General features: G+C 37.3%; 4 protein-coding genes, 3 long non-coding RNA genes and 3 pseudogenes across 8 annotated transcripts; 4 read left to right on the forward strand and 6 right to left on the reverse strand.

The window, feature by feature from the left end:
• Positions 1–2,799: 2,799 nt before the first annotated feature.
• Positions 2,800–6,777, reverse strand: LOC116122349. Its single transcript, XR_004126877.1, has 3 exons — positions 6,474–6,777; positions 3,240–6,061; positions 2,800–3,142 (listed from the first exon to the last, which is right to left on the reverse strand). It is a non-coding gene; the product is annotated as an uncharacterized LOC116122349 (long non-coding RNA).
• A 519-nt stretch (positions 6,778–7,296) lies between these two features.
• Positions 7,297–16,623, reverse strand: LOC116122373 (transcription factor MYB80-like). The gene is given in 5 exon segments (XM_031408234.1): positions 7,297–8,014; positions 8,101–8,230; positions 16,492–16,564; positions 16,566–16,586; positions 16,588–16,623. Coding segments are annotated over 5 exon segments (978 nt in total).
• Positions 16,624–22,345: 5,722 nt separating this feature from the next.
• LOC116122301 lies at positions 22,346–24,525 on the forward strand (annotated as a pseudogene).
• Positions 24,526–25,964: 1,439 nt separating this feature from the next.
• On the reverse strand, positions 25,965–28,802 carry LOC116122302 (disease resistance protein RPM1-like). The gene has a single exon (XM_031408165.1). It carries the CDS (start codon positions 28,800–28,802, stop codon positions 25,965–25,967), a length of 2,838 nt encoding a protein of 945 aa, XP_031264025.1.
• A 1,233-nt stretch (positions 28,803–30,035) lies between these two features.
• LOC116122375 (transcription factor MYB80-like) lies at positions 30,036–31,190 on the reverse strand. The gene is made up of 3 exons (XM_031408235.1): positions 31,058–31,190; positions 30,840–30,969; positions 30,036–30,753 (listed from the first exon to the last, which is right to left on the reverse strand). The coding sequence occupies exons 1-3, from the start codon at positions 31,188–31,190 to the stop codon at positions 30,036–30,038; spliced, it is 981 nt and encodes a 326-aa protein (XP_031264095.1).
• A 1,134-nt stretch (positions 31,191–32,324) lies between these two features.
• On the reverse strand, positions 32,325–34,595 carry LOC116122336 (coiled-coil domain-containing protein 22 homolog). Its single transcript, XM_031408198.1, is given in 5 exon segments — positions 32,325–32,912; positions 33,026–33,250; positions 33,392–33,538; positions 33,631–33,851; positions 34,068–34,595. Coding segments are annotated over 5 exon segments (1,383 nt in total). The 3' UTR covers positions 32,325–32,650.
• A 1,797-nt stretch (positions 34,596–36,392) lies between these two features.
• On the forward strand, positions 36,393–39,131 carry LOC116122254 (annotated as a pseudogene).
• A 2,357-nt stretch (positions 39,132–41,488) lies between these two features.
• On the forward strand, positions 41,489–44,357 carry LOC116122370 (annotated as a pseudogene).
• Positions 44,358–49,345: 4,988 nt separating this feature from the next.
• LOC116122252 lies at positions 49,346–51,143 on the forward strand. Of its 2 annotated transcripts, none has more exons than XR_004126865.1 (3): positions 49,346–49,402; positions 50,253–50,317; positions 50,720–51,143. It is a non-coding gene; the product is annotated as an uncharacterized LOC116122252 (long non-coding RNA). The 2 variants fall into 2 exon arrangements; XR_004126864.1 differs by having other exon boundaries at positions 49,351–49,402; positions 50,253–50,394.
• A 3,548-nt stretch (positions 51,144–54,691) lies between these two features.
• Positions 54,692–58,280, reverse strand: LOC116122249. Its single transcript, XR_004126862.1, has 3 exons — positions 58,254–58,280; positions 58,017–58,177; positions 54,692–54,727 (listed from the first exon to the last, which is right to left on the reverse strand). It is a non-coding gene; the product is annotated as an uncharacterized LOC116122249 (long non-coding RNA).
• Positions 58,281–72,089: the final 13,809 nt, after the last annotated feature.

Here is a 72,089-nt window from a genome sequence, read left to right on the forward strand (position 1 = left end):
CGTCTTTCTTTCAACATATGACGAAACTCAAGAAACTTAAGGTTGTTTAAATGTTCAATTCCAGTTGGAATCTCTTTCAATAGTGGGCATGGTCCAATAGTCAACTCTCTAACAATCTTGGCTTCGTTTGTTTCAATTCTCATAATACTACTTTTAGTATTCCCAAAAAAGTTAAACAGTAAAATACTCAAAAACTTTGATTTTCGGGAATACTACTCTCAATATTATTTAACTTTTTTTAAACCCCTTAAATTTAATAATTTAATTAAATACCCCTAAATATTTTTTAAAAAATTACAAAAACACCCCAATAATTCATATTTACCAGATTCCGGCCACCACTGTCGGAAAATGGCCGGAATCTGTTAGGATGGTGCACTAGCGGCTGAATCTGGCCGGTAGTGCACCGATCTAGCCTTTTTCGGTCAGATCCACGGTTAAGGCCAAAGATCTGGCCGTTGACGGCCAGATCTTTGGCCGTAACAGTTTATAACGACGGCCAACAAACGGTCGTCGTTGACCATCAACGACGACCGTTTGTTGGTCGTTGTTGACGAGCAAATACGGCCAGATCTGGCCGTAGATCTGGCCTTTGTCGGCCATATCCACCGTGGATCTGGCCGGCAAAGGCCATATCGGCGCACGACCGGCAAGATCCAGCCGGTCTATAGTATGAAGCAGCTTCTGGTTTGCATCTGTTCCTTTGGGAACTGGTATCTTGATTGCTGCACAAATCTTATCTGATATGCCCTCCACAGGCACAGGGTGAGGAACTGAAAGCAAAGCATGACAATCAAAATCTTCCTTCAGCTTTCTATAAACTTCCTTGATGAAAGTGGTTTTACCTGAGCCACAGTCCAACCACTGAAACCAGCATCTTCCCCGGTTCTCCCATTTTTATGAGATCAAGAAGTTAATTCTACGTTTCTCAATGCCTACTAATCATCAACCATGGCTTCGGGATACCAAACTGTGCCAGAACTACTCAAGGCATGTTCAGGGGGAAGTATGCAAAAAGCATCTAAAATTTTTATCTTTTATCTTGGCTTTGATATTCTCCATGCGAGAGAACCGAGCGACGGTTTTTCTTGCCATTTACAGAGTGAGCCACATCACGAAGAATTGAGAGATTTATGTTCATGAGAGTGATCAGGTACCTCAAGTAAAACTCTTCAATTGCATCCTCTATTTCATATGCTAAATCACGCACTTGTTTAAGATGATTCTTCCCGCAACTAGGCTCGTCATAAGAACTTGGAGAACAGCAAGCAGATGTGTAAATGTTTTTATGGCATTTTTTATTTGGCCCTGTGCAATCTATTGTTTAGCTTTAGTTTGCCATCGTTCTCCTAGCTACGGCCCACCTGCCCGTCTGATCCAGAACAACAATGGTTGCAGTCGCCACATCCCCATGAATTGGAATGTAATTTCCGAGCATAAGTTATTCCTTCAAAATCTGATGAGAAGAAAGAACAGTATAATCTCAACCCCGACGGCTTCATCTTTTTCCTTTGATGATCAGTATTTTACATAGTCTGCCCTGCTGCAAAAATACGAAGACACAGGAGATGAGCAATACATCATGCAAAACTTGAAAGACTCATACAACGTACTACTTACGATTACCATCCCAAGCCAGCAAGTTTCTAGCAGGCTATTGATTTCTTTTTTTCCTTCTTTTGTTCTTTTTCTCTTTTTGTTCTTGTAGAAACATTTACATAACAGCAACTGTTTTTAAGAATGACAATCCCATTTGACTTCCTTAGAAGAATGGACTTAAATAATAATAATCTGAGAATATTGTTAGGAGGGAAATTGAGTAATAGGTGCTACACAGCAGCTCTGTTTCCCTGTACAAGTTAGATAGATAAAGTTAATCCTGATCTATTTATCCAACTCAAAATGCTTATAGGAGTCGACAATAAAGCACTAAGCAGCTGTTGTTTACCTTTTAATATCTTGGCAAGTGCAAAGTTTAAGACATGCCTTCCTCACCCTTTTTCTCCAACTATGCCCACTTCATCACTTTTTCTTCCTCTGATATCGATGAAATAGTTGGATTTCCTCTGCCCTCACGTCTGCTTCACAGGCGATTCCTCGAACATCACCTTCACCAAATCTTCTACTCCATTGGAGCACTTGTATTGGTTGCCAGATTATCAACTGCCTCTCATTATCAATTTATTTTCTCCTGGCTTGATCTCAATGATTGTGCCAAGAATAATGATCTGAAATACAAAAAAATAAGAACAAACCATAGTAGTGCTTGTTGAACACTTAGGTTTACATAAATAACAATTAGCTGATACAAAGGCAGATTATTAAAGAAACATGTCTCTAAAAAGTTGCTGGGCAGCAAAAACAAAGAGCATAAATACAAAGTCAAACACGTAAATCAATTGGCGGACTATTAAGAAACATGTCCCTAACAAAGTTACTGGGTAGTGTGTCAAATGCAAACTGTTAAATAAACGCAAAAAAACAAGAAGCATAAATCAAAGTCAAACACTGTAATAAATTATCGGATAAAATTAGCGGAATATTAAAGAAACATGTCCCTAACAAAGTACTGCGTAGTATGTCAGTGCAAACTGTTAACTAAACAGGCAAAAAAAAAAAAAAAGAGCATAAATGCAAAGTCAAACACTGTAATAAAATAATTAATACCTGTGGAGGTCTTTTGGCGATTTGAAGCAAGGTATCTTTGATTTATTTAATTTCCAACTGAACACTTGGAAGGGAAAAAAGAAATTTCTTTCCTCATCTTTTGGTGATTTAAAATAAATTATCTATGCTTTATTTAATTTACAACCAAACACTATCTCAAAATGCATGATTCCTCAAGGAACAACATAGTGGATATAAATTACAAACACAACTATAACATCAGAAGCAAGACACTCTCAGTTCATATTACAGGTGAATTTAAATGTTAACTCTTTGTCTTGATACCTGATCCCATCATACTACAAATTACCTGGACAATGTAACAAGTAACACATTGACAAATTTGCTAGCAATATTACAGTAGATATTACATTCTCATAGCAAGTATCACATTGACAAGAAATAGCCATTGCCTGATTGATGAATTCGGAAGTCGATTCATCAGTTTATTCTCACGACTGTGTAGATACTTTATCTGTTCATGACAATCATTTCAAGAAAAAAAACAATTGTAATGGATGTGATGCAAAGGGAAAGAATGGTAAATATAAGCAAGTGAATTGAGACATTACCAAAGACGAAATGTAAGATTTAGCAATGGCAGCATGCTACTGGCTATGCGTGGAAGAGAATTAATCAGCACTGACTTTGATGTGACGAGCCTCCAAAGATCGTTTATTATGACTAAGGGTCTATTCTCATGCTCGGGCATACCATGCAGAAGAATTTCTTCCAATTAGATGAGCTTGTGAATTCCTTCCGGGGCCTTGTTCAATTTCATACATTTTCCTAAAACTAGCTTCTGAAGTTCAGGAAGAGCTTATTCCTCCACGACAACCTTGCGTAATTCATTGAATTGTTCGATCTCTAATATCACCAGCTTCTGAAACCGATTGGACTTGAATTTTAACTCTTCCCCAATATACACATCAACCAATTGAAGCTCCAGTGACGAAGGCAAAGCTTGAATAGCCTCAAGAGGGCAGTTCAACAATTTTGACCCTTTAAGACATATCTTAGCGAGACTGTGTACGGAGCTAATCCATTGAGGAATGTACTGTAAACGAACTCCCAAATATAAACTACAAGGGAGACGAGGAGATCTACTAACATCATCCAGCGCAAGAAATTCCTCTTCATTTGTTGATGACACATGTAAAGAGGAAAGATCCTCCATGTTTTGAATTGATGCACACAAATCCCTTCCATGACCACTTTCAAGCTTTGTGATCCCCAGTTTCCTCAGCTGAACCGAGTTTCCCAACTCTCTAATAATCTTCTTGCTTGCCTTGAGAAGTGACAGCTTCTGTAGGGATTCTAAACTTCCAATTCCTGGAGGCATCTCTGCCCTTACATGAGCTTGATTCACATTGATCGAGTCAACAAAGAGGTAGACCAACTTGCGAAGTTTACGGATCTTCTTGGGCAACTTCTTGACACATGTTTGTCAAAGGTCCAAAGTCAAGAGGTTTAGGAGCTTCTTACCAGATCTTGGAACTGTTTGGATCTTTGTATTTCTCAAACTTAGGTACCTAAGAGTGTGCGAGCATCTATCTCATGTGGAAAACATTCCAAAGCTGCATCTTCCAGATCTAAACCTAAAGCTGTCAAGTGGCTTTCCAGACAATAATTGATTACAACTCTCTCCCCCAAATGAGATGAGGGTACGAAAACGAGATAAGTCCGTCCCTGCAGGTAACGATTTGTTGTGAAAATTGTCGATAGATAAGCATCTAGGAGGCTGATCAGCTATAATTCTGTTTCTTTCTGTGAAAACCTGGCTTCAGTTATCTTCCTCGGACTTGGAGATGATAACCTCTCGCGCAAGAGTTTGAACCCAGCAACTTCTTACTAGCCCTTGACGATCCCTTTGAATTGCATGAACTAATTTCATTTGAATGACATTGAGGTATTCATTAGCCATATCCTCCGTTGTCTTGTTCTTCTCTCCTCAACAAAATGTTCAGCTATCCACAAGTTAGCCAGTCTTCCTCATGGAACAGAACGATCCTCTGGGAAATTGCAAAAGTACAAGAAGCAGCGTCTGAGATTATAGGAAAGATGGAAGTAACTTTGTTGTAATATCTTTTGCAGGAATGATAAATGGTCACTGCTTCCTAGCTCATGACCTAAGCTATTATGCAATTTTGTCAAATTCTGATGTAGTTTGCCACTTATTTGACAAAATGTTGGCTGCAGCAACTACTGCTAATGGCAATCGTTCACACCATGTGAAGATATGCACAGGACAGCCAACCAAGCGTTCAGGGCAATTATTTCCTCAGAAGGCCTTATAACAGAAAGTTCCCATCCCTCATCCCGTGTTAGAGCTTCGAGAGAGTACATGTGATTCCAAGGCTTTACACAATAAGAAGCTACATCACCTTTCCGTGTGGAAATAATTGTCCTACTACCAGGGCGACCATCAGGTAGAGCACGCTGAATATGATTCCGCTCATCATTGCTCCAAATTCCATCTAAAAAAATAATGTACCTCTTTTGCTATAAGTATGAATGCAGCTTCTGGTTTGCATCTGCTCCTTTGGGAACTGGTATCTTGATTGCTGCACAAATCTTATCTGATACAACCTCCACAGGCACAGGGTCAGGAACTGAAAGCAAAGCAGACACTCAAAATCTTCCTTCAGCTTTCCATAAACTTCCTTGATGAGAGTGGTTTTACCTGAGCCACGAAGTCCAACCAGTGAAACCAGCATCTTCCCTGGTTCTCCCATTTTTATGAGATCAAGAAGTTAAATTCTACGTTTCTCAATGACTACTAATTCATCAACCATGGCTTCGGGATACCAAACTGTGCCAGAACTACTCAAGGCATGTTCAGGGGAAGTATGCGAAAAGCATCTAAAAATTTTATATCCTTTATCTTGGCTTTGATAGTCTCCATGCAAGAGAACCGAGCGACGGGTTTCTTGTCATTTACAGAGTGAGCCACATCATGAAGAAATTGAGAGATTTTATGTTCATGAGAGTGATCAGGTACCTCAAGCATAAACTCTTCAATTGCATCCTCTATTTCATAGGCTAAATCACGCACTTGTTTAAGATGATTCTTCCCAGCAACTAAGCTTGTCATAAGAACTTGGAGAACAGCAAGCAGATGTGTAAATGTTTTTATGCATTTTTTATTTATTTGGCCCTGTGCAATCTAGAGTTTAGCTTCGGTTTGCCATCGTTCTCCTAGCTAGGGCCCACCTGGCCGTCTGATCCAGAACAACAATGGTTGCGGTCACCACATCTCCCATGAAATTGGAATGTAATTTCCGAGCATGAGTTATTCCTTCCAAATCTGATGAGAAGAAAGAGCAGTATAATCTCAACCCCGACGGCTTCATCTTTTTCCTTTGATGATCAGTACTTTACATAGTCTGCCCTGCTGCAAAAAAACAAAGACACAGAAGATGAGCAATACGTCATGCAAAACTTGAAAGACTCATACAACAGTACTACTTATGATTATCATCCCAAGCCAGCAGAGCTTCTAGCAGGCTAATTGATTTTCTTTTTTCCTTCTTTTCTTCTTTTTCTCTTTTTGTTCTTGTAAGAAACATTTACATAACAGCAACTGTTTTTAAGATCGACAATCCCATTTGACTTCCTTCAGAAGAATGGACATAAATAATAATAATCTGAGAATATTGTTAGGAGGGAAATTGAGTAATAGGTGCTACACTGCAGCTCTGATTCCCTGTACAAGTTGAGATAGATAAAGTTAATCCTGATCTAATTTATCCAACTCAAAATGCTTATAGAGTGGACACTAAAAGTACTAAGCAGCTGTTGTTTACCTTTTAATATCTTGGGCAAGTGCAAAGTTTAAGACATGCCTTCCTCACCCTTTTTCTCCAACTATGCCCACTTCATCACTTTTTTCTTCCTCTGATATTGATGACAATAGTTGGATTTCCTCTCCCTCAGGTACTGCATTCACAGGCAATTCCTCGAACATCACCTTCACCAAATCTTCTACTTCCATTGGAGCACTTGTATTGGTTGCCAGATTATCAATTGCTTCTCATTATCAATTTATTTTCTCCTGGCTTGATCTCAATGATTGTGCCTAGAATAATGATCTGAAAAACAAAAAGATAAGAACAAACCTATGGTAGTTGCCTGTTGAACACTTGAAGTTTACATAAATAACAATTAGCTGATACAATTGGCAGATTATTAAAGAAACATGTCTCTAAAAAAGTTGCTGGGCAGCAAAAAACAAAGAAGCATAAATACAAAGTCAAACACAGTAAATCAATTGGCGGACTATTAAAGAAACATGTCCCTAACAAAGTTACTGGGTAGTATGTCAAATGCAAACTGTTAAATAAACAGCAAAAAAACAAGAAGCATAAATACAAAATCAAACACTGCAAATAAATTATCGGATAAAATTAGCGGATTATTAAAGAAACATGTCCCTAACAAAGTGACNTGGCCCTTAAGATTTTGTTTGCAATAAAAGTGTATATGAGCCTCACCTCACGTGCGACCTCCTAAACTGTCTATAACTAAAACCAAGTAGTTGACTTTGATTACACGAGGAGATGGCTTTGTGTGAGCAAAAGGAGAAAGCCAGCCACAGTCTGCCTTCTTGCCTCTGCTTTATAAGCATTCCTAAACTATAGGATTCATTAGATCATCAGATGGTAAATCCCAAAAGACATAATCTGTATTTTGCATGGTGAATCCATTCCTGATTTCTTTTCCACCTTCGGACTCCTCGCAATTGTCATCTTCAACCTTTTCATGGAGCCGCCTTTGTTGTTCTCCGGCTGTACATGTGCTTCCACTTCCAGTACACATACTCTGGCTCCATGGTGATGACGCAGCTCCATCATTACCAAATGATGTTGTGCCGTAGTGAAATCCATTAACAGATATAGGGAAACCGCTGCAGCCTCCGGCAAAATTTGCCGACATTGCTCCTGTAGGGTCCCAGGGCTTGTTCGAGGGTAGCATTTCAGGTTCTTGTATTGCCCTTGATAAATTTAGCTTGATCTTTTCAATAGTGTCATCTTTTTCGTCATTTTTACTGGTAATGTAAGTGGCTGTAGTGTTCATTGGTGCTGATTGTTGGAGCTGGAAGTCTATTCTTTTCTTAGTTAGCAGGTGGAACATTTCATCTTTGAAGCAGCCGAGGGCTGCTTCCGCAAGGTGAGCCACCTGAGGCGGTGCCAGCGTGGTGGCGATTTCTGCCATCAGGTGGGAAAACGACTTGTGGGTAACCGGATCGATACCCATGCCTGAAAGCTTCTTTTTCAGCTTGGTATTCCAATGATTTTTAACATCATTATCAGTCCGGCCAGGTAGCTGACCTGCAATCAGTGCCCATCTGCATTACACATTTTCGAATCAATCATTTAGTTTTCTCTGTCATTTAGATACTCGCATTTAGAACATGCATATGCATTGACATACCGATTGCCAACAACAGAATGTAGCTGCACAATAGCCTGTTCTTCCGCGTCTGAGAACTGCCCGTGCTTAAGATCAGGACGAAGGTAATTCGTCCAGCGCAGCCGGCAGCTCTTCCCACATCTCTGGAGACCTAACATATCAAAATAAANTTTCTGGATGAAGAAACGTATAGATATCAGATATCAGCAACTATTTTTTAAAGACAATCGCATGGCACCACCCAATTCCGTCTAAGCAATTCTAAAATTACTCCAATCAAAATCCCAATCGCAATTATCGCGCAAAAACCCTACGTGATGCCGCGGTGATCGGAAAACAATCTCGGCCGAGGATGCTGGAGGTTTTATAGAGGGGAGGCCGGTGAAGCTTGGGGTGGAGGCAGGTTGGATTCTGAAGGTGGGATCGGCCGGAATCCGGCCTGAGAGGGGCGATCGCGCGAAGCACAAAACACGCGATTGCCAGTGATTTCCAGGGGTGGCGGGGTGGGGGTAGAGGGGTTTTGGTGTGAGAGGTTCAGGGAATCAGATGATGGTAGCGGGGGTCGTAACGATGCCGGAATCGTCCGGTGAGCACAAAACGGCAGTCGCACAGTTAGTTGCGGGGAGGTGAAAATCCGGCCAAAAAACGGTCGGTAAGGCCGGGTAAGTGTGTGATTCGGGTTACGGTGGCTTTTCCTGTCGATTCCGGTGAAGAATCCGGCAAGAACCAGATATCGGGGCTAGGGTGGATTATCTCCTGCTTTTACTGATAATTTTTTTTTTTATTATTATTATTAAATAAAGGCCAATGCTGAATGGACTAATAGTATTATCCCTAAAGGCTACCTTTTTATCAAAGGTTGATTTTGAAGGACGAATTTGACATTTAAAAATCAAGTTGACCTTTTTGGAATCCACTGAAACTATACGGCATAAAAATTTCCTAAATTGTCTTACTAGCTTTAATAAACATAAAATGGAAAAATAATTTAGCAAAAAAAATAATAAACAAAATCGTCTGTCTAGACGTTGATTATTATTATTATAAACAAAAAATTTCATTTTATCTGAGATAAAATGTAAATAAATTTTATTTAATCAATATATAAAACAAACTTTATTTCTTAGTAAATAAATTTTATTTAATCAATATATAAAACAAACTTTATTTCTTATTAGATAGTAAACTATATATTAACTCCTGAGTCAAGCCCACTAGTCTACAACAGTCTATGAATAGAAAACAAAATCTTATCCTATTTCTACTTCTATCAAGATCATGGATCTTATTCATAATGTTAAGTGTGACTTGATAAAGGAAAGTGATCATATCTCCTTCCTAAACTATAACTACTCCTTCTAGTAGGATTTTGAGTCCTACTAGGATTCGTAGCCCTTGGGTTCCCTATATAAATAGGGGCAAAGTATTTAGAAATCACCTATTAGTTCTATCACTCTCACTTTCAAGGTCTCAGAATATTCCGGCGATATCCCGGTGCTACCAAAGTCCCCACAACCACAAAAGTATCCTCTAGACTGTCAATGGCTTGCATTACAAGATTCTATCCTTGTAATTGTAATCGTAGATTTTACAGTCTACACAAAGCAAAAGCATCAGATCGCTATCANGCTGGAATGATTGCTTCTTTGATACTAATGCTGTTTCTTCTCACAGGAGGCTACTATGTCCAGGTACAAGTCTCGAGTTCTTGTAATTAAATAGACGCATTTTAACTAAACGATTCTTGCTTATACGAAACTCAAAAGAATTCCATTGAGGCAAATACGAATTCTTAAGACTAATTCCGGGACCAGTGAGGACATGAAGTATTGCCAATTTGAATGATAAGTCCATTTACAAGACTGAACTTATACATGTTTTGGTTGCAGCACATACCAAAATTTATGCAGTGGTTGAAGTACTCGTCCTTCATGTACTATGGATTTAGACTTCTTCTAAAAGTGCAATATTCCGGAGATCAATTGTACGAATGCGAAAGCAAAGGAGGATGCCGGACTTTGCAGAGCTCGCCTTCATTCAACACGGTGAACCTGAAGGGTGGTTTGCAAGAAGTTTGGGTGTTACTAGCCATGGCCCTGGGATATAGAATTTGCACATACTTCTGCCTTCGCAAGAGGATTAATATATGCCAACTTTAAACGGATGATAACATTGACAAGATAACATCAAAATAATGAAGATAACAGCTTCTTGAACATGCTTTAATGTTGTAGAATTGTACAAAACTTTATAGAAATTCAATCCTACTACTTTTCAAAGAGCTTTCCTTGATTATAGTTTTCAATGATTCCGTTTTATGTGACACTAACATATAAATAATGAGATTATGTGCTGAAAGAACAAGAGATTATACAAAATCAGGGATGTTTATAATGAACCTACAAAATATGACTTCTTTCAAGTCTGATTATAAGTATGGATTACCCAGCATGCCAGCACGCTGATGAAATATCTTCTAATTCTCGATTCTTTCCATTTTTACTGCTATCAACCAGCAAAGTTAGATTCTTTTGCATCAGCTTCAACACATTCAAGGACCCATTATTTCTAGAATGGAAGTAAGCTAGAAAGAAAGCTTAACAATCTCCTCCACAGGCTGATGAAACAAGCCTTGGACGAGCAAAGAAAAGAGGAGAGGGTAAAGAGTGGCAAACGGGTGGGGGAAAGTGATTTGTTTGTAAAAGAAAGAGAGGTTTTTGTCGGGTTTTGGTGTAAGAATTGACTTGGTTTTGAATAAACGAAGAGAAGAAGAGATTGAAGAAGAAGCCATGGCCTCTGCTCTGTTCTGTTTCGAGGAGTCATAGATTTTGAGAAAATTACGAGGAAACTGTTAATGGGCTGTTGTAACCAAATCAATCAAGCAGAAACGACCCAAATCAAACTCTGATTACAAAGTATAGATCACCCTTAACACATTTATTGTTGCTTTATCGCATACTCAAGAGTTTTGCCGGCTGACTTCCTTTTCTTCATTGTCGGGCATTCTTTCACTTGAAGGGTGATTTTGAAGAGGAAAAGGTGCCCGTGATGAGAATACGAGGCGGACATAGCCTCCTCTATGTACTGCTCTAGCTCTGAATATAACTCACATATATTGATATTGATTTGCAAGATATACTCTGGAGCTACACTTTAGTGAAGGATAAAACGAAGGCTGGTGAAAAGATTCTCAATTGGAGTTCATACAATATGACTCCTCGCCATAGAGGTCAACATAATTCGCAGTTCATCAACCTTGTATGAATGGCGATCTAAACCATTAATTTCACCAGTGTTCAAGAGCTTGATCTTTCTCTCACTATTTCACCAGTGTTGCTTGATAACCTTTTTTCTTCCGAATCACTCATCATATTGAAATTGAATTTCAGTTTCAAGGTTCCTACATTCATACAACTCCCAAAACTTAGAACTTTACATTTACGAGTTCTAGGTGATCAATCCGCTCAACTTCTTTAACAACTTTTCTCAGGTTGTCCAGCCCTTCAGGAGTTGGCTTTACATATAGACAATTGGAATAACTGTAAGAAAATCACCATATCTATTCCCACTCTAAGGACATTGATTGTTTGTCGCAAACTTTCCTCTTTAAAGCCATTAGAGGATTATGTTATTAGAAATTTATGCAGAAAATTTGAGCTCTCTCAAATGCATAAATTGTGCAGCAATAAAACTTTTACCATGTAATTTGTCTTCACTAAATTATGCATACCTTTCCCAAATGAACCGCTGAAGACATAAAGGAGGAGAGCCAGATTTTTATCCAGAGGCACTTGTCCATCTTGTACACGCTGATACCCTCAAATCTTCAAGGCTTTCCTATTCTGACCATAGCAAAAACAAATCACTTCACATCTCTATTGCACTCCTAATGCCACTCTCTCATCTGCTTAGTTTCCGATCTCTTCAAGTAACTTCAGTGTTTGCATGCACCTAACCTACTCTTCAAATTGTTAACAGCCCCAAAACCTTCTTGTATTGTGCGTTACTTCCGTAAGGGACCTTTTCGTCCCAGCGTCTTACAAGAACACCCACAATGTTTTCAAATTCTGATCTCAACTGGGACTCACGTCACAAAAGTCCGTCCAATCAGAGTCTCTAAGTTGAAAGCACGCCTATGGACTTGGTAAAGTTTCTTTAACTTTTGTATTTCTCAACTTAAGTATTGCAAAGAAAGCTTTCCGCTCCATCAGGGAACCATCAAAGGGCATTTTCAAAAATCAAGATCTGTTAAAAGCTGAAATCCAACAAAGTAGTCATGAAAGACTTAGGCAATTTGTCTACGTTCAAAAGCAAAATGGAACGCGGATTTTTGAATGTCGTTTGTCTCCTAAACACACCATTATTGCTTTGTGTATTGACATACGCCAGTTTACTAAAATAACTCAATTTTTAGTTTTCTCATCAATAAGACACGACCAAAAACCTCACTTCCCTTCATGCTGTATTCCTCCTGCAAATTGATCCATACATCACTCATGAACTCTACAAACTTCCAGCTCTTCCAGAAGCGATTCTTTTTCGAAACCTAACCAACTTCTATCAATCATTCTTTTCAATTATGCTTCGCAACATGCTCCGAATGAAGGTTGGTTTGCGATTATGGCAAAGCCTACACTATCCACGAGGCGACTTTAATCTTCCAACATCTTATTTCTGCAGCCTTCGAGAACAGCCAAAATACGATAGACATCGACTTGAGATGTGAAGGAGATCATACATACCTTAGATAGCAAAACTTTGTTGCATCTTTAAAATCGGAATCCATTACTTAAGTTTGAGCCCCAAGCATCAAGTCTTTTTCTCTTCTCCCTTCAAAACATCGTGTCTCTTCCCTGTCTAACCCAAAATTCCGTTTTTGGAGTTCTATGTGATCTCTCTTTTGCGTGCCCCCTCCCACGGGCATCACCTCAGCACTGTGGACACAGTCGGTGACCCGTGAGGTCGCGGTGCGTGCCAAAGGCGCGCCACCGCGGCAGACTGAGCGTCCAATCTCCACCAAAATAGAAAGAAGGTGTGACCAAAGGCTCACAGGAATCAAAGTGTAAGGAGTACGGCGCGTGCGGGGCACGCGTGCGGTTACTGGAGAAGTCCGCAGTAGAGCTGGGCGCATCAGACCAATGCCTTTCTGCAAAAAAGTTTCCCATCCCTCCCGGCTGAAGAACAGGGTTCAAGCGGTGTGATTATAACTATCGAAGCGATGGTTCAGGAGCAATTGGCAATTTATGCTCCGGTCGTAGCAGTCACTCGTACTGTTTTTCTGTTGGTGTATCTCAAGCAAAGCATCTCTACTCTCTCCAAAATTCAAGTTTCTTCCCACTCATCGAACCATCATGTACACTTATCCTTTGAGTGTTCCCTCAACTCATGATCAAGATCCATCTCTTTCCATTTGTCTACCCCATTAGCTGGACCCTTTAAACGGAAATTTCCTGTAAAATTGTCCTTAGTCACGTTCTTCAAGTATTCTTTCCCAACTGTGATCCCAGCCTAGGCAATCAAAATGCTTCTTCCTGCTGTTGTTTATAAACTTTCTCCGCGGCAAGAGTGGTTTTGCCTAGTCCTCCTTCCCCACTATTGCATCACGTACGAATAGGATGTTCCTTCCACCAATAAGAATCATTTTTCCTTAGTAATCCAATACCCAACTGTCAGCGTCTTCAATAACAAAGGAATCAACTCTGTAGTCTGAGGTATAACATTTTGTCCCTCACTGCCTAGACCCTTGTCAGTACCTGAAGCGTGTAGATTGTCTCCTCTTCGTCGTATTTCGGCAAGTGATGTTTGATATCCTTTATCTCGGTGGTGACATTTCTGTCGCAGTTTTACAAATCTTTATTAGTAGCAATGAATTTTATGCATGTAAACCAAGAGACTCTGCCCATGAGGAAGTCTTGGCGCCGTCATTGTGTACTCACCTAGCATGCGTCAATCCGGAAAGCTTCCTAGTCTCCCTCAATTGTTTATCACCCACAAGTTTTTACACCGTCACTGCTCCTGGTTTCTCCTTCTTGGGCAGCGTCTTGTTCACATCCTTGTAGTCAGATCTGTCTCTCCGTTCACGTTTGATGTCTTCACTCACTTTTTGCATTTCCCACCAACGTTGATTTTCTGGACAGAGAAGACGTCAAGATTTGTATTCAGAGTCGACGGCAGCCTCTCATAAGCTCACCTCTTTCTTACTCACTGCACTGATCTCAAATCCGGCAGACAAACAGAGCAAGAAGTAGTTATGAAATACTGAATAAAACACAATCAATTGTGGTGAAGATACAGAACCCATAATATAAGATACAATCTAACGTATGTTGTACTAGATCACATTAAAACAGTGTCTTTTTTCGAATTCAAGTGAACAACAATAAATAAAAATGGATTTTTACATCTTCTAGTTTAGATATAATAATGTAATAGCATTATGCATAATAACTTTTGATGAGAAATACTGAAATTTACTTTGTAGACAGATCAATTCCTTGTACTCCTTTTGCAACCGATTATATTATCTTTAAATATGCACCCCGATCAATAATAATGAATACAACAATCATTACAGATACAAAAGAAGCAATCAACCGAGTGATTCACTTTGCAATCTTGATGAGTTTGAAGCGGCAGGACTTGATTGTTTTTGTGTAGCTTATCTCTGTCATTATTTCTAATCTTCTACCACTCATGGTTTTTAGTCTCGTTGGACATTAACGGGTAAGGTCATAAGTCTTGTGTTGTGTTCCTGGGAAACAAGTAAAAGATTCCCTTTAATTTGTCCCGTCCTAAAATTAGAGAATTATTTAAAAAGTTGGATCATAGGTTTAAATCTCCAAATGTTTTACTGTCAAGACTTAATTTATTGCATAAGAGCCATTTATTTATTGGATAAGTACAATGTTTCTTCATTAGTTCACCAATTATTGAAAATGTTGTGCAAAGCAAACTATAAATACGCAACTTAAACAAATACGTTCATTATTTGGGCTTCAGCACTGTTGTTCTTTACCCAAAATATGTTTATTTAGTTTATTGACCCAGCTTTTATTACTAAAGCTCATCGCCATTCCCTAACAATCATGTCATACAAAATTTTGTTTAGTCAGAAGGATCAAATGGCTAATATTTGAAACCTAGTTGTCCTTCATGAGTAACCAAAACTACAGAATAAAATATTCCTCTCAAGAATCACACACCTGGTCATGCCCTTAAATTTTTGTTGTTTGCAATAACAGTGTATATGAGCCTCACCTCACTTGCGACCTACTAAACTGTTTATAACTAAAACCATAGTTGACTTTGATTACACAGAGAGTGGCTCTGTGTGAGCAAAAGACGAAGCCCACCACAGTCTCCTTCGTTGCCTCTGCTCTTTAAAGCAGTCCTAAACTATAGGATTCATTAGATCATCAGATGGTAAATCCCTAAGACCTAATCTGTTATTGTACATGTGAATCATTCCTGAGTTCTTCTCCACCTTCGACTCTCTCGCAATTGTCATCTTCAACCTTTTCATGGAGCCGCCTTTGTTGTTTTCGTCCGGCTGTACATGCTTCTTCCACTTCCATACACATACCTGGCTCCATGGTGATGATGCAGCTCCATCATTACCAATATTTGTGGCAAAAGCTCGTAGTGAATCCATTAACAGATTATGGAACCGCTGCGCGCTCCGGCAAAATTGCCGAGATTGCTCCTGTAGGGTCCCAGGCTTGTTACGCGGTAGCTTTCAGTTCTTGTATTGCCCTTGATAGATTTTAGCTTGATCTTTTCAATAGTGTCATCTTTTTCATCATTTTTACCTTGTAATGTAAGTGCTGTAGTTTTATTGGCTGATTGTTGGAGCTGGAAGTCATTCTGTTTCTTAGTTAGCAAGTGGGAACATTTCCATCTTGAACACCGAGGGCTGCTTCCCCAAGATGAGCCACCCTGAGGCGGTCGCTGTGGTGGCGATTTTCGCCTCAGGTGGAAAGACCGCGTTGTGGGTACCGGATCGATAACCCCTGGCCTGAAAGCTTCTTTTTCAAGCTTGGTATTACCAATGATTTTTTAACACATTATCAGTCCGGCCAGGTAGCTGACCTGCACATCAGTGCCCATCTGCATTACACATTTCGATCAATCATTTAGTTTTCGTCTGTCATTTAGATACTCGCATTTAGTAACATGTCATATTGCTATGACATACCTACCGATTGGCCAACAACAGATGTATCTGCACAATGGCCTGTTCTGCGCGCGTTGAGAACGGCCCGTGCTTAAGATCAGCGAAGGTAGATCGTGCCAGCGCAGCCGGCAGCTCTCCACATCTCTGGCAGACCTAACATATCAAAATAAAAAAACAACGTATAGTCCACTTCTCTCCCCCAATGGTTTAGAATTCTTTTATATTATCAAGTAAACAACCAGCATGTCTTGGGATGAGGCGCCAGTTGCTGGTGCCATGTTCTGGCATATAAAGAAGCTTGTTGTCTTCATGCAGGAGTCCATTGCCCTCTTTTCAACATTGTCCTTCTCGCACACGGTAATGCGTCCCATCTCTACTTAATCTTTTTTTTTGTTTTTTTGTTTAACACTCGCTGATTTTTAAGTAAATGTTATGGTGGGTTATAGTAAGAGACAAGGGGAGAATGAATTGGTGTTTTGGTCCACTAGAAAGAGAAAGTGCGTGAGTTACTAGTGTGTATATAATATGTAATGGGGGGATAGGAATTTGTTCATCGATTGTTGTTTGTATGAAGAAAAGAGAGAAATGCTAAAAGTGCGGTTATATAAAGAATTCAAAGCTATTGAGCGTGTGAGAGTGGCCTGGTAGCTCACCCACAAGACGCCCTGGTCACTCTCTCTCTCTCTCCTCTTTCATTTACTTGCTTTCAGTTCTTGCACAGGCGCAACCTAATTTTTGGGTTGGCAAGTTGGTGTCTTGACTGAATTCTCAACTTACTGCCCCTGAGAATAGTAAACAATGCTTAACTTTGGAAGTAATAAGAATAGTAAACAGGAAAGATCCCTATTGAAAGTTAAAAGTCTTGTAAATTTGTCCTAGGTAAATCTTTTCTTCAAGTATCTTTCCCACCTGTATCCAAGCTGTCAATCAAAGCTTTGCTTTCTTCCCACTTGTAGTAAAATTTTTCCCGGCAAGAGATAGTTTGCCTACCCCTCCTTCGCCCACCTGCAAGCCTGAAGCGACATATTGCTGTTTCTTCCACCCCATAAATAAAATAATATTTTCTTTTAGTCTACAAGGTATACATTCTCTCTTCTCCACTACCTCTACCCTTGATCTATGTTACCTGAAGCTTTGAATGTAAGCACTGTTGAGGCAAAACCCTAAGTCGATCTTAGCTTAGTTGTCATGGAGGATGTTTCTGTTTTAAAGTTTTAATGGGTTTTTAGGTGTATTGGAAATCAAGATGTCTGAGGCTTCTTGGATATGCAGAGTGAGGTTGGGCCAGTCCTCCAATGCCACTTGTGTAAGAATTTTGAACTATCTGATAGGTTTTCACATTTGTGACATGTTATCCATCCAAATTTATTCTATGTGTTTGGAAAAACTAAATCCTTGCGTGGTGCACCAATACCGACATATATGGTGCCACAAGTCACTGTCAACATGTTACATTTTACATCATACATCTGAAACCATAGAAAAACGAGTACATCGGTGAATTCTACATGACCTACTTCCCTAAGGAGAACTTGTTTCCAGTTTTATTAGACTTGCTGATATTAAAAAAGAAGAAAGAAAAAGAAAATGTGTACATCTTTTATACAGCCCCCTTCTGATAAATCATACTTCTGATGTATGTCCTCGATTAAATATCAACTTTTCCTAAAAAAAAAAGAAAAGGGATACATCTGATTGACAATATGTCAACAAATGAGAAAAAAATGGAGTTGTTGCCAGTATGCATGGCTTAACTATTGGATAGGAACATTCTACTCCAGCCATGAACAATCCATGGCCCAACCAATTATGAGTTCTTGGATGAGTTCCAACCAATTCTTTATGACATTGTTCAGGGTGCTGCATTTTCTCCTTCAAATGCTGGATTGAGATCATAGCTTGTAGTTGTCCACATTTAACTTCGGCAAGTCCATGGCTGCTTAGCTTCTTTTCGGTATTCAGTGATTTTCGCGTGATTCTATCATGGCCAGGCTTTCTCTGAACTTGCTCGAAGCCCATGTATGCTAGTGAGAGTCTATTTAAGCCTGCCAGCCAAAAAACATGGTCTATATCTTATGCTTCTCTGCACTATAAAATGATAAGTCTGTTTATGCACATTCAAACTTTAATTCGATCCGGATAAACATTATCACAACAAAAGCAACTTCAGAAATAATATAATTAACATTATACAAACCTGAAACCATCTCACTACAATAGCATAGTGTTCGTGAAGACGGTTCTTGGATCAGAATTAACTCTCTACCTGAGCTCCCATTTTCTTTCAATTTCGTCAATGTACTGCATGCTTGTTTCCTACTGTTCTTTGTGATCCCTTTACCCGCTCAATGTGATCTCTTAGATCCACTTTGTGGCTGCTTCTCAAGCCTCTGCAGAGAGTTTAGAGTATTCATTCCCTACAAATTCAAAGACTCCGAATAGATAGTAAGATAATCTTTATAAAGAGTTAAAGCCATAGACTCCCCTCACACCGAAACAGCAAGAAGTGAACCTTTACAATAGTCCTCTGATTTTGAAAGATTCCTTTTGAATTTCAGAACAACAGACTGTCCTTCCATTCAACTTCTCTTTAGTACTTTTGGAACTTTTCTTGAGCCTCTGGATCGTTCGCAAGAAAGATTCTTCAAGACTTCTCTTTTTCTCTTCCAAAGCATTTTCTAGATTCATCCTGGCGAAAAATCTTGTGTCAGTATATACTCCATGTCCAAGTAGACAGTCCAAGCTCTATTAATATTAATTGACAATCCCCCACATACCACTGTGACCTATCCACAAGATTACCCTTTCTAGTATTTAATCTGTTCATCACTCTCAGGTAACACGCGATAGGATGTGAATCATCCAATGCCATTCCTGCGGGGCGGCCCCCCCTCCTTACAATCAAACCTCTTCCTTCAAGGTTCCTTATTTTGATGTCTGCCAATCACTGCTTCCATAAACTATCTTCTGGATTAATGTCAACTTTTCTGCCTCCTTCTTATCTATTTTAAACAACCAACATCACGAATGAAATTTTTTAAACACCAGAACCTAGAATTCCATTTTAATCTTTTGATAATGTTCCTCTCTATACAAATTAAAGTTTCGAACTGCCTTTTTATGCTTCATTTCAGATTTGAATTTATAGCATAGATTTGCAACCAAATAGGTCTGCTTGAATCACAGTCATATTATAGTAAGTTTATCTAAACATACCTTGGAAAACGAGAAGTTTCTTTCGTTTCAATGCTGACAAACATTTGTCATCTCTCGAATCGACAGTTTCTTTATTTCAGATGCTTCTTTTGGACTTCTTGGAGTCTTCATGCTGAGTCTGTCCGGAACAGAATATTAGATCGGCTCAATCTGGTTGAAATCTTGTTCTCCGAGCTTAAAACATCACCTGAAGCTGCTTCCTCCTCATAAGGAGGATAAACTCACCTCTATAAGACCCACGTGGTGTGGCACATTTTCGTACCATTTAACTTGACTGACTCTGGATTCTATGCTTCAATAAGTCCTCTTTAAGTTTGATCTACTTTATGATACCGAATTTTTATTGCCTTCACATATCCTTGAAAGTGATTTTCAAATGTATCCTCGTTTTATTTTCCTTCTAGCATTAATGTCCTTTACTTCAGCAACTTTTTCTGCCTTTAGGCAATTCAGAAAGCCTCTCCACCAAGAATCTGTCAATTATAACAAGTCGTCTTCAGAGCGAGCAGGAACTGCCGGAACTCAACACATATAATCTTTTAAGCATAGTTTTCCGAACATAAGATGCACATCCACAAGATGAAAAATTACAAAGAAAAAAAGTCCCATCACAAAGAATTATCAACTAGTTTCTTAGTGAGATAAACTAGAGTCCAAGTTCAAAGTAAGAAACAAGAATAAACATAAAGAGAACACAACTACCAAACAAGTGACACTATAACTTCAAATAGCACTCTATGAAATGCAGCACAAAAAGTAAAAAGTCAACTTCCTAAATTCTTCAGCTTCAGTTCCATCCACCCAACGATAAGCTCATAATCACTTTCACATCAATTAATCTGTGTTCAAAAGAAATACACAAAATCCCTTTCAGACAATAAAGCTTTCGGAAATAAAAGCTTTCATAGATACTTCTGAAAAAATGCATCTAAGAAGTGCTTTTTCATAGAATTAATAAAACCACTTTCAAATCCTTAACAGAAGACTTCTACCCAAAGGACTTCTCTCACAAACACTTTTCTGCAATAGCAGACCAGTGTAGAGTTCAAATGGATAAACAATCACTTCGAGGGGATAAAAGACTGAGATTACTACTTTTCATAGATTATCATGGAAACCACTTGCATTTCTTACAGAACCCTTCTGGCAAAAGAATTTCAATCACAAGCACTTCTACAATATTCTCTATAAAGCACTTCCATCTAAACCTAACCTCTGAGTAAATTAATCCCCATATTTTTTTTGGGCAATTAATTCCCATTACAAATATTTACCAAAACCAAAACAAAATTCTTCCACAAACTCAAAAAAAAATGATTTTTCTCTCTCAAGTCAACTAAAAAACTTCAAAGCAAAGTGAATCTTTTTATTCCAAATGCAATAAATTTTTCAACTTTTTTTAACTTGTAATAGCTTATATCGCGATAACCCAGTTTAGCCTTAATCGCAGATATCTCCGCACAGATCTGAACTTCTCGCCATTGAATCAGGCATAGAAGTACAAATCGAGGACGTTCGTTCAAGAGATTGAGACTGTCCGCAGATCGAACTAAGCTGGAAGGTCAGGTCTTTATCGACAAAACGTTATCTGGGATCGAAACGCCGCCGGTTTGCAGCGAACTTAGCAGGATCTCTTCCGATTCCTCCATTTCCCCCCGTTGTGTTTGCTTGTTTTTTGTTTTCTGTTCGCGTGTTCACGGTGGCGTTTTTGTAGATATCTAAACGCCGTCGTTTGGGAATGGGGGGATTGAGTATCCTAAACGCTGTCGTATTGAAGATGAGCAAAAGAAGGCAAAATCTATTTTCTCTTTAAAAAAAAAAAAAAAAAAAAGGTTTACACTGAAAAAGATATAATTCCTCACTAAATTTTTATACCACTTCGCAAAAGCAAAATATGAATAAGAGCACAAGTGTAAATAATTTGCTGAAATAATTATTTAAATATAACAGATATTTTTTAATATTTTTATATTATAATGTCAATGGGTCGTTTGGTTATTATTTTTGGATAGGATTTGGAGATAGTATTGGGGTTGTGTGATAGGGGAGTATTACGAGGTCAACTTTAAAATTTATAAAAAGACCCTTAGGTTACTAATTTAATTAAAGGCCCTAAATATATAAAATGACAAAAAACACCACACCACCTACGGTGCCAGATTCTGACCACACACCGCCGAAATCTGGCCGAAAAATTTCGTTACGACACAGAATGGTCAGATCTGTGCCGTAACGCGTCGTTATGGCCTTTTTCGGAAAAGGCAAATCTATGGATTGTTTGTGGCTGCGATGGCCGGAAAAGGCTGGAAACGACGGCCGTCGTTACGGCAGATCTGGCCTTTCCGCAGATCTACACATTACGCGCTATTTCCGGGGCTGTGTGACTATTATGATATATGCCGCTATCACCGGGTGATTGCCGGAATCTGGCAGGTTATTGGGGTGGGTGGTTTGTTTGGTAGTTTTAAACTCTTTTTTTTGGGGGTGTATTTAATATAATTAAATAACTTAGGGTCTTAAATAATTAAAAAAATAGATTAATATTTGTGAAATAACGTGTCAAACATTTTAGATTGAGAAATATATGTTATCGGTCAATATATTTTAAATAGCGGCACCAGTCATATTCTTGGCATGTTCATAACGCAAGTCAAATGGTTAAAAGGGTAGTAAGAACTAAAACCAAAGGCTTAAAAATATATTCCCAAAATGCAGCCATGGAAAGCATGTGCGTTACCCCACCATTACTCTTCCCCTCATATATGGCAGGCTTTGGTTGTCACAGTTGATTCACTTGCATTGCACATTGGAGACTTCCATAACATTGTCTACATTCTCAACCATTTTTCTTTTTGGTAAGTATAGCTTGAGAGCAATATGGAAGTTGGAAGAGAAGATGAGATTGAAACAATGGGGTCTATGCAGGACTGCAGGCAGCCATGGTTTTGGTCACAACAGTAGGTTCATGTCCCATCTTACATTAAAACAGTACATCGAGATTAACTCGAGGACGCAACCTCGAGTATTGATAAAGATCACCCTCTCCTATATTTCTCAAGGTAGTTAAGCTTAATTTAAAAAATATAATAATGCAGACATCTCAAGGAGAAACAAACTGATTATATATATATTATAATGATGATGCAGTTTGAAGATGTGGAGCCAAGGTGAAAAATAGACAAGCTTCCTCTGTAAATGCAGTGAAGGCAGTGGTGTCAAAGGCGGCCTCACAGCTGAGCTTGAGAAAGATTACAAGCAATCCTGAAGGGCATTACGGAAGCATGGCCCTGGTGAAATCCTGGCCTTGATGGGTCCTTCAGGAAGTGGGAAAACAACCTTGTTGAAGATCATTGGAGAAGGTTAACAGAAAAAGTTAAAGGGCAAAATAACTTTAACGACATCCCTTATAATCCAGCTCTCAAGAGAAGGTTGGCCAACTCCAAAAGAAGCTTTGTACATCTTGCTCCATGGCATATATGATTTTGTAAATTTTCTTTTTTTGCAGGATGGATTTGTGACACAAGATGACATTTATTCCCACAGTTAACTGTGGAAGAAACTTTAGTGTTTGCAGCCTTTTTGAGGCTTCCACGGACCTGACCAGCAACAAAAATATGCTAGAGTTGAGATGATTGTGAAGGAACTGGGCCTTGAAAGGTATGGACTGTGAAAAATACAATTAAAATGCCTGTGAATGTGAACTTTTATGTGGTTTCAATGATAATTTTCGCTAAACAATCAACTATAGATGTCGTCATACGAGTCGGAGGAGGTTTTGTTAAGGGAGTATCTGGAGGAGAAAAAAAAAACCAGTATTGGCTATGAATTCTAGTTGATCCTTCTTATTGTTGCTGATGAACCAACGTCAGGGCTTATTCCACCTCTGCTAACAAACTACTTCAAATTCTGAAAAAATTGCTCAGGTATCCAAGCTGAATTGGTATCGGTGCCATTTCGTATAATATACGAATTCTCGGTTGATGTCTGTATATTCTCAATTCAGTCCGAAAGAGTTGCTAACTCTTAGGCAACATTTCTTAATTTTTAAAGATATGTTTAATGGTTGATAGAGGCAGAGGACAGTAATCATAACAATCCCACCAGCCATCAAGCAGAATGTTTCACATGTTCGATAAACTTCTGCTAATATCAGAAGGCTATCCTGTGTACTATGGAGGCTAGAGAGTCTATGGACTATTTTTCTTTGAGCTTCATCCAGAAATAGCAATGAATCCTGCGAGAGTTCTTGCTAGATTTAGCAACAGGACAGGTGAATGACATTAGTCTCCCTGAAGGGTTAATGGCATCTAAGGAGCTTCGATGCTGAGAGGGCTGTAATCAAAGTAACAATCATCACTTTTATTTTTACTACCAACGTTTAATTTCTACTACCGTTTTTCCTCTCATAATTTCTTTTCATATGGTTTTATATCTGCAACTCAATACAAAACTCAAATAGAGCCAAAAGAGAAGGAAGAGAATCATCGAAACACGAAGCACCGGAGCATCTTCAAGTGGCGGTCCAAGTTAAGAAAGACTGGACACTGTCCTGGTGGGAACAGTTCATGATAATTACAAGAGAACATTCAGAGAAAGGTGTAGAGATTACTTGGACAAGCTAAGACTGGTTCAAGCTCTAGGAATTGCTGTCTTGTGGCCTTCTTTGGTGGAAATCCAGCACTGCAACCGAGGCTCAGCTCAGAGACCAAGTAATTCTCCAACCAGCAACATTTCACAATACTAACTGAAACTTCAACTAAATCCTGAACACTTAGATTCAATTGCAGGTTGGTCTATTATTCTACATATGCATTTTCTGGACATCTTCATCGATATTTGGCAGTCTATGTGTTTCCATTTGAAAAGGTTATTGGTGAAAGAAAGAAAGCAGATATGTACAGATTAAGTGTATATTATGCCTGCAGCACTCTGTGTGACATGGTGGCACATGTTTTCTATCCTACATTGTTCATGGTTATTGTTATATTCATGGCTGGCTTCAAAGAACAGTTCCTGCTTCTCTGACACTGCTTGCTATACTTCTGATAGCTGTCTAGCCAAGTAAGTCAACGAATCGAATCTTTTCGATAAGGTTGGGATGAATGATTTTCTTGCTTTCATTAGGGGGCAGGAGAGCTATTTGGAGCTGCAGTTTGTGAGTATAAGAAGGCGGAATGTTGCTTCTTTTTGTATAATTTCTTGTCAATACAAATAATAGTCGGTGAAATCAATACATCATTGAATCCACAATCAGTGAATATATTAGTAACTTTCAGCATACTGATAACTTATTATCTTTAAGGGCAATTTATTAGATGGAAACAGGGTAAAACAGGGGACCAGTGTTTTTAATTGGAGAAGGTGTGTTCTCAATGCAACTCTCAACTTACTGCCAACTAGAAGAAATTTTATAATTCTGTAGATATCTCTTTATAGCTGACAGTGACACGTATTTGTGGAATGTGTTTAGTGACATTCTCCCAGTTCTCATTTTTTATCATGTAATAAACCTCCTTCAACATCATAAGAAATACAAGTATCTTTAGGTTATTGAGATGCTCAATTCCAGTTGGAATCTCCTTCAACAATGGGCATGGTCCAATCCACAGGTCTGTAAGACTAAGCATTGCACATTTCTCTATCATCATGCATTTCAATCCTTTGAAGTTCCCGAGATACAAGTATTGGAGCTTTGGAAACCTTCCTTCTTTGAAATGCAATTGTTCACTACATTCATCCACAAAGAGAATATACAACAATAAATTAGGCAGAGCTTGAAGGATTGNAAAAAAAAAATTCACCAAGTACAAAACAACCACAAGACAAAGAAAATAACAACAGATTGACAGTACTCAGCAATAAGGAAATAATAGATATTACATACTGATCATTTCAAAATAAATATTCAAAGCAATAGCATAAGCTAACTCAGAGACCCTGGTTACTAAAAAAAAAAAAATACGTGTTTATCAATGGAGAAGATGATTCAGCGGTTCGTCCTTGTGCCCTAAGATTCTTCATCTATCCATGAGCAATAGAAGAAAAAACAATGGTCAGTTAAATCTAAGTAACGAAAAGAGTTTATAATTCATAGATAATTGATGATTAATTAGAATTAGCATCAAGAGCAATTTTACAATTACTACCAGATTAGAATTATGTACTTTGTTATAAGCTAATCCAACTATTAAATTATTTTAGAAAAAAGTTTGTAGTGATATGGTGCTATTTCCTGGTAAAAAAACTGAAATAATCTTTGACCGTAAAGATGATTTATGTGGATGAAAACTTTCTCTTCTCTAACAGATGCCATGTATATATAACTGATTGTCCTGGTTTAGAGAATGCAACAAATATTATGAAAGAAATTAAACTTCATATTTTAGGCATAACCTAATATTTAATAGCAAAGAAGTGAATTTAAGAGAAACACTCTATTCAAAAAGCTTACTTGTTTTAAAAGACTGACCTGTTGATCCTGTGATGAGGCTGCTTGTTATTCAGCCTCATTTTCTTCAATAAGCTTCTCAAAATCTTCTGCCGAAAGAGATGACAAATCTTTACAAGTGTAAAAAAAGTATTCTCTTCTAGATATCTCTTTATAGCTGACAGTGACACGTACTTGTGGAATGTGTTTAGTGACATTCTCCCAGTTCTCATTTTTTATCATGTAATAAACCTTCTTCAACATCATAAGAAATACAAGTATCTTTAGGTTATTGAGATGCTCAATTCCAGTTGGAATCTCCTTCAACAATGGGCATGGTCCAATCCACAGGTCTGTAAGACTAGACATTGCACCTTTCTCTATTATCATGCATTTCAATCCTTTGAAGTTCTTGAGATACAAGTATTGGAGCTTTGGAAACCAACCTTCTTTGAAATGTAATTGTTCACTACAGTCATCTACAAAGAGAATAAACACCAATAAATTAGGCAGAGCTTGAAGGATTGTCATGGAATCATTGGTAAATCCAACCAAATCCAATTGTAATCGGATTAGATTCTGAAGTTTAGAAATCCAAACTGGTAGACTTTCAATAAATATCCTTCCCAAATGAAACTGCTGAAGACATAAAGGAGGAGAAGCCAAGGATTGTATATCAAGAGGCACTTGTCCACTTGTAAACGCTGATACACTCAAATCTTCAAGGCTTTCCATATTCTGGACAATAGCAAACAAATCCTTCACATCTCTATTTGTGACCCTAATGGCCAACTTTCTCATCTGCCTTAGTTTCCTAAGCTCTTCAAGTACTTCAGTGTTTGTATGCACATACCATAGCTTCTTCAACTCTGTTAAAGCCCCAAAACCTTCTTGTATTTTTGCTTTACTTCCGTAAGGACCTTTGTCGTCCCAGCGTCTTACAATTAGACAACACAATTTTTTCAAATTCTTGATCTCAACTGGGAGCTCACTCACAAAAGTCCACTTCAAATCAAGAGTCTCTAAGTTGAGAAGCATGCCTATGGACTTGGGAAGTTCTTTAACTTTTGTATTTCTCAAACTTAAGTAGTGCAAATGGAAGAGCTTTCCGACTCCATCAGGAAGACAATCCAAAGGGGCATTTTCAAAATCAAGTATCTTTAAAAGCTTGAAATCAGCAACAAATGTAGTCATGAAAGACTCAGGCAATTTGTCTACATTAAAAAGATAAATGGAACGGATCTTTGAATTTTTTGTGCTCTCTAAAACACCATTAGTGCATTTGTGTATTGAAATACGCCGAGTTTTACTAAAATAACTCAAGTTGTTTTCATTAAAGAAATGACAAAAATCACATTCCTTCATCTTTCTGCAAATGATCTCATACATCAGATCATGAACTCTACAACTTGCAACTCGTCCAGAAGCTTTTCTCTTTGAAACTTGAACCAAGCTTCTATCAATAAGTTCTTTCAAGTATTCTTCTGCAACATGCTCAGATGGAAGGTGGTTGTTGCATTGGACAAAGCCTTCAGCTATCCAGAGGCGAATTAATCTTCCAAATCTAATTTCATAGCCTTCTGGAAACACACCAAAATATAAGAGACATGATTTGAGATGGTGAGGGAGATCATAATAACCTTCAGATAAAACTTTGTTGCAATCTTTAAAATGGGAATCATTACTTAATTTTGAGCCCAAAGCATCAAGTATATTTCTCCATTCAGAAACAATCTTGTTTTTTCTTGAGAGAAGTCCACCTATCGCAACAATTGCTAGGGGTAGACCTCCACATTTTCCAATGATATGTGCTGATAATTCTTTCAGGTTTGGAGGACAAGAGTCATCAGAGCCAAATGCCTTTCTGCAAAAAAGTTTCCATCCCTCCTCTGAAGACAAGGGTTCAAGCTTGTGAATTTGAACTATCGAGAACGGTATGAATTCAGCAATGGCATTATTCCGTGTCGTTAGCATCACTCTACTGTTTTTCTTTTTGTTATCAAGCAAAGCATGCTCTACGTCTCTCCAAAATTCAATTTTCCACACGTCATCGAACACAATCATGTAACACTTATCCTTTAAGTGTTCCCTCAACATCATGATCAAATCCATCTCTTCCATTTTGTCTACCTCCATTAGAGTGGACCCTGTTAAACGGTAAATTTCCTGTAAAATTGTCCTTAGTAAATCTTTCTTCAAGTATTCTTTCCCAACTGTGATCCAAGCCTGGCAATCAAAATGCTTCTTCACTGCATCGTTGTTATAAACTTTCCCGGCAAGAGTGGTTTTGCCTAGTCCTCCTTCACCCACTATTGCAATCACTAAGCGAATATTGGATGTTCCTTCCACCAATAAAGAAATCAATTTTTCTTTAGTAGATTCAATACCCACAACTTCAGCGTCTTCAATAAAAAAGGAATCAACTCTGGAGTCATGAGGTATAACATTTGTCCCTGCACTGCCTGACCCTTGATCTATGTACCTGAAGCTGTAGATTTCTCCTCTTCGTCGTATTTCGGCAAGTGATAGTTTGATATCTTTAATCTCGGTGGTGAATTCATGTCGCAGTTTTACAATCTTTATTAAGTAGCATGATTTATGAATGTAACCAAGGAGACTTCTGCCATGAGGAAGTCTTGCCGCCGTCATTGTGTACTCATCGATAGCATCTTCAATCCGGAAAGCTTCTTCCCTCAATTGTTTCACCCAAGTTTTGACACCTTCACTGCTCCCTGTTTCTCCTTCTTGTGCAGCTCTTGTATCAGCATCCTTGAGTAAAGATCTGATGCTCTCCAGTTCACGTTTGATGTCTTCAACTCCTTGTTTTGCATTTCCCAACAACTTGATTTCTTGGACGAGCAAAGAACTCAAGATTTGTATTACAGAGTAAACAGCAAACTCTGCCATATCTCACCTCTTTTCCGTTACTCACTGCACTGATCTCAAATCAGCAGACAAAACAGGAGCAAAGAAGTATGTCTGAAATACGTGAATAAAAATAACAATCAATTGTGTGAAGATACAGAAACCCCATAAATATAAGATACAATCTAAAGATATTTGTATATAATCAACATTAAAACAGTGCTTTTTTCTGAATTCAAAGTGAACAACAATAAAATAAAATGGATTTTTACATCTTCTAGTTAGATATAATAATGTAATAGCATTATGCATAAATAACATTTTGATGGAAGAAAATAATGAAATTTACATTTGGTAGAAGAATAATTCCATTGTACTTTCTATGCAATCCGATTATATTATCTTTAACAATATGCAACCCGATTCAATAATAAGAATAAAACAATCAATTAAAGATACAAAAGAAGAAACTAACCAGGTGATTCACTTTGCAAATCTTGATGAGTTTAGAAGCGTAAGGACTTGATTGTTTATTTGTAGCTTATCTCTGTCATTATTTCTAATCTTCTACCATCATGTTTTAGTCCATGGACATTAACAGGGTAATGGTCATAAGGTCTTGTGTTGTTCCATGGAAACAAGGTAAAAGATTCCTTTAATTGCCGTCCTAAAATTAGACGAATTAATTTAAAAAGTTGGATGCATAGGTTTAATCTACCAAATGTTACTGTCAAGACTTAATTTATTGCATAAGAGCCATTTAATTTATTGAGATAAGACAAGTTTCTTCATTCAAGTTCACAATTATTGAAAATGTATTGTGCAAACTATATTATCGCAACTTAAACAAATAAGTTCATTATTTTGGGCTTCATGCACGGGTTCTTTACCCAAAATATGTTTATTTAGTTATGTGACCCAAGCTTTATATACTAAATCTCAGGCACATTCACTTACAATCAATGGTCAGCAAAATTTTGTTTAAGTCAAAGGATCAAAATGCTAATATTTGAAACCTAAGTGTCCTTCATGGAGTAAACCAAAACTACATGAATAAAAAGTAATTCTCTCAAGATTCACACACCTGAGTCAGTGGCCCTTAAGATTTTGTTTGCAATAAAAGTGTATATGAGCCTCACCTCACGTGCGACCTACTAAACTGTTTATAACTAAAACCAAGTAGTTGACTTTGATTACACGAGGAGATGGCTCTGTGTGAGCAAAAGGAGAAAGCCAGCCACAGTCTGCCTTCTTGCCTCTGCTTTATAAGCATTCCTAAACTATAGGATTCATTAGATCATCAGATGGTAAATCCCATAAGACATAATCTGTATTGTACATGGTGAATCCATTCCTGATTTCTTCTCCACCTTCGGACTCCTCGCAATTGTCATCTTCAACCTTTTCATGGAGCCGCCTTTGTTGTTCTCCGGCTGTACATGTGCTTCCACTTCCAGTACACATACTCTGGCTCCATGGTGATGATGCAGCTCCATCATTACCAAATGATGTTGTGCCGTAGTGAAATCCATTAACAGATATAGGGAAACCGCTGCAGCCTCCGGCAAAATTTGCCGAGATTGCTCCTGTAGGGTCCCAGGGCTTGTTCGAGGGTAGCATTTCAGGTTCTTGTATTGCCCTTGATAGATTTAGCTTGATCTTTTCAATAGTGTCATCTTTTTCATCATTTTTACTTGTAATGTAAGTGGCTGTAGTGTTCATTGGTGCTGATTGTTGGAGCTGGAAGTCCATTCTTTTCTTAGTTAGCAAGTGGAACATTTCATCTTTGAAGCAGCCGAGGGCTGCTTCCGCAAGATGAGCCACCTGAGGCGGTGCCAGCGTGGTGGCGATTTCCGCCATCAGGTGGGAAAACGACTTGTGGGTAACCGGATCGATACCCATGCCTGAAAGCTTCTTTTTCAGCTTGGTATTCCAATGATTTTTAACATCATTATCAGTCCGGCCAGGTAGCTGACCTGCAATCAGTGCCCATCTGCATTACACATTTTCGAATCAATCATTTAGTTTTCTCTGTCATTTAGATACTCGCATTTAGAACATGCATATGCATTGACATACCGATTGCCAACAACAGAATGTAGCTGCACAATAGCCTGTTCTTCCGCGTCTGAGAACTGCCCGTGCTTAAGATCAGGACGAAGGTAATTCGTCCAGCGCAGCCGGCAGCTCTTCCCACATCTCTGGAGACCTAACATATCAAAATAAAAAAAACAACGTATTAGTCAAGCTTCTCAATTGGTTTTAGAAATTCTTTTATAATTAGAGAGTAAACAAACCAGCATTCTTGGGGATGAGGCGCCAGTTGCTGGTGCCATGTTGGGCAATATAAGCAGAAAGCTTGTTGTCTTCTTCAGGAGTCCATTGCCCTCTTTTCACATTGTCCTTCTCGCAACACGGTATGCGTCCCATCTCTACTTAATCTTTTTTTTGTTTTTTTTTTTAACACTCGCTTATTTTTAAGTAGAAATGTTGATGGTGGTTATAGTAAAGAAAAGGGGAGAATGAATTGTTTGTTTGGTCACTGAGAAAAGAAATGGTGAGTGATATTGTTATATATATGTGAAATGGGATAGGAATTGTTCATCGAATTGTTGTTTGTATGAAGAAAGAGAGAAATGACATCAAAGGTGCATGATTATATTAAAGAATTCAAAGCTATTGAGCGTGTGAGAGATGGGCCGGTAGCTCACCCACAAGACGCCCGGTCAACTCTCTCTCTCTCTCTCTTTCATTTACTGTGCTTTCAGTTCTTGCACAGGGCACCTAATTTTGGTTGGCAAAGTTGTGTTCTTGACTGAATTCTCAACTTACTGCCCACTGGAGAATAGTAAAACAATGCTTAAAATTTGAAGTAAATAGAATAGTAAAAGAAAGATCCTATTGAAAGTTAAAAGTTCTTGTAAATTTGTCCTTGGTAAATCTTTCTTCAAGTATTCTTTCCCAACTGTGATCCAAGCTTGGCAATCAAAATGCTTCTTCACCACTTAGTAGTTAAAAATTTTCCCGGCAAGAGTAGTTTTGCCTAGCCCTCCTTCGCCCACCACTGCAATCACTGAAGCGAATATTGGATGTTCCTTCCACCAATAAATAAATAAATTTTTCTTTAGTCATAAGGTATAACATTTCTCTCTCCACTACCTGACCCTTGATCTATGTACCTGAAGCTTATGAATGTAAGCACTGTTGAGGCAAAACCCTAAGTCGAATCTTAGCTTAGTTTGTCATGGAGAATGTATTCTGTTTTAAAGTTTTAATGGGTTGTTTAAGGTGTAGTTGAGAAGTAAAGAGTGTATGATGGCTTCTTTGGATGATCAGAGTGAGGTTGGGCCAGTCTCCAATGACCATTGTGTAAGAAATTTTGACTATCTGATGAGGTTTTACATTTTGTGACATGTTATCATCCATGTTTATTCTATGGTTTGGAAAAACAAGAGAAAATCTTGCATGTGCACCAACTACATTATCATATGTCACAAGTCAACAGTCAACATGTTATATTTACATATACATCTAAAACAATGAAAAAGAGATACACCTGTCATTTCTTACATGACCTATTTCCCAAAGGAGGAACTGTGTTTCCAGTTTCATTAGATTCTGAGAATTAAAAGTAAAGAAAGAGAAAAAGAAAATGTGTACATCTTTTATACAGCACCCTTCTGATAAATCAATACGTTCTGAGTATGTGTACTCTGATTAAATTCAAATTTGTCATTAAAAAAAAAAAAAAATACATCTGATGAGCAATAATTGTCAACAAATGAAGAACAAAATGGATTTGTTGCCATGTTGTGCATGGCTTGACTATTCTAAGAAGAACAATTCTACCCAAACTCATGAAAAACCTATGGTCCAGCCCAATTATTGAGTTATTGGAGTGGGTTCCAACCATATTCTTTATGACATTGTTCAAGGTGCTCATTTTCCTTCAGAATGACATCGAGATCAGCTTGTAGTTTGTCCACATTTAAGCTTCGGGAAGCCATGGCTGCTAGCTTCTTTTCGTATTCAGTGATTTCACGTCGTATTCTATCAGTGGCCAGGATTTTCTCTGAGACTTGCTCGAAGCTCCCATGTATGCTAGTGAGAAGTCTATAAGCCTGCCGGCCAACTGAGTCCTTTTTTGCTTCCCTGCATATCAAATGTGAAGTCTGTTATGCACATTCGAATAATTAATTTGTTCCGGATTAACATTATCACAAAAAAAGCAACTTCAGAAATAATATAATTAACATTATACAAACCTGAAAACCATCTCATCTACAATAGCATAGGTTCGATGAAGACGTTCTTGGATAGAATTACTCTCTAACTGGAGCTCCCTAGTTTCTTTCAATATTCGTTCAATGTCTGCATCTTGTTTCCTACTGTTCTTTGTGATCTCCTTTACCCGCTCAATGTAGGATCTTCTAGATGCCACTTTGGACTGCTTCTCAAGCTCTGCAGAGAGTTTAGAGTATTCATCCTCCCTACAAAATTAAAGACATCCGAATATGAATAAGTAAAGATAATTTATAAAAGATTGAAAGCCCAATAGAGCAGCTCTCTCACAATGAAACAGCAAGAAAGTGAACATTTACATATATTACATATTATTTTTGAAAATATACCTCTTTCGAATTTCAGATAAAACAGACTGTCATTCCAGTTCAACTTCTCTTAGCTTTTGGAGCTTTTCTTGAGCCTCTGGATCGTTCGCAAGAATAGATTCTTCAAGACTTCTCTTTTTCTCTTCCAAAGATTTTCTAGATTCATCCCTGCGAAAAATCATTGATGTCAAGTATATACTCCATTTCCAAGTATACAGTAGCAAGCTCTATTAATAATTAATTGGACAATCCCAACATACCACTGTGACTCTATCTCAACAAGATTACACTTTCTAGTATTTATCTGTTCATCAAGCTGCTCAAGGTAAAACGCGATAGGATGTGAATCATCCAATGCCATTCCTGCTGCTGCCTTTAACAAATCAAACTCTTCTTCAAGGTTCCTTGATTTTGAGGTCTTTGCAATCACTGCTCCCATAAACTCTTCTGGATTATGTAAACTTTCTGCCTCATTTCTTATCTATTTAAACAACAAACATCAAGCAATGAAATTTTTAAACACAAAGAACATAGAATTCCCATTTTAATCTTTTGATAATGTGTCTCTATACAAATTAAAGTTTCTGACTGCCTTTTGATGCTTCATTTCATATTTGAATTTATAGCATAGATTGGCAGACCAAATAGTTATGCTTGAGATAACCAAGTCATATTATAGTAGTTTAGATAAACATACCTTGGAAGAAAGAGAAGTTTCTTTCTGTTCAGATGCTGACAACAGTTTGTCATCTCTCAGAATCACAGTTTCTTTATTTCTAGATGCTTCTTTTGACTTCTTGGGCTCTTCAGTTGAGTCTGTCCGAGAAAGAATATTAGCTGGCTCAATCTGGTTGAAATCTTGTTCTCCAGAGCTTAAAACATCACCTGAAGCTGCTTCCTCCATCTCAGGAGGGATAAACTCACCTCTATAAGACCCACTGGTGGATACAGTTTCAGTCCCATAATTGACTGACTCTGGTACTTCATTCTTCAATAAGTCCTCTTTAAGTTTGATCTCAACTTTCTGATTATCCAATTTTATTCCTTCACTATCCTTGAAAGTGATTTCAATGCTATCCTCGTTTATTTTCCTTCTAGCATTAATTTCCTTTACTTCAGCAACTTTTATGCCTTTAGGCAATTCAGAAAGCCTCTCCACCAAGAATCTGATCAACTTATACAAGTCGTCTTCAGATGGATGCAGGAACTGCCGGAATCAACACATATAATCTGTTTTAAGCATAGTTCCAGAACAATAAATACAACAACAAGATGAAGAAATAACAAAGATAAAAAAAGTCCCATCACAAAGAATTATCATCTAGTTCCTCTGTGAAGATACCATAGGCATCCAAGTTCACAAAGATAAGAAAAAAGAACAACATAAAGAGAACACAACTACACAAGTGACACTACTAACTCCAATACCCCACTATTGAAATGCAGCAACAAAAAGTAAAAGCAACTTCGTAATTCTTTGGCTTCAGTTCCATCACCCGACGATAATACATAACACTTTTCACATCAATTATCTGGTGTTCAAAGAAATACACAAAATCACTTTTCAGACTAAAAGCTTTCGGAAATAAAAGCTTTCATAGATACTTCTGAAAAAAATGCATCTAAGAAGTGCATTTTCATAGAATTATAAAACCACTTTCAAATTCCTTAACAGAAGACTTCTACCCAAAGGACTTCTACTTACAACACTTTCTGCAAATAGCAGACCGTGTAGAGTTCAAATGGATATAAAACAAATCACTTTGAGGGGATAAAAAGAGCACTGAGATTACTACTTTTAATAGAATTATCATGGAAGCCACTTTCAATTTTCTTAACAGAACACTTCTGGCAAAAGATTTTCACTCACAAGCACTTCTACAGGACTTCTAAAAAGCACTTCCAATCTAAACCTAAACCTCATGATTAAATTAATCCCCATTTTTTTTTTTTTTTTTTTTTTGGGGCAATTAATTCCCCATTTACAAATCTTATAACAAAAACCAAACAAAATTATTCACGACACTCAAAAAGAAATGATTTTTCTTCTCAAGTCAAACTAGAACTTCAAAGCAAAGTGAAATCTTTTATTTCCAAATGCAATAAATTTTTCATTTTTTTTACCTTGTAATAGCTTATATCGCCGATATAACCCAAGTTCTTAATCGCCAGAGATATCTCCGTACAGATCTTGAACTTCTCGCCCTTGAATCAGGCATAGAAGTACAAACGAGGACGTTTCGTTCAAGAGATTGAGAGACTGTCCGCAATAGAACTAGCTGGAAGGCGTCAGGTCTTTGATCGACAAAACGTTATCTGGGATCGAAACGCCGCCGGTTTGCAGCGAACGAAGGACTCTCCGATTCCTCCTCCATTTCCCTCGCCGTTGTGTTTTGCTTGTTTTTCTGTTTTTCTGTTTTGCGGTGTTCACTTCGCGTATTTGTAGTATCCTAAACGCCGTCGTTTTGGAAATGGGGATTGAGTATCCTAAACGCTGTCGTATTTAAGATGAGGAAAAGGTGGCTAAATTCTATATTTCTTTTTTTTTTTTTTTAACAAAGTTCCACTAAAAAAGTAATTCCTCACTAAATTTTTTGATTCACTTCTGCAAAAAGAAAAATATGAATAAAGCAAATGTGTAAAATAATTCTGCTGAAATAATATTTTTAAATATTGTTATATTATAGTTTCAATAATGTTATCGGTTCATAATTTTAAACAGCACACCAGCATATTCTTGGCATGTTCATAAGGCAGTCAAAATGGTTAAAAGGGTATGTAAGAACTAAAACCAAGCTTAAAATATATTCCAAAATTCAGCCATGGAAAGCATGTGGCTATACCACCATTACTCTTCCCCTTCATATATAGGCAAGCTTTCTGGTTTGTCACAGTTGATTCACTTGCATTTGCCCATTGGATTAAACTTCCATAACATTGTCTACATTCTCAACCATTTTTTCTTTTGGTAAGTATAGCTTGAGAGCAATATGGAAGTTGGAAGAGAAGAGGAATTGAAACAATGGGGTCTATGCAGACTGCAGGCAGCCATGGTTTTGGTCACACAGTGAGTTCATGTCCCAAGCTTACATTAGAAACAGTCCTCTGAGATTAACATCGAGGACGCGACCTTGAGTATCGATAAAACCACCCTCTCCTATATTTCTCAAGGTAGTTAAATCTTAATTTGAAAAAAAAAATAATGCAGACGTCTGAAGGAGAAACAAACTGATTATATTACATATATCATGATGATGCAGTTTGAAGATGTGGAGCTCAGGTGAAAAAATAGACAACTTCTCTTGTAAATGCAGTGAAAGGTGGCAGGCTGTGGCTCGTGCTAGAAGGATTACAGCATATCCTGAAGGGCATTACAGGAAGCATTGGCCCTGGTGAAATCCTGGCCTTGATGGGTCCTTCAGGAATGTGGAAAACAACCTTGTTGAGAGCATTGGAGGAAGGTTACCAGAAATGTTAGGGAAAATAACTTTTTGACATCCTTATAATCCAGCTCTCAAGAGAAGGTTGGCCAACTCAAAGAAGCTTTTGTACATCTTGCTCCATGCCATATTGATTTTGTAAAATTTTCTTTTTTGCAGGATTGGATTTGTGACACAGAATGATATTTATTCCCACAGTTAACTGTGAAGAAACTTTAGTGTTTGCAGCCTTTTTGAGGCTTCCACGGACCATGACCAGGCAACAAAAATATGCTAGAGTTGAGATGATTGTGAAGGAACTGGGCCTGGAAAGGTATGGACTGTGGAAAAATACAGTTAAAATGCCTGTAATGTGAATTTTTATGTGGTCTCAATTGATAATTTTCGCTAAACAATCAACTATAGATGTCGTCATACAAGAGTCGGAGGAGGTTTGTTAGGGATTATCTGGAGGAGAAGAAAAAGAACCATTATTGGCTATGAAATTCTAGTTGATCCTTCCTTATTGTTGCTTGATGAACCAACGTCAGGGCTTGATTCCACCTCTGCTAACAAACTGCTTCAAATTCTGAAAAAATTGCTCGGTTCCAGCTAAATTGTGTCTCGGTGCCATTTCGTATAATATACGATTCTCAGGTGTTGATGTCTGTATATCTCATTCAGTCCGAAAGAGTTGCTAACTTTTAGGCAACAATTCTTAATTTTTAAAGATATGTTTAATGGTTGATAGGCAGGAGGACAGTAATCATAACCATCCACCGCCTCAAGCAGAATGTTTCACATGTTCGATAAACTTCTGCATATCAGAAGGCTATCCTGTGTACTATGGGAAGGCTAGAGAGTCTATGGACTATTTTTCATCTTTGAGCTTCATCCCAGAAAGCAATGAATCCTGCAGAGTTCTTGCTAGATTTAGCAACAGGACAGGTGAATGACATTAGTGTCCCTGAAGGGTTAATGGCATCTAAGGAGCTTCTGATGCTGAGAGGGCTGTAATCAAAGTAACAATCACACTTTTATTTTTATCTACCTAGCAGTTTAATTTCTTTACTGTTTTTCTCCTCTCTAATTCTTTTCATATGGTTTTAGTATCTGCAACTCAAATCAAAAACTCAAATAGGCCAAAAGAGAAGGAAGAGAATCATCGAAACACGAAAGCACCGGAGCATCTTCAAGTGGCGGTCCAAGTTAAGAAAGACTGGACACTGTCCTGGTGGGAACAGTTCATTATAATTTACAAAGAACATTCAGAGAAAGGTGTAGAGTTACTTTGACAAGCTAAGACTGGTTCAAGCTCTAGGAATTGCTGTCTTGTTGGGCCTTCTTTGGTGGAAATCCAGCACTGCAACCGAGGCTCAGCTCAGAGACCAAGTAATTCTCCATAACCGCAACATTTCACAATACTCACTGAAACTTAAAACTAAATCCTCACACTTTGATTCAACGGCAGGTTGGTCTATTGTTTCTACATATGCATTTTCTGGACATCTTCATCGATATTGGAGCAGTCTATGTGTTTCCATTTGAAAAGGTTTATTGGTGAAAGAAAGGAAAGCAGATAGTACAGATTAAGCGTATATTATGCCTGCAGCACTCTGTGTGACATGGTGGCACATGTTTTCTATCCTACATTGTTCATGGTTATTGTATACTTCATGGCTGGCTTCAAAGAACAGTTCCCTGCTCTTCCTGACACTGCTTCTTACTTCTGATAGTGTCACTAGCCAATAGTCAACTGAATCCGAATCTTTTTCGATGAGTTTGAGATTGAATGATTTTTCTTTGCTTTCATTAGGGCAGGAGAGCTATTGGAGCTGCAGTTTTGAGTATTAAGAGAGCTGGAATGATTGCTTCTTTCGATGTGTTTCGTATCACAGGAGGCTATAGCCGTCGTCGAGTCTTATTATAAGACTACCCCATTCTTGCGTATCAAACTCAAAAAATTCCTGCTAGACGAATTCTTGACTGATTCTGACAGTAGACATACGTAGCAATGTGATGAAATCCATTTTCGGATCTTTTGAAATTATCATGTTTGTATTTGTCATGTTCCCATACCAAAATTTATGCAGTGGTTGAAGTACTTGCCCTTCATGTACTATGGATTTAGACTTCTTCTAAAAGTGCAATATACCGGAGATCAATTGTACGAATGCGAAAGCAAAGGAGGATGCCGGACTTTGCAGAGCTCGCCTTCATTCAACACGGTGAACCTGAAGGGTGGTTTGCAAGAAGTTTGGGTGTTACTAGCCATGACCCTGGGATATAGAATTTGCACATACTTCTGCCTTCGCAAGAGGATTAATATATGCCAACTTTAAATGGATGATACATTGACAAGATAACATCAAAATAATGAAGATAACATCTTCTTGAACATGCTTTAATGTTGTACAAAACTTTATAGAAATTCAATCATACTACTTTTCAAAGAGTTTTCCTTGATTATAGTTTACGATGATTCCATTTCATGTGACACTAACAGATAAATAATGGAATCAGCGATGGCTATAATGAACCAACAAAATATAACTTCTTTCAAGTCGGATTATAAGTTAAATTGGGCTCTCTCTCAATTATTGGGCCACCCTCACATGAGGGAAACCCAAGCCCAACAGTGCTATGTACTAACCGCCAAACCCAATACAATTTAAGGCTTCATTTCAGCAAATCCTGGAAGCAATTAAAAATATTAAAAATCATAATAATAATAATAAAAGAAATGCCAGCAAAACTAGTCAGTAATGGTCTGTATCAACTTTATTATTGTGGAGTGGAAGCTACGCATACTCTAGAATTATCAACGTTTTGTACCTTTTTTTATTATTCTCTTTCGAACCATTCACACTGCCTTCCATAGAATCAGAGAAAAAATCTCGATCTCTTGCTTGTTCTATAGTAATCTCTGTGTGATAATCCTTAGTTATTGTTCTTCTTCAAGGACGAAACCATGCCTGTGGGAGAGCTCTTTCTGTCTGCGTTCCTTCAGGTGCTGTTCGACAGACTGGCATCAAGGGAGTTGCTGAATTTTGCACGTCGGGAGGGGGTCGATTCAAAGCTAAAAAAGTGGAAAAAAACGTTGAAGATGATTGAAGCAGTGCTCCACGATGCAGAGGAGAAGCAACTGACAGACGGGGCTGTGAAGATGTGGCTGGACGATCTCCGAGATTTGGCCTATGATGTGGAGGATATATTGGATGAATTTGCAACTGATGCTTTAGGGCGCAAGTTGGTGGCTGAAGATCAGGCTAGCACTAGTAAGGTTCGGAGCTTCATCCCTGCTTACTTCCAAACTTGGAGCCCAGTTGCTATTAAGTTCAATGTTAGCATGGGGTCCAAGATGAATCAGGTTATGGCATCTAAGAGCTCTGATGCTGAGAGGGCTGTAATCAAAGTAACAATCATCACTTTATTTTTATCTACTAGCATTTTATTTCTATTACTGTTTTTCTCCTCTCATAATTTCTTTTCATAGGTTTTAGTATCTGCAACTCAAATACAAAACTCAAATAGAGCCAAAGAGAGGAAGAGAATCATCGAAACACGAAAGCACCGGAGCATCTTCAAGTGGCGGCCCAAGTAAGAAAGACTGGACACGCCTGGTGGGAACAGTTCTTATAATTTACAAAGAACATTCAGAGAAAGGTGTAATAGTACTTTGACAAGCAGACTGGTTCAGCTCTAGGAATTGCTGCTTGTTGGCCCTTCTTGGTGGAAATCCAGCACTGCAACCGAGGCTCACTCAAGACCAAGTAATTCCCCATAACCAGCAACATTCACAATTACTGAAACTTCAACTAAATCCTCACACTTGATTCAATGCAGGTTGGTCTATTGTTCTACATATGCATTTTGGCCATCTTCATCGATATTGGAGCAGCTGTGTTCCATGAAAAGGATTTGGTGAAAGAAAGGAAAGCAGATAGACAGATTAAGTAATATGCCGTCAGCACTCTGTGGACATGGTGGCACATGTTTTCTATCCTACATTGTTCATGGATTGTATACTTCATGCTGGCTTCAAAAGAACAGTTCCCTGCTCTTCCTGACACGGCTTCTGTACTTCTGATAGCTGTCACTAGCCAAGTAGTCAACTGAATCCGAATCTTTCGATGAGGTTTGATTGAATGATTTTTCTTGCTTTCATTAGGGGGCAGGAGAGCTATTTGGAGCGGCAGTTTTGAGTATAGAGAGCTGGAATGATTGCTTCTTTGATACTAATGCTGCTTTCTTCTCACAGGAGGCTACTATGTCCGTACAAGTCTCGAGTTTTGTAATTAAATAGACCATTTTAACTACCATTCTTGCTGTTATACGAAACTCAAAAGAATCCATTGAGGCAGACGAATTCTTAAGACTGATTCCGGGACCAGTGAGGACATGAGTATTGCCAATTTGAGTGGTAAATCCATTTTCAGACTGAATTTAATACATTTTTGTTGAGAAATGGTTAAAAGGGTATGTAAGAACTAAAACCAAAGGCTTAAAAATATATTCCAAAATTCAGCCATGGAAAGCATGTGGCTTACCCACCATTACTCTTCCCCTTCATATATAGGCAGGCTTTTGGTTTGTCACAGTTGATTCACTTGCATTTGCCCATTGGATTAAACTTCCATAACATTGTCTACATTTCTCAACCATTTTTTCTTTTTGGTAAGTATAGCTTGAGAGCAATATGGAAGTTGGAAGAGAAGATGAGATTGAAACAATGGGGTCTATGCAGACTGCAGGCAGCCATGGTTTTGGTCACAACAGTGAGTTCATGTCCCAAGCTTACATTAGAAACAGGTACTCTGAGATTAACATCGAGGACGCAACCTCGAGTATTGATAAAGATCACCCTCTTCCTATATTTCTCAAGGTAGTTAAAGCTTAATTTAAAAAATAATAATAATGCAGACATCTCAAGGAGAAACAAACTGATTATATTACATATATAATGATGATGCAGTTTGAAGATGTGGAGCTCAAGGTGAAAAATAGACAAGCTTCCTCTGTAAATGCAGTGAAGGCAGTGGTGTCAAAGGCGGCCTCACAGCTGAGCTTGGAGAAAGATTACAAGCATATCCTGAAGGGCATTACAGGAAGCATTGGCCCTGGTGAAATCCTGGCCTTGATGGGTCCTTCAGGAAGTGGGAAAACAACCTTGTTGAAGATCATTGGAGGAAGGTTAACAGAAAATGTTAAAGGGAAAATAACTTTTAACGACATCCCTTATAATCCAGCTCTCAAGAGAAGGTTGGCCAACTCAAAAAGAAGCTTTTGTACATCTTGCTCCATGGCATATATGATTTTGTAAAATTTTCTTTTTTTGCAGGATTGGATTTGTGACACAAGATGACATTTTATTCCCACAGTTAACTGTGGAAGAAACTTTAGTGTTTGCAGCCTTTTTGAGGCTTCCACGGACCATGACCAGGCAACAAAAATATGCTAGAGTTGAGATGATTGTGAAGGAACTGGGCCTTGAAAGGTATGGACTGTGGAAAAATACAATTAAAATGCCTGTGAATGTGAACTTTTATGTGGTCTCAATTGATAATTTTCGCTAAACAATCAACTATAGATGTCGTCATACAAGAGTCGGAGGAGGTTTTGTTAAGGGAGTATCTGGAGGAGAAAGAAAAAGAACCAGTATTGGCTATGAAATTCTAGTTGATCCTTCCTTATTGTTGCTTGATGAACCAACGTCAGGGCTTGATTCCACCTCTGCTAACAAACTGCTTCAAATTCTTGAAAAAATTGCTCAGGTATCCAAGCTAAATTGGTGCTCGGTGCCATTTCGTATAATATACGAATTCTCAGGTGTTGATGTCTGTATATTCTCAATTCAGTCCGAAAGAGTTGCTAACTTTTAGGCAACAATTCTTAATTTTTAAATATACTGTTTAATGGTTGATAGGCAGGGAGGACAGTAATCATAACCATCCACCAGCCATCAAGCAGAATGTTTCACATGTTCGATAAACTTCTGCTAATATCAGAAGGCTATCCTGTGTACTATGGGAAGGCTAGAGAGTCTATGGACTATTTTTCATCTTTGAGCTTCATCCCAGAAATAGCAATGAATCCTGCAGAGTTCTTGCTAGATTTAGCAACAGGACAGGTGAATGACATTAGTGTCCCTGAAGGGTTAATGGCATCTAAAGAGCTTCTGATGCTGAAGGCTGTAATCAAAGTAACAATCATCACTTTATATTTTTATCTACCTAGCATTTAATTTCTATTACTGTTTTTCCCTCTCATATTTTCTTTTCATATGGTTTTAGTATCTGCAACTCAAATACAAAACTCAAATAGAGCCAAAAGAGAAGGAAAGATCATCGAAACACGAAAGCACCGGAGCATCTTCAAGTGGCGGTCCAAGTTAGAAAGACTGGACACTGTCCTGGTGGGAACAGTTCATTATAATTTACAAGAGAACATTCAGAGAAGGTGTAGAGATTACTTTGACAAGCTAAGACTGGTTCAAGCTCTAGGAATTGCTGTCTTGTTGGGCCTTCTTTGGTGGAAATCCAGCACTGCAACCGAGGCTCAGCTCAGAGACCAAGTAATTCTCCATAACCGCAACATTTCACAATACTCACTGAAACTTAAACTAAATCCTCACACTTTGATTCAACTGCAGGTTGGTCTATTGTTCTACATATGCATTTTCTGGACATCTTCATCGATATTGGAGCAGTCTATGTGTTTCCATTTGAAAAGGTTTATTTGGTGAAAGAAAGGAAAGCAGATATGTACAGATTAAGCGTATATTATGCCTGCAGCACTCTGTGTGACATGGTGGCACATGTTTTCTATCCTACATTGTTCATGGTTATTGTATACTTCATGGCTGGCTTCAAAGAACAGTTTCCCTGCTTCTTCCTGACACTGCTTGCTGTACTTCTGATAGCTGTCACTACCAAGTAAGTCAACTGAATCCGAATCTTTTTCGATGAGGTTTGAGATTGAATGATTTTTCTTGCTTTCATTAGGGGGCAGGAGAGCTTTTGGAGCTGCAGTTTTGAGTATTAAGAGACTGGAATGATTGCTTCTTTGATACTAATGCTTTTTTCTTCTCACAGGAGGCTACTATGTCCAGGTACAAGTCTCGAGTCTTGTAATTAAATAGACCATTTTAACTACACGTTCTTGCTTATACGAAACTCAAAAGAATTCCATTGAGGCATAGACGAATTCTTAAGACTGATTCCGGGACCAGTGAGGACATGAAGTATTGCCAATTTAGTGGTAAATCCATTTTCAGGACTGAAATTAACATGTTTTGATTGCAGCACATACCAAAATTTATGCAGTGGTTGAAGTACTTGTCCTTCATGTACTATGGTTTAGACTTCTTCTAAAAGTGCAATTCCGGAGATCAATTGTACGAATGCGAAAGCAAAGGAGGATGCCGGACTTTGCAGAGCTCGCCTTCATTCAACACGGTGAACCTGAAGGGTGGTTTGCAAGAAGTTTGGGTGTTACTAGCCATGGCCTTGGTATAGATTTGCACATACTTCTGCCTTCGCAAGAGGATTAATATATGCCAACTTTAAATGGATGATACATTGACAAGATAACATCAAAATAATGAAGATAACATCTTCTGAACATGCTTTAATGTTGTACAAAACTTTATAGAAATTCAATCATACTACTTTTCAAAGAGTTTCCTTGATTTATTTTACGATGATTCCATTTCATGTGACACTAACAGATAAATAATGGAATCAGCGATGGCATATACACCAAATATAACTTCTTTCAAGTCGGATTATAAGTTAATTGGGCTCTCTCTCAATATTGGGCCACCCTCACATAGGGAAACCCAAGCCCAACATGGCTATGTACTAACCGCCAAACCAATACATTTAAGGCTTCATTTCAGCAATCCTGGAAGCAATTAAAAATATTAAAAATCATAAAATAATAATAAAAGAAATGCCAGCAAAACTAGTCAGTAATGGTCTGTATCAACTTTATTATTGTGAGTGGAAGCTACGCATACTCTAGAATTTCAACGTTTTGACCTTTTTTTATTATCTCTTTCGAACCATCACACTGCCTTCCATAGAATCAGAGAAAAAATCTCGATCTCTTGCTTGTTCTATAGTAATCTCTGTGTGAATCCTTAGTTATTGTTTCTTCTTCAAGGACGAAACCATGCCTGTGGGAGCGCCTTTCTGTCTGCGTTCCTTCAGGTGCTGTTCGACACTGGCATCAAGGGAGTTGCTGAATTTTGCACGTCGGGAGGGGGTCGATTCAAAGCTAAAAAAGTGGAAAAAACGTTGAAGATGATTGAAGCTTGCTCCACGATGCAGAGAGAACAACTGACAGACGGCTGTGAATGTGGCTGGACGATCTCCGAGATTTGGCCTATGATGTGGGGATATATTGGAATTTTCAACTGATGCTTTAGGCGCAAGTTGGTGGCTGAAGATCAGGCTAGCACTAGTAAGGTTCGGAGCCTCATCCCTGCTTACTTCCATACTTGGAGCCCAAGTGCTATTAAGTTCAATGTTAGCATGGGGTCCAAGATGAAAGAAATCACTCGCCGATGACGATCTATGTAACAAAGAATTGATCTTGGATTGGAGAAGATTGCTGGGGTCACACTTCTGAATGGCAAACACTTCACCCACCACATGTTTGCCAACTGAACCGCTGTTTATGGTAGAGATGAAGATAAGCAAAAAATCCAATGATTGTCTACTTGTGAATCAATGACAATAATTTTTTTGTTATACCCATTGTTGGCATGGGAGAGCCGGCAAAACAACTCTTGCTCGACTTGTGTACAATGACAGGCAATGGAATTTTTAAGTTCGACGCAAAAGCATGGGTTTGTGTCTCCAATGACCCTGATATTTTGAGAATCTCAAAAGCGATTATCGGATCTATCACTCTCTCACCCTGCAATTTGAAGGATTTGAATCAAGTGCAGCTCCACTAAAAAGGGAAATAGCGGATAAAAGTTCTTGCTTGTATTGATGATGTCTGGAGCAGTGATTATCATTTTTGGAAACCTTAAAATCTCCCTTTATGGCCGGAGCATCTGGAAGTAAGATCATTGTTCTACACGTGATGAAAAGTTGCAGCAAGAACGACACCTGGTGAATATAATAGCTTGAAACTTTTTCAGACATGAATGCTGGTCTGTGTTTGTGAAGCTTGCATTTATGGGGAGAATATTAATGCATGTCAAAGTTGGAATCGTTTCGTGAGAAAGTTGTTCACAAGTGTGGAGGTTTGCCTTTGGCAGCAAGGACTCTTGGTAGCCTTCTACAATTGACAAGAGAGAAGATGATGGGGAGAATATATTGAACAGCGAAATTTGGTTTACCAAATAACAGTGAGATACTGCCGGTGTTGAAATTAAGCTACCACCACCTTTCTTCACATTAAAGAGATGTTTTGCATACTGCTCTGTTTCTACCGGAAGATTATGAATTTAAGAGGAAGAACTTGTCTTTTTGTGGATGGCAGAAGGTCTTGTTCAAGAATCAAAAGATACAAACAATTGGAAGACATAGGAGGGATTCTTTTCGTGATCTAGTTGCGAGATCCCTTTTCCACAATCAGATAGTGATAATTCTAAATTTAAAATGCATGACCTTGTGAGCGATATGGCTCAATGGGTTTCCGGAAAACAAGTTTAAGGTTGGAAGATGGAACGAAGACAAATAAGCAACTGAAAAGCTTTGAAAGGGTACGTCATTCTTCTTATACTTCTACTGTTTTGATGGTAAAAACAAATTTGAGGTTTTCCATGAACTTAAGCACGTAAGAACATTCCTACCAATTCTGTCAAATGATGATGGTGATGATCATTATATAAACAAATCTGGTGCTCCCTGTTTTGCTGTTAAGCTGAAAAAATTAAGTGTTATCCTAAAAGATATTATACGTGGAGATTCCTAATTCAATTGGAGATATGAAACACTTGGGTACCTCAATCTTTCCGGCAGTATGATCAAAACTTTGCCTGAATCAACAATTCTCTGTTCACCTGCAATGTTTGTTATAAAAGATTGTCCTCGTCTCAAGAAGTTGCCAGAGAGAATGAGACATCGATCAATCTACGCCATCTTGATATGGAGGTCAAATCTAAAATATGCCACAGGGAATGAGAGAATTGAGATTCTGCAAACTTTATCAAATTTTTTGTGGGCAAAATTTTGGATCTAGTTTGAAGATTTGAAAGATTGAAGTTTCTTCACGGAAAGCTTTGCATTTCAGGATTAGAGATGTGGCCAATTTAAGGACATCGGAGAGGCCTTATTAATGTATAAGAAGGCTTAGAAGTATTGTCATTAGAATGGAGCTCTCAATTGATAACTCACAAATGAGATTGAAGAGGAAAATGTACTTAATATGCTTCGCACCACATAAATATAAAAAAGTTGACCATCAAAGGCTCTGTGGGAAGAGATTTCCATCTTGGATTAGAGATTCATCGTTATCCAACATGTTGTTTTAAATTGGAGAACTGTGCCAAATGTACTTCTCTACCTTCTCTTGAAAAATTAAGCTCACTTAAAGATCTCACCATCAAGGGATGACAGAAAATAAGAAGTATCGGTTCTGAAATTTATGGAGAGAGCTCCTCAAAGCCTTTCAGTCACTAGAGACTCTTTGTTTTGAAGATTTGCCAGAATGGAAGCATTGGGTGCCTATCGATGAAAGTGATCATGATGGAATTTTGCCTCACCTCAGCAACCTTTCATTCTGAATGCCCCAATCTCATTGGAAATTACCTAGCAATCTTCCTTCATTGAAAGAACTAGTAATTCGTGAATGCCCGCAATTGGTGGTTTTGTGCCCAGTCTCCAGTGCAGAGCAACTTAGACATAGATGGCAGCAAAGAGATTGTGAGCAGTAATCCAGTTGATGTCAATCCACAGAACCCTATGACTTCAGGACAAGTTTCAGAGTTTGGTAATTGGTTAAGCAAGGGTCCCAGAAAGTTGAACGCTAAGTATCACTGATTGCGAGAAACTCATGTATTTGTGTGCAGACTGAGACTTCTCTTGAGAACCTTCACAAGGGTTGCATAGCGCAGCTCCCTCAAAACACTATGTATCAGGATAGCCCACTCTTGTTTCTTTTCTAGAGGACGTTTTTTTGCCGAGTCTAAGTGAACTTGAGATTACAAATTGCTTGCGTTAACATCCTTACCTGAGGGAATGAAGCATGAAAATGCTTCTCTTGAAAGGCTGCAAATTGAAGGTTGTCATTCACTTGCATCTTGTCAAAGGTCACTACTCCATCTCTAAAACAGCTTCAATAAAAGTTGTGAGAAATTGCAGTTTTTGTTGGTGATGCAGAAGATAACTGTAGTGCCTCTACATCTCTTCTTGAGGACTTGTGTATCGAACAATGTCCATCTCTAACATGCATATCACCAAGAGGCCATTACCCATGGCACTCACACAGCTTAATTCGAATTGCTCAAAGCTAGTCGATAGCAGAAGGTTCGACAGTAAACTGTCTATTCGAGCAATTATCTCTGAATGTGAACTCTCATTCGTTACCAGAGGGCCTGTGCAATCTTAACCGTCTTTATCAAAACGTAGCGTCTTCAACCTTGTTTCCTTCCCGAAGGAGGCTTCCCATACCAGTTTATTTGTTTTTGATTGACTGTGAGGCGCTTAAAGCCCTGCCCGACGGTATACACAATCTCAGCTGTCTCCAGGATATCAATTGGTTGTCAAGTATCAAATCGTTTCCAAAGAAGGTTTCCCTACCAGCCTAAGAATTCTGGGAATTGGTGGTAACACGAAATCTATAAGCCTCTAGGGGGTGGGATTGCACAAGTTCACCTGCCTTGCAAACCTTTGGATACAGAATGTCCAGATCGCATGTCTTTTCCAGAGATGAAGGAATGACGTTGCCCACGTCTCTAACTGATCGCACATTTCAGAATTCCTAAATTGAAATACTTATCTTCCAAGGTTTTCGTGACCTAACCTCTCTTAAAACGTTGCGTATTATAGTTGCCCAAAGCTTACATCTTTTCCAGAGGATGGCCTGCCACTTCACTTGTGCAATTACAAATTCGAGATTGTCCTTTGCTGAAAAACAAGGCAAGAGAGATAAAGACGAGAATGGTCTAAGATAGCAAACATGCCTTTGGTCGAAGTAGATTCCCGATTCATCTATGACCAGAGGAGGATGAATGAGCTCTATTTATCTCAGAAACAAGTGTATCAGTCAGTCAATTTTACTTTTCCATATTGCAATTTTCATTCCTAAGTTTGATCGTTGGTAATCAGTCCTCAACCTTCACCGGGAAGTATTATTAACTTATCTCAGATTTTTACATCAGAGCAAATTTCAAATTTCAAATGTGTCACAAATTCACTGGCTGGGTGACGAAATGTCAATTCACAAGCAAGAAGACATTGATGAAGAAAAGTGAGATCTACTCGATCCGAAAATATTTCTCGTTGCCTATCATTATATTGTAAGGATCAATCTTAACTTCCTTTACCGCATGTTTTTTAATTTTCTGATTTCAGTTGTCATGATTTGGTTTTTTCCAGGTGTTATAGGTCAAGTGGAATGTGCAAATCGACTATTTTATAAGGCAATGTGTGAGGTAGATGCCTCTAAATTTTTGCAGTAGTAAATTAACTTTCCAGATGATCAGAGCATGGATGTGGGAAATATCTTATTCATTTATTCTCTAATTATGGGATAAATCCCCAATCTGAATTTCATACAAACTTTCTGGGCTTGAAGTTTTGGTTTCTGTGCATGAAATTGCTGATCTCCCCATGAATCCATTACATTTAGTGCAAAGGATAGTATTCTATAATGCCTTTCGGTCAGACCTTTTATTGCAGAAGAATATTTTTTTTTTTTTTTTTTTTTTAAAGACAAAATTTAGATTAGAAGATGTATTTTAATCATTTGAGTGAGTAACAGCTCATGATCTCAGAGATATGACAAAGTTTCTTCATACAAGTTTGCATAATTTTGTGGTTCAAAAGTCTCATAATATTACCATTAGAAATGGGCATTTACTGCCTGAGAAAATGACACCTCTTGATTTTAACAATGTACAATCCGATTTAGAAACAAAAATATCTTTAAAACCAACAAAAGAAAATGAAATAGGCAAAACTCATAACATAAAACAATTAAGTAGCCACCAATAAACTTCTATTGAAAGAAAAATCCCAAGACAGAAAATTAAGCAACCATTAATACACTAACATGAGCAAATCAAATGTATTTTACATATTACACAAGGAAATAAACTAATAGCACTTCTCTATTGTTTCATTTCACTTCATTTTGTATGGTATGTGAGAAGTGGGCAATAGGAAACTACAGCATGCAAAATTTATTTGAAGATGAGGTATCAAAGATTGGTTCATCCCGTCTTATATTAGCTTGTACATTTAATTGTCCACAACTCTTTCAATCCCCTGTTTTCATTTCAGGAAATCTTACTTCAACTGTAATGGAATACAACACAACAGATTCCACTGGACCAAAAGATTCAATGGTGAGCAAAGATCCAGTTAACTCCAATTCACTATGACTTCTGTGTAAATTTCAGTTTGGTGATTGATTAAAGCAAAGGTATCAGAAAGTATCATTGATCGTGAGAAATTCATACATTTGTGGCATAATGAGATTAGTCTTTTTAGAAAAACCTTCACAAGGACCACAAGGTTTCACGAGCCTGATCTTTCTCTGAAATTCATACAAGGTTCTGCATCTCCCTCAAAATGATTGCCCAACTCTTTCCAGAAATTCATACATGTCATAAGTTTCACGAGCTTGATCTTTCTGTGTTTCAAATTGTTTATTTATTTATTACATCCTCAGAGGGCAGAACCAAAAAATCAGAATTTTTTAATTTATTATATATTTTTATGATTTGTTTCTGAACCACTATGGTTAGGAATGCAAAATTTTTGGAGAGAGTTACAAATGACGGACTATGCCACAGACTTGGAGAAGCAGAAGGAGATCAATTATCAGTGCAAGCAATGCCCACCTCGACAAGTTGCATAATCAAGTTTTGCGAGAATGGTTCTCTGAAACGAGACCTTTTTGTTGGAGTTAACAACCACTTCAACAATAAGGGTTTCACCTATAAGGGGTGACGCACGGGGGTAAACACATTATTATCTTATATGATTGATATAGCAATCTATTAGCAAATACAATCACTGTGACGAGGGGTGATAAAATATTGCAATAATATTGATTGACGTATTGCGGATTTGGGCTTGTGCTTTTTCTTTTTATTAGTTCGCTACTTGTTTGTGTGATTGTTTTCTTTGATTCCAAACGCTATCTAATTCCTTCACTTTTCTGGTTTCTTGCAGTTGACTTAATTTTGAAGTTACATCGAAACTGGAATAAAGCTGAAGTTGATCATACCTGACTGAGCTCAATAATGTAACACTTGTCCTACAACTGTTCTCTCAGAGTCATGATCAGATTCTTCTTATCCAATTTGCCTGTCTTCATTTGAGTGAACCCTGTTGAACAAGTTCATGTATAATTGTCCTTGGTAGATCTTTGTTCCAGTATTCTTTCCCAACGATGATCCAAGCATCGCAATCAAAAAATACTTCTTGACCGCTGTTTCACTTGCAAAAGTACAAAAAGAAGAAACTAACCAGGTGTTTCACATGCAAATCTTGATGAACTTTTTTTTTATATGTTTGTTTATTTAGAAGATTAAGGGCTTCATTGTTTATTTGTAGCTTATTAATGGAAACAGGGTAATAGTGATGAGATCTTGTATTATTCCATGGAAACAGGGTAAAAGATTCCTTTAATTGCCGTCGAATTGATTTAAAGAAAGGAGTGATTATTGATAATATTAGAAGTAGATAACATATCATTTAGTTTTCAATGTCCATCTTTAAGCATATTAATAAAAACAAGTGCCTTAAAGCCAAAAGTTGTTTCCCTTGTTTACAAAGAAAAATAATTTAGTAGCTAATTAGTAAAATGTTACTTCTAATTAATTTGGAGAGTTATTCCATTATATGCATAAGTCTGATAACATATCTTGACTAATGTAAATGCATAAATGTTTTGAGTTCCAATTTGTTTTATTTACAGAAACAATTAATAAAAATCTCTTTTTAAAGGGATCAAATTGAAATCTAATCTCTTAATTGGTTTAGTAATTAAGTCCATCATCTAATTTCTTTTCATTTTTATCCCCTTTACTTTAAAAGCTAAGGAAAACCACTCTAGAGCTTGATTGGCTGCACTCTAGTGCTAAAGTACAATGTTATGAACCCGAACCGAATTGGCCAGTCCAATCAAGTTTCGTCAATAATTTCGGTTCATTACGAATTGAAACTCGATATTTTGATTTAAACTGTTTCTGACTGCTTTTGGACCGGCAAAATAGTATTAGACCGTCGGTCCAACCGGATCAGATGGAAATTTGGTCCAACAAATGTGATTGTTTTAAAAGGCAAAATCCCTAGCTTTTTTGCTTCAGCCTTTGTTTCTTTAATCTTGATTTGTTTCTTTGGCTTTTAATCCAACTTCATTAATCTTCTCTTCCACCTTTATTCATCTTCGATTCGATTTGAGCTTAAAAAGTGAAAGAAAAAAAAAAGATGAAGGAGAAGATCTGAAGATGCAGAAGAAGAGAGAAGAGAATGGAGAGAAAGAGAGAAAAAAATAAGACGAAGAAGAAGATATGAAGATGCTTAAGAAGAAAGAGAAGAGGAGGTGACAAAAGAGAAGGGAAAATGATCGAAATTAGACTGATTATATATAAATGTTGAATGTAAATCTCTTTTACCCAACGCTGGTGTTACCAGAAGAATATTTCTTTAAGACAAAGTTAGATCAAAAGAGCTATTTTAATCATTGAGCCAGTAACAGCTCATATTGATCACAGGAGATATGACAAGTTTCTTCATACAAACTCTTTTTATACGTAATCGGTTTATGCTAAGGGAGTATTGGGTTACGAATTTATTATGGAATTTGGGAATTCTTGCTTCAAGTAATACTATGCTTACTCACGTATCTTATTAACCATCTTACTATCCTTTGTAAATATAACGCATAATACGGGTTGTAGAATACCACGTATGTAATATAATGCGAAATTTAATCACTTATCTCCAGCCATATTGTTCAAGTGTATTGAATGATTTGTGAGTGAATATTTGAGAGATGTCTTCTAGCCTATGCCTCCAAATCTTTTTTTTCTTTCTTTTGTATTTTCGTGATATATCTTTGATGGAGAAAATATATCTTTATATATGGCTAGGCTAGGGACCAAGTAACTCCCATCAACTGCCTTTTAACCTCCCATCAAGGATCAAATGAGGCAGTTAATAACTCTTTTAAACCACCTTGAATTGCATAATTGTGGTATGTGGCCACATCAAGTCTTACATAAGTATCATGCTTACTCACGTATCTTACTAACGATCTTACTATCATTTGTAAATATAACACATAGTACGAGTACCATACGAATAGTATGGGTACTATATATAACAAAAGTAGTGAATAGGATAATAAACTCATGAGTAAGCATAGCATTATTGTTCTTGCTTCTGTCATTCAAAGTTTCAAATATAAATTATTTCAAAAAATATCCATATTATATTTATGCAGAGATTAACAATAGATTATAAAAAATAAAAAATAAAGTAATTTTTTTTTTAGTAAAATAAGAAAAAATACCTTAAGACTGATTCTTCCCAGCACCTACGTTTGTCATAAGAACTTGAAACTTCGAGAACAGCAAGCAGATGTGTAAATGGATGTACGAATACAGAGAAGAAGTTGCATACATCATTATCTTTTGGTCTTTCGCATATGCATCCTTCATTTTTTTTCTGATGGTTAAGCATTCCTGTCAAGAACATAAAAGCATGCTCCAGCTCAGGGTGTAAACATTGTTTCTCTTCTCTCTTTCTTCAATCCTTGAAAAGCATTAACCTCTCCATTCGCAGCCTTCTCTTCCACAGGCATATTCGGACTTCATTCACAGCCTTCTCCTCCTTAGAACTTGTCCAAATTAGCTAGATAGTGTCATGTTTCCATTTCTTTAGTGATTGCCCAGACCCGTAAGAGGAAAACAACTTCAGAAAATAATTAATCTAAAACAGTGCAATCGAGTTTCTCAGAATAACACTTGTGGAGTGCCATCCAGAAGCAGAATAACGATAGATAGCCTTGGATTTTGAAAGCCATAACTCCACGTCCCATTAAGACCTCATCCTTCCCTGCCTCAATTTGTTCGTGCTGCCCCAATGAAAATCAATTTCTTCTTCAAGGCATAAGACCTCATCGTTCCCTGCCTCAAGTTGTTCATGCTGCCCAAATAAGAAAGCATTGGCTCATCTCCAATTACACCCAAAGGAAGTTCAAGCCAACATAATTGCTTCTGGTTCTTCAAATGCTAAAACAACTAACTAATCGCCAATTAAACCCAGAGGAAGTTCACCCAACAGCTTTGCTTCTGGTTCTTTAAAAGCTGAACAACAAGCTTATCTTTAGTTTCACCAAGAGGAAGCTAAGCCAACAGATTTATTTCTGGCCTTAGCAGGCCACCATCTTGTCGTCAACTTCAACTTCAGTGGCCATCATGTAATCATCATCAGTGAATAAAATTTGGCCTGATAACATGTGCGATTCCATTTCACCATCTTCAATCTCGTTCTCCCCTTTCCTAGGTCTTCTCTTCAATGATGACAATTCAACAAACTGCACAAGCTCAGGGTTTACACCATTTTTATATTCTATCTCTGCCTTGAAAACCTTAATAGTAACAACCGCTGCATTCACAACCTTCTCTTCTAGTCGCATATTTAGAGTTCATTCGCAGCTTTCACTTACTCAGACCAGGTCTATACATTCATTAGATAGTCCCATGTTTCCATTTCTATACTCCTATCGTGATTGCCCTTTTCTGTGAGAAGAAAACAAATGAAGAAAATAATTAATCAAACAATTGTCCAATTAAACTTCTGAGGATAGTGACGTGAGCTGTCAGCTAAATGCAATCTCATATATGGTAACATGCCCCCGAATTACAGACCATATATACATATAAAATTCATAATATACCTAATGACAATTCTTCTGAGCTTGTCATAATAACTTTGAGAACAGCAAGCAGATGTGTAAATATTTCTATGGCATTTTTTATTTGGCCCTGTGCAATCTGGAGTTTAGCTTTGATTCGCCATCTTTCTCCTAGCTTGGGCCCGTCTGATCCAGAACAATAGTGGTTGCAGTCTCCCCATCTCCAATGAAATTGGAATGTAATTTCCGAACATAAGTTATTCCTTAAAAATCTGATGAGAAGAAAGAGCAGTATAATCTTAAACCCGGCGGCTTCATCTTTTTCCTCTGACGATCAGTACTTTACATAGTCTGCCCTGCTGCAAATATACGAAGACAGGAGGTGAGCAATACATCATGCAAAACTTGAAAAACACAAACAATAGTACAACTTATGATTATCATCCCAAGCCAGGAAGGTTCCAGAGATACAAAAGTCAAAATTGAACTAAATTAAAGCATCTAGTAGAAGTTGCATACATCATTATCTTTTGGTCCTCGCATGGAGCGTACAAGAAATAGAACTGTCAAATAAACAGCAAAAAACAAGAAACATAAATACAAAGTCAATGACTGAAAATGAAATAATTAAATACCTGTGGAGTGCCATCCAGAAGCAGAATAACCAGAGATAGCCTTGGATTTTGAAAGGCATATCTCCGCGTCCTGTTAATGTGACAGGTTTTGTAAACATTTTTTTTCTCTTTTCTGGTTTTATTTGTTTCTTTTGGCTGTTGTTGGGTTGTGTTTTGGCTATTTTTCACCTTTGTATCTCTTTTGCTGATTATCAATACATATATATATCATTACCTGGGTATTTTTGTTGCTGGTTGTTTGTTGTTCTGAGTTTCACTGGCTGTTGGCTGTTATTGTTAGCTATAGAGGTGAATGGCAAGTTCACGTACAATTGTCCTTGGTAGATCCTTGTTCAAGTATTCTTTCCCAACGATGATCCAAGCATAGCAATCAAAATGCTTCTTCACCGCTGTTTCACTTGCAAAGGTACAAAAGAAGAAACTAACCAGGTGTTTCATTGCAAATCTTGATGAATTTTTTTTATATGTTTGTTTATTTAGAAGATTAAGGACTGCATTGTTTATTTGTAGCTTATCTATGGAAACAGGGTAATAGTGATGAGATCTTGTATTATTCCATGGAAACAGAGTAAAAGATTACTTTAATTGCCGTCGAATTAATTTAAAAAATTAGTAATAAAAACAAGTGCCTTTTAAAGCCAATGCTCCATGGAAACAGGGCACCTAATTTTGGCTTGCAAAAAGTTGTTTCCCTTGTTTACAAAGAAAAATAATTTTAGTAGTTAATTAGTAAAATATTACTTCTAATTTGGAGAATTATTCCAGTCATTTCAAAAGGCAAAAACTACCATGATGATTTTCAAATGTAAATGAAAGATGTGGATGGGATAAATTTGTTAAATGGGAACAGTGGTGTTGGTTTCTTCTCACTCCAAATTTTCTTTTGACAAATTCTGAAAGATGTGGATGGGATAAATTTGTTAAATGGGAACAGTGGTGTTGGTTTCTTCTCACTCCAAATTTTCTTTTGACAAATTCTGTAATTGAGTACATCAAAATTTCGTTTCACAAAACCAGTAGGTATGTGCAGATACAAACCTAAATGCTTTTGTTNGACGTGAGAGAGGGATAGGGAGATCATTTTGGATTTTTGAGAATTGGAGGTGCTGACCCTCGAAGTTCAGCTTTATCAGGGAGGAATTGGCCCTCAACATTATTTCTATTTCTCTTTTCTGGTTTTATTTGTTTCTTTTGGCTGTTGTTGGGTTGTGTTTTGGCTATTTTTCATCTTTGTATCTCTTTTGCTGATTATCAATACATATGTATATCACTACCTGGGTATTTTTGTTGCTGGTTGTTTGTTGTTCTGAGCATCACTGGCTGTTGGCTGTTATTGTTAGCTATAGGGGTGAGTTTTAGGAGATGTTTCCATCATGTTCTCTCAATCGGATTCTTCTCATCCAATTTGTCTGTCTTCATTTGAGCGAACCCTGTTTGAATGGCAAGTGTACAATTGTCCTTTGGTAGATCCTTGTTCAAGTATTCTTTCCCAACGATGATCCAAGCATAGCAATCTTCACCGCTGTTTCACTTGCAAAGGTACAAAAGAAGAAACTAACCAGGTGTTTCATTGCAAATCTTGATGAATTTTTTTTATATGTTTGTTTATTTAGAAGATTAAGGAATGGAAACAGGGTAATAGTGATGAGATCTTGTATTATTCCATGGAAACAGAGTAAAAGATTACTTTAATTGCCGTCGAATTAATTTAAAAAATGTGTAATAAAAACAAGTGCCTTTTAAAGCCAATGCTCCATGGAAACAGGGCAACTAATTTTGGCTTGCAAAAAGTTGTTTCCCTTGTTTACAAAGAAAAATAATTTTAGTAGTTAATTAGTAAAATATTACTTCTAATTTGGAGAATTATTCCAGTCATTTCAAAAGGCAAAAACTACCATGATGATTTTCAAATGTAAATGAAAGATGTGGATGGGATAAATTTGTTAAATGGGAACAGTGGTGTTGGTTTCTTCTCACTCCAAATTTTCTTTTGACAAATTCTGAAAGATGTGGATGGGATAAATTTGTTAAATGGGAACAGTGGTGTTGGTTTCTTCTAACTCCAAATTTTCTTTTGACAAATGCTGTAATGCTTGAGTACATCAAAATTTCGTTTCACAAACCAGTAGGCATGTGCAGATACAAATATAACTGCTTTTGTTAACAATTATAATTCATTAAGTTACGAAAACATGCTGACTGATTAAATATAAATGTTGAATGTAAGTATTTTTTACCGAACGTTAAGACTAAGTTAGATCAAAAGAGTTATTTTAATCATTGCCAGTAAGAGCTCACGATCACAGGAGATATGACAAGTTTCTTCATACAAACTCTTTTTATATGAAATCGGTTTATTCTGTGGGAGTATTGGGTTATGAATTTTATTATGGAATTTGGGAATTCTTTGCTTCTGCCATTTAGAGTTCTAAATATAAATCATTTCAAAAACATATCATATTATATTTATGTAGAGATTAAAAATAGATTATAAATAAAATAAGTAAATTTTATTTTTAGTAAAATAAGAAAAAATACCTTAAGACCCAGCACCTAAGCTTGTCATAAGAACTTGGAACTTGGAGAACAGCAAGCAGATGTGTAAATCGATGTACGAAGACAAAGGAGAAGTTGCATACATCATTATCTTCTGGTCTTTCGCATATGCATCCTTCATTTTTTCTGATGGCTGAGCATTCCTGCCAAGAACAAAAAATTAACAAGATAAACATTTAAAAGAAGGAATAGATAACAGGGCTTTAGACAAAATCTTACCAAATATATGATGTCATTCAGCCGAATGACCTACACATTAACTAGATAGTGCCATGTTTCCATTTCTTTAGTGATTGCCCAGACCCGTAAGAGGAAAACAACTTAAGAAAATAATTATTCTAACAACAGTGCAATCAAGTTTCTTAGAATAATACTTGTGGAGTGCCATCCTGAAGCAGAATAACCACAGATTGGATTCTGAAAGCCATAACTCCACGTCCCATTAAGACCTCATCCTTCCGTGCCTCAATTTGTTTGTGCTGCCCCATTGAAAATCTCAGAAGTTGGTGTAGCAATTGCTTCTTCAAGGCAGTAGACCTCATCCTTCCCTGCCTCAACTTGTTCATGCTGCCCAGATGAAGAAAACGCTGGCTCATCTCCAATTACACCCAAAGGAAGTTCAAGCCAACAGAATTGCTTCTGATTCTTCAAATGCTAAAACAACTATCTAATCACCAATTACACCTAGAGGAAGTTCACCCAACAGATTTATTTTTAGCTCTTAGCAGGCGACAGTTTTGTCGTCAACTTCAACTTCGGTCGTCAACTTCAACTTCGGGGGCCATCATGTAATCATCATTATTGGATAAAATTTGGCCTGATAACATGTACGATTCCATTTCACCATCTTCAATCTTGTTCTCCCCTTTCCTAGGTCTTCTCTTCAACGATGACAATTCAAACAAGGTTTTGAAAACCGGACCGGACCGTCCGGTCGGACCGGTTCGACCGGTGACCGGTGGCATTTCCGGTCCGGAATACTTCAAAACCCGTTAATTGCATTTTAACCGGATTGGACCGCGGTTAGACCGCCGGAATAGTGCCGAATCGCGGTCCAATCGCAGTTGAATCCTGCTGAATTCCAGCACCGATCGAGGGAGAAATCCCTGCCATTAGACTTGACGACATCTCTACTACAAAACCCTACCATTTTCAGTGGCCGTCGTCCAGCCATCGTCGCTCGCCGTCCACCTAAACTTCACGCGACCGTCAGACTTCTTTTGTTGATTCCGGCGATTTTCGGCGCCGATGGAACTCTTTGGCACCACCATCAGAGTCGCCGGCACCTACACATCAAAAGCCCCAAGATTCCAGCTTCGATTGGCCATCGATCGTCGCTGCCGCTGCCACCACTCACCAGAATCTTCGTGCGACAGGGCTGTTTTAGATAGATTTCAAACCTTAAGGGAGTATTATAGGGGTCTTTTTGATGAATTTCAAACCTTTAGGGACTAAAAATAGTTTTACAAATTACGGTCCAACCGACCGATCCAACCAGTCAAACCGGAAACCGGACTCTTGAACGGGTCATTGTCCGGTCCGGTTTTCAGAACATTGAATTCAACAACCTGCTCAAGCTCAGGGTGTATACCACTTTTATATTCTTATCTCTGCCTTGAATACCTAAATAGCATCAATGCTGCATTTGCAACCTCCTCTTCTACTTGCATATTTGAAGTTCATTCGCAGCTCTCTAACTCTGACCATGTCTATACATTAGTTAGACAGTATCATGTTTCCATTTCTATACTCTTATCGTGATTGCCCTTTTCTGTGAGAAGAAAATAATTGATCAAAAAACTATCCAATCAAACTTCTGAGAATGTTAACATGAGCTGTCAGCCAAATGCAATCTCATAAATGGTAACATGCCCCNTTGCTTCTGATTCTTCAAATGCTAAAACAACTATCTAATCACCAATTACACCTAGAGGAAGTTCACCCAACAGATTTGTTTCTGGTTCTTCGAAGGCTGAACAACTAGCTCATCTTTAGTTACACCAAGAGGAAGTTAAGCCAACAGATTTATTTTTAGCTCTTAGCAGGCGACAGTTTTGTCGTCAACTTCAACTTCGGTCGTCAACTTCAACTTCGGTGGCCATCATGTAATCATCATTATTGGATAAAATTTGGCCCGATAACATGTACGATTCCATTTCACCATCTTCAATCTTGTTCTCCCCTTTCCTAGGTCTTCTCTTCAACGATGACAATTCAACCAAGGTTTTGAAAACCGGACCAGACCGTCTGGTCGGACCGGTTCGACCAGTGACCGGCGGCATTTCCGGTCCGGAATACTTCAAAACCCGTTAATTGCATTTCAACCGGATTGGACCGCGGTTAGACCGTCGGAATAGTGCCGAATCGCGGTCCAATTGCAGTAGAATCCCACTGGATTCCAACACCGATCGAGGGAGAAATCACCGCCATTAGACTTGATGACATCTCCACTACAAAACCCTGCCATTTTCAGTGGCCGTCGTCCAGCCATCGTCGCTCGCCGTCCACCTAAACTTCACGCGACCGTCAGACTTCTTTTGTTGATTCCGGCGATTTTCGGCGCCGATGGAACTCCTTGGCACCATCATCAGAGTCGCCGGCACATACACATCAAAAGCCCCAAGATTCCAGCTTCGATTGGCCGTCGATCGTCGCTACCGCCACCACTCACCTGAATCTTCGCGCGACAGGGGTGTTTTAGATAGATTTCAAACCTTAAGGGAGTATTATAGGGGTGTTTTTGATAAATTTCAAACCTTCAGGGACTAAAGTATAATTTTACAAATTACGGTCCAACCGACCGATCCAACCTGTCAAACCGGAAACCGGACTCTTGAACGGGTCATTGTCCGGTCCGGTTTTCAGAACATTGAATTCAACAACCTGCTCAAGCTCAGGGTGTAGACCACTTTTATATTCTTATCTCTGCATTGAATACCTTAATAGCATCAATGCTGCATTTGCAACCTCCTCTTCTACTTGCATATTTGAAGTTCATTCGCAGCTCTCTAACTCTGACCATGTCTATATATTAGTTAGACAGTATCATGTTTCCATTTCTATACTCTTATCGTGATTGCCCTTTTCTGCGAGAAGAAAATAATTGATCAAAAAACTATCCAATCAAACTTCTGAGAATGTTAACATGAGCTGTCAGCCAAATGCAATCTCATAAATGGTAACATGCCCCCGATTTACAGACCATATATACATATAAAATTCATGCTACATCTAAAGAAGATTCTTCCCAGCACCTGAGCTTGTCATAAGAACATGGAGAACAAGAAGCATATGTGTAAATGTTTCTATGGCATTTTAGGAACTGCATTTTTTAGTGTGTTTATCAAAACTTGGACTCCATGATTACATTACAAATAATGATCTAAAACACCAAAAAATTTAATGAAAAACTAGTAGTTTCTTATTGAACACTTAAGTTCACATAAATAATAATTGGTAGATTCTTAAAGCAATATGTCTTTAGAAGAGTATGTCAATGAAAAATATCATATAAAAAGTAAAAAATTAAAAGAACCACAAATAAAAAGTCAAAAGACAGTAATTGATATAATTAATACCCATGNTTAATGAAAAACTAGTAGTTTCTTATTGAACACTTAAGTTCACATAAAAAATAATTGGTGGATTCTTAAAGCAATATGTCTTTAGAAGAGTATGTCAATGAAAAATATCATATAAAAAGTAAAAAATTAAAAGAACCACAAATAAAAAGTCAAAAGACAGTAATTGATATAATTAATACCCGTGGAAAGCTATGGCAAAATAACCATGGACAACCTTGGATTCTGACAGATAGTAATTGATATTTTCCTCTTTTTGTTCTTTTTATTCTTTTTTTCATCGTTTTCTTTTTCTTCATTCTTTTTTCTTTTTTTTTTCTTTTTTTTTCTTTTTTTTTTTTTGGTTGAAAAAGGATCTACTACCTATCAAGGTTCAACAATGTTATTAAATTTACTACAGCATGCGTAGGCGTTTGTCATATATAATTGAAAAAGCAGAAAACATAAGAGGGAAGGTTGAATAAACACAACAAATGAATGAAAATGAAAAACTTCAGATCAGCAGAAAAAACAAAAGCCAGTACAAATACCTAAATTATATTAGAACAGACTGCTGCCTGTAGTACTCCGGAACAAAAGCTGGAGATCACAATGGACAAGAAAAAAGGCCTGCACCACCATATAGCCAAAGAAAGACTTAAGATACAGAGAAGAAAACAGAAGCCAGTATAAACTACCCAAATTAAATTGGAAAGAGTGCAGTCCAAAGTGCTCCAGAACAAAAGCTGGAGATCACAATGGACCTGGAAAAAAGCCTGCACCACTAGATAACCACAATAAGAAACTTCTCAATGCCAAATCAGCGTAAAAGTCTTATTGAGCAAAACTTTAACCTTCAATGCAACATAAATTCTTACCTGGTTTCAGGGAAGGCCTTCCAATCATTATTTTTCCTTGTTCCTTCTTTTCTTCTTTCCACCAAGGATCTGTCACATGCCCGGCTGCAGTAATGTTATTAAATTGACAGCAGCATGCAAAGGCATTTATCATATATAACTGCAAAAGCAAAAAACAGATGAGGGAAGGTTGAGTAAACACAACAAATGAATGAAAAAGAAAGACTTAGGATCAAGAGAAGAAAAAATAAGCCAATATAAACTACCTAAAATATATTAAGAAAAACAGCGGCCCAAAGTGCTGCGGAACAAAAGCTAGAGATCACAATAGACATGGAAAAAGGCCTGCACCACCAGATAACCACACTAAGAAACTTTGCAACACTGAATCGGCGTAAAAGTTTTTTGAGCAAAACTTCAACCTTCAGTGCAACATAAATTTTTACCTGGTTTTAGGGAAGGCTTCCATTAATTATTTGATTTGCTAGTAGTAAATCCTTTGCTACAATCACCGGGAAAAAATATAAAAATTCATCAAACCATAGATCAGATCTGTTTAACACTGCAACAATAATGTTATCAAAGCAAAGGATAAGAAATCAAAACACAATATAGTAACTTTCAAAGATGTCTGACTTAATGGGCATGCATGATAAGCAACATCAACAGCAAAATAGGGTGGACAATATGCAGCACCCGCCAGAACTGAAAGCCTAAAAAAGCAAAAAACGCAACTACAGTTAATTCCCAGCATTCTCCGAGAAATCAAAGCATGAATATCAAATGATTCAGAGAAGAAACATGGTAGTAAAACTACCCCCACTCTCAACCCAATGAAAGCAAATGCAATCGCCTATCAGTTCAATCAAGGGAAATATTTAATGCTGGTACAATATAAATTCGGCTTCCATAAAGAAAAGAAAATGATTTCAACCATGTGCGGTGGATAAATCACCCACCTAACAAGCTAACAAAGATTTTTAATGGAGGCCTAAAACATTTAAGCAAAGAGAATTACTATACCATGTCATTTTAGAATTCCCCAAACCAAGCTATGGCTGAGAAACATAACCAGGAAATGTCGTGCCAACAGCAGGACCTCCAATACCACAAGGATGATGGCCCCCAAATTTCCCCTCTACCACTAGGAATTGGCCTCTTTATAATTTGAAACTGCAAGGATATTAAAGGGTTAGACGTATTTTTCATAACATTGACAAAAACCACATTCTAAGGATATCAATAAATAGAATAATTGATAATCATTGATATAAAGGAACCTTGTATGATGTCCCATTATTAGGAAATGCTTTTTTTGTTTTTTTTGTTTTTTTTCATTTGTCAAACCTTGAACTCCATGATTACGTCACAAATAATGATCCGAAACACCAAAGAACTAATGAAAAACTAGTAGTATTTTCATATTGGACACTTAAGTTTACATAAATAATAATTGGTGGATTCTTAAAGCAACACGTCTCTAGAAAAGGATTATTGGTAGTATGTCAGTGAAAACTATCATATAAAAACTAAAGAATTAAAAGAAGCACAACTACAAAGTCAAAAGACTACAAATGAAATAATTATTACCAGTGAAGTACAATCCAACGGCAGAATAAGCACGAACAGCATTGGATTTTGCAAGAAAACCCTCGACGTTTGCCAATGGGACAAGCTTTTGTACACTTTTTTTTTCATTTTTCCCTAATTTCGATTTTTCTATTTTTTTCCCTGTTTTCTTTTTAACTTTCTTTTTTCCCTTCCTTTCATTTTTTTTCTTTTTCCTCTTTTTTTCCTTTCAACCACCTGTCAAGCCGCAATAATGTTATTAAATTGACTGTTGCATGAGCAGCTATTTGCTATCAATAACTGCAAGACCAAAAAACAGAAGAGGGAAGGTTAAGTAAACTCAACAAATGAATGAAAATGAAAGACTTCAGATTAAGAAAAGAAAACAGAAGCTAGTATAAACTATCTAAATTGTATTGGAACAAAAAGCGGCCAATGTGCCACGAAACAAAAGCTAGAGATCATAAAGGACCTAGAAGAAGGCCTGCACCACCGGATAACCAAACTAAGAAACTTTGCAACACCAAATCAGCGTAAAAATCTTATAGAGTAAAACTTTAACCTTCAATGCAACATAAATTCTTACTTGGTTCCAGGGAAGGCTTCCATTCATTATTTTTCCTTCTTTTCTTTTCAACAAGGATTAGCCACCTGTCAAGCTGCGATAATTTTATTAAATTGACTGCAGCAGACGCAGGCGTTGGTCATATATAACTGGAAAAGCAAAAAACAAAAAAGGGAACGTTGAGAAAACACAAGAAATGAATAAAAATAAAAGACTTCAGATCAAGAGAAGAAAACCGAATCCAGTATAAACTACCTAAATTATATTGGAACAAACAGTAGCCCAAAGTGCTATGGAACAAAAGCTGGAGATCAAGATGGACTTGGAAAAAGGCCTACACCACCGGATAACCACACTAAGAAACTTTGCAACCACTAATCAGCGTAAAAGTCTCATTGAGCAAAACTTTAACCTTCAATTCAACATTAATTCTTACCTGGTGTCAAGGAAGGCTTCCATTCATTATTTGATTTGTTAGTACTAATTCCTTTGCTGCATTCAATGGGAAAAAATATAAAAATCCATCAAACCATAGAACAGAATTGTTTAGCACCGCAACAATAATGTTATCAAAGCGAAGGAGAAAACATCAAAAGACAATATAGTAACTTATCAAAGAAATGGCAGATATAACAATACTAACCTTGAGGAACCAGTCAAAGATGTCCGACCTAACGAGCAAGGATGATAAGCACCATCAACAGCAATATATGGTGGATAATACGTAGTACCCAAAGCTCCTGCAGCACCGGCCAGAACTGCAAGCTTAAGAAAGCAAAAACAACAACCACAATTCATTACCAGCATTCTCAGAGAAAGCAAAGCATGGACATCAAAAGATTTACAAAAGCAGATACATTAGAGAAGAAACACGGTAGTAACACTACCCCCACTCTAAACCCAATGAACGCAAATGCAATCGCCTATCAGATGAATCAACGGAAATATTAAATGCTGGTACATTATAAATTCTACTTCAATAAATAAAAGTAAATGATTTCAACATTGTGCAGCAAACCAATCTCCCACCGAACAAACTAACAAAGACGTTTAAAGGAAGCCCAAAACAATTAAGCAAAGAGAGAATTACTATACCATGTCATTTCGGAATTCCCCAAACCAACTGTGGCTGAGCAACATAACCAGGAAGTACCATGCCAACAGCAAGAACTCCTATATCACAAGGATGCTAGCCCCCAAATTTCCCCTCCACCACTAGGAAATGGCCTCTTTACAATCTGAAAACAGGAAGGATATTAAAGGGTTAGACCTTTTTTCAGAACGTTGACAAAAATCACACTCTAAGGAGATCAATAAATAGAATAATTAAAAATCATTGATTTGAAGAACATTGTATGACGTACCATTATTAGGAACTATATTTTTTTGTTTGTTGGTACAACCTTGAACTCCATAATTACATCACGAATAATGATCTGAAACACCACAAAGTTAATGAAAAATGAAGAGTATTTTCGTATTAAACACTTAAGTCTCCATAAATAATAATAGGTGGATTCTTTAAAGCAATATGAGTTTAAAAAAGGGTTATAAGGAGTATGTCAATGAAAACTATCATATAAAAACTAAGAAATTAAAAGAAGCACAAATACAAACTCAAAAGACAATAAATGGAATAATTATTACCTGTGGACTGCCATCCAAGAGCAGAATAAGGACGGATAGCCTTGGATTTTTAAAAACAAACCTCCACATCACGCCAATGGGACAAGCAATTGCACACTTTTTTTCCTCTCTTTTTTCTTTCCCTTTTTTCTTTCTTTTTTCCTTTTTTTCTCTTTTTTTTTTTTTTCTCAGTTTTCTCTACCTGTTAGGGCGCAAGAATGTTATTAAATTGTCTGTACCATGAGCAGCTGTTTTCCATATATAACTGTAAGACCAAAAAATATAAGAGGGAAGGTTAAGTTAACTTAACAAATGAATGAAAATGAAAGACTTCAGATCAAGAGAAGAAACAGAAGCCAGCATAAACTACCTAGATTTTATTAGAACAAACAGCAACCCAAAGTGCTTTGGCACAAAAGCTGGAGATCACAATGGACCTTGAAAAAGGCCTGCACCACCACATAACCACACTAAGAAACTTTGGAACACCAAATCGGCGAAAAAGTTATATTGAGCAAGACTTCAACCATCAATGCAACATAAATTCTTACCTGGTTTTAGGGAAGCCTTCCATTGATTATTAGATTTTTTTATTTGTTAGTAGCTCTTTCTTTGCTGCTTTCAATGGGAAAAGATATAAAAATCCATCAAACCATGGAACAGAATTGTTTAGCACCACAACAATAATGTTATCAAAGCGAAGGAGAAAAAATCAAAGACAATATAGTAACTTATCAAACAAATGACAAATATAACATTACTAACCTTGAGGAACCAGTCAAAGATGTCTGACCTAACGAACAAAGATGATAAGCACCATCAACAACAATATATGGTGGACAATATGTAGCACCCAAAGTTACTGCAGCACCCGCAAGAACTGGAAGCGTAAAAAAGCAACAACAGCAACCACAGTTATTTCTCAGCATTTTCGGAGAAAGCAAAGCATGAACATCAAAAGATTTAAAAGAGCAAATACATCAGAGAAGAAACATGGTAGTAACACTACCCCACTCTCAACCCAATGAACGCAAATGAAATTGCCTATTAATTGAATCAAGGGAGATATTTAATGCCGGTACATTATAAATTCAGCTTCAATAAAGATAAGAAAATGATTTTAACCATTTGCAGCGAATCAATCACCCAATTAACAAACTAACAAAGAAGTTTAGAGGAAGCCCAAAACATTTAAGCAAAGAGAGAACTACTATACCATGTCATTTCGGAATTCCCCAAACCAAGCTGTGGCTGAGCAACATAACCAGCAAATGTCGTGCCAACAGTATTTTCCCCTCCACCACTAGGAATTGGGGTCTTTATAATCTGAAACTGAAAGGATATTAAAGGGTTAGACGTATTTTCCAGAACATTGACAAAAACCACATTCTAAGGAGATCAACAAACAGAATAATTGATAATCATTGTGTTAGACCCCCCCATACGTAAGGTCTATGAGTCCAGGGGCAAGGGAAGGAAGAGGGGCAAGGGTACAATAAGCAAGGGTCCAATAGAGGATGTTGACGTGGGTAAGGAGGGGGATTAGGTAAGGGAATTCTGTTGTGGAAAGGGACACGTACAGGGGAAGTTTGTTATTGAAAAGGACACCTGGCTGACAGTTTGTTGAAGAATGGACTATTTAAGAAGAGGAAAGTAAGGAGGGAGGTATCTGGAAAATATTAATCATTGGCTGGTTCTGGAGGTCCCTAGCTCCTCGAATTGCTGGGAATTTGTGATCTTTCTTTTTTTGTAGTTGTGCTGTTTTTTCCTATCTGAGCTTCCATTAATATAAACTTCATTTTCTTCACTTGTGCATATCCTGTGTTGTGTGCTGTGTGTGCATTGCTGTGGTTCTTTTTACAGGGAGTTCCATCACATTGATATGAAGAACCTTGTATGACGTCCCATTGTTAGGAACTGCATTTTGTTGTTCATTTGTCAAACCTTGAACTCCATGATTACGTCACAAATAATGATCTGAAACACCAAAAAAAATTATTGAAAAACTAATAGTATTTTCATATTGAACACTTCAAGTTTACAAAATAATAATTATCGGATTCTTAAAGCAATATGTCTCTAGAAAAAGATTATTGGTAGCATGTCAGTGAAACTATCATATAAAAGCTGAAAAATAAATAGAAGCACAAATACAAAGTCAAAAGACTGTAAATGAAATAACAGTTACCTGTGGAGTGCCATCAAACGGATGAATAAGCAATGTCCCCACGTCCTGCCAATGGGAGAAGCATTTTTACACTTTTTTCCACTTTGTTTTTCATTTTTTCCTCTTTTTCCTCCTTTTCTACCAGATAACCACATAAAGAAACATTGCAATACAGAATCAGCATAAAATTCTTATTGAGCAAAACATTAACCTTCAATGCAACACAAATTCTTACCTGGTTTAAAGAAAGGCCTCCATTAAGTATTTTTCATCGTTTTCTTTTTCTCTTTTCTTCTTTTTTTCTTTTCAACAAGGATCTGCCTCCTGTTAGGCTGCAATAATGTTATTAAATTGACTACAGCATGCATAGGGGTTTCTCATATATAATTGTAAAATAAAAAATCAGAAGCAAGAAGGTTGAGTAAACACAACAAATGAATGAAAATGAAAGATTTCAGATCAAGAGAAGAAAACAGATAGTAGTTTAAACTATCTATTAAGTAATTTTCCTTGTTTTCTTTTTCTTTTTCATTTTTCTTCTTTTTTTCTTTTCAACAAGGATCTTGCAACACCGAATCGGTGTAAAAGTCTTATTGAGCAAAACTTCAACCTTTTCTGCAACATAAATCCTGACCTGGTTTCAGAGAAGGCTTCCATTCATTATTTGATTTGTTAGTAGCTCTTTCTTTGCTGCAATCAATGGAAAAAAATATAAAAAGCCATCAAATCAAGAAACATAACTTTTAACACCGTTACCAAAGCGAAGGAGAAAATATCAAAAGACAACATAATAACTTACCAAAGAAATGGCAGATATAACACTACTAACCTTGAGGAACCAGTCGAAGATGTCTGACCTACCTAACGTGCGAGGATGAAAAGCGCCAACAACAACAATATATGGTGGACAATATGTAGCACCCACCAGAAGTGGAAGCCTAAAAAATCAACAACACCAACCATAGTTATTTCCCAGCATTTGCGGAGAAAGCAAAGTATGAACATCAAAAGATTTAAAAGAGCAAATACATCAAAAAAGAAACATGTTAGTAACACTACCCCACTCTCAACCCAATGAACGCAAATGAAATCACCTATCTGTTGAATCAAGGGAAATATTTAAAGCTAGTACATTATAAACTCAGCTTCAATAAAGAAAAGTAAATAATTTCAACCATGTGCAGCGAATCAATCTCCCAGCTAACAAACTAATAAAGACGTTTAAAGGAAGCCCAAAACATTTAAGCAAAGAGAGAACTACTATACCATGTCATTTCGGAATTCCCCAAAGCAAGCTGTGGCTGAGCAACATAACCAGGAAATCCCATGGCAACAGCAGGAACTCCAATACCACAAGGATGCTGGCCCCAAATTTCCCCTCCACCATTAGTAATTGGCCTCTTTATAATCTGAAACAGCAAGACTATTAAAGCATTGAACCTATTCTTCAAAACATTAAAAAAAAAAAATGACACTCTTAAGGAGATCAATAAACAGAATAATTGAAAATCATTGATATGAAGAACCTTGTATGACGTCTCAATATTAGGAAATACATTTTGTTGTTCATTTGCCAAAACTTGAACCCCATGATTACGTCATGAATAATGATCTGAAACACCAAAAACATTATCGAATTTCATATTGAACACTTAAGTTTACATAAATAATAATCGGTGGATTCTTAAAGCAATATGTCACTACAAAAGGACTATTGGTAGTATGTTAGTGAAACATATCATATAAAAACCATCCAATGAACACAAAGTCAAAAGACTGCAAAAGAAATAATTATTACCTGTGGAGTACCATCCAATGGAAGAATAAGCAATATGTCTCCATGTCCTGCCAATGGGAACAGCATCTGTATACTTTCCTTCCTTTTTTTTTTTTTTTATGTTTTATATTTTTTTCCTCTATTTCACTTATTTCTTTTTTTTTTCCTTTTCTCTTTTTCCTCCTTTTTTTTCCTTCTTTTTTTCTTTTCAACAACCTCTCTAACCGCAAGGATGTTATTAAATTGTCTATGCCGTTAGCCATCTATAACTACAAGACCAAAAAACAGAAGAGGAAATGTTAGTAAACCATACAAATGTATGAAAATGAAAGACTTCAAATCAAAAGAAGAAAACAAAAGCTTGCATAAACTACCTATATTGTATTGGAACAAATAGCAGCCCAATGTGCTCTGGAACAAAAGCTTGAGATCACAAAAGACCAGAAGAAGGCCTGTAACACAAATAACCACACTAAGAAACTTTGCAATACAGAATCAGTGTAAAATTCTTATTGAGCAAAACTTTAACCTTCAATGCAACATAAATTCTTATGTTGTTTTCTTTTTCTTTTTCATTTTCATTTTTTTTATTTTCGACAAGGATCTACCTCCTTGTCAGGCTTCAATAATGTTATTAAATTGACTGCAGCATGCGCAGGGGTTTCTCATATATAACTGTAAATCAAAAATCACAAAAGAGAAGGTTGAGTAAACACAACAAATGAATGAAAATGAAAGATTCCAGATCAAGAGTAAAAAACAGAAGCCAATATAAACTACCTAAATAGTATTGGAAAAAAAACGGCCCAAAGAGCTTCGAAACAAAACCTGGAGATCACAATGGACCTGGAAAAAGCCCTGCCAATGGGACAAGCATTTGAGCACTTTCCTTCCTCATTTTTTTTTTTTTTTTTCCCCCTCTATTTCACATATTTCTTTTTTTTCGTTTTTCTTTTTTCCCCTTTTTTTCGTTTTCTCTTTTTACTCCTTTTTCTTTTTTTCTTTTTTCTTTTCAACAACCTGCTAAGCCGCAAGGATGTTATTAAACTATCTATAGCATGGGCAGCCATTTGCCATCTATAACTACAAGACCAAAAAACAGAAGAGACAAGGTTAGTAAGCTATACAAATGTATAAAATGAAAGACTTCAGATCAAAAGAAAAAAAAAAAAGCGCTTGCATAAACTACCTATATTGTATTGCAACAAACAGCAGCTCAATGTGCTCCAGAACAAAAGCTTGAGATCACAAAGGACCTCAAGAAGGCCTATAACACCAGATAAACACACTAAGAAACTTTGTAATATAGAACCAGCATAAAATTCTTATTGAGCAAAACTTTAACCTTCAATGCAACATAAATTCTTACCTTGTTTACTTTTTCTTTTTCTTTTTTCTTCTTTTTTTTCTTTTTAGCAAGAATCTGCATCTTGTCAGGCTGCAATAAGGTTATTAAATTGACTGCAGCATGCGCAGAGGTTTCTCATAGATAACTGTAAAAGAGAATATCAAAATAGAGAAGGTTGAGTAAACACAACAAATGAATGAAAATGAAAGATTCCAGATAGAGAAGAAAATAGAAGCCAATATAAACTACCTAAATAGCATTGGAAAAACAGCAGCCCAAAGTGCTTCGAAACAAAAGCCAGAGATCACAGTGGAACTGGAGATCACAATTGCCAGTGGGACAAGCATTTGTACACTTCCCTTCCTCTTTTCTCTTTTTTTTTTTTTTTTTTTTTTTTTTTTTTTTGCTTTCTTTTTTCTCTTCTTCATTTTTCACTTTTTTTTTTTCCTTTTCTCTCTTTTCTCCTTTTCTTTTTTTTTTCTTTTTTCTTTTTTCCTTTTCAACAACTTGTCAGGCCGCAAGGATGTTATTAAATTGTTTGCAGCATGAGTAGCCGCCGTTTGCCATCTATAACTACAAGACAAAA

Source organism: Pistacia vera, unplaced genomic scaffold (assembly GCF_008641045.1).
Source record: "Pistacia vera cultivar Batoury unplaced genomic scaffold, PisVer_v2 Contig133, whole genome shotgun sequence".
NCBI classification, from domain to species: domain Eukaryota; kingdom Viridiplantae; phylum Streptophyta; class Magnoliopsida; order Sapindales; family Anacardiaceae; genus Pistacia; species Pistacia vera.

Coding starts and splice junctions, on each gene's coding strand:
- LOC116122375 (XM_031408235.1), bottom strand. CDS start 31,190: ATGGGACGCATACCGTGTTGCGAGAAGGACAATGTGAAAAGAGGGCAA. Junction 30,970..31,057: donor CCTCATCCCCAAGAATGCTG/GTTTGTTTACTC, acceptor TTGATATGTTAG/GTCTCCAGAGATGTGGGAAG. Junction 30,754..30,839: donor CATTCTGTTGTTGGCAATCG/GTATGTCAATGC, acceptor TGTGTAATGCAG/ATGGGCACTGATTGCAGGTC.
- LOC116122302 (XM_031408165.1), bottom strand. CDS start 28,802: ATGGCAGAGTTTGCTGTTTACTCTGTAATACAAATCTTGAGTTCTTTG.